A 72089-nucleotide genomic window follows, 5' to 3' on the forward strand; every position below is an offset into this window, starting at 1 on the left:
TTATTTCATTTTATGCCTATCGCTCTAGTTTCTGCCTGATTCAAGTCCATGTGAAGAAAGCTGTGGGTATTCCCTTTATAAGAACTACAATAAATTTCTTCATTGAATATTTACTAGTCTTGAGTTGCTCCTTTTCTGTTGGACCACCATTACACAATTAAAAATATGAAGGTAATTTAGCTGTTCCAAAGGCTGGTATTGCTTAATTTCAGGAGAGAGAGGCTGACAGTTGAAAGGTTAATGTATTGCACTGATTGGGCCCCTGGGGTTCATTTTCTGGAGGAAAAAAAGAAACACTGTATTCTTTCAGTCTTTATTAAGAAACCTATGTAATGAAAAGGGGAAAAGCATTTCTGACTTGGCACAGGCAAGAGAGTGGCTGTGGGATCTCCGTCCTCCCTTCCGCACACTGGGGACAGTGGAATTCTAATGGGGGTGAGTGTGCAGGCTGCGCCTTGAGGATTGCTGAGTTGGAGACATTGTATGGTTGGCTGCCATAGGGGTGATATGGGCACAGAATGGTGACTAGCCACAAAAAAAATCATCTCTTCTGCCCCAGGAAAAGCAGGTGGTACTTCATAACCTCATGCTGCTAAGCACACAGGGGCAGTTGTGTGTGCTTGTGTCACAACCCTCGTGAGGACTGACTCTTCCGTGGACAGCAACTTGGATGAGGCGGTCAACTCCAGTTAGCCAAATCCGAGCCAACAAACAGGAGGATCCCTCCTTCCCACCAGCAGCTCCAAGGCTTGTCTGGCCCCGAGCCTCAGATCTGCAGAGCAGCGATCAGCACGCTTCGGGGAATGAGAAATTAAACTACAAGAAAACATTGTCAGCATTTTTCCTAAAGTTGTACCATTGAACCAGCCCCCAGATCCCTTCCCAGCGATATTTCTCTTTTGTGCTCCTGCTTGCTGCTTGTTCCCCACTATGATCTTGACAGACAATCGACAAGCGAGGGACTGTTTTCCGAAGGTTTAAGCAAATGCTGGGAAATACCCTCTTCGTGCAATTAGATACATCCATGCTAACACAGCATTATGATTCACACGCTCACTGAAAAGGCTGATAGCTCCGCAGCATGTTAGGAGACAGCAGCACTTCGCACCAGCCTGGAATACACATGCTAATGATTAGTAGGGAGAAGAGACAGTGGTAACATAAATTACTCGCGTGGGTTATTTCTCGCTGCTGTTAGCAGGGGAAGTTTCTTGAGCCGAGATGTTTTTTGTCACAATGCACCAAGTCGTTCCCATTAGGTGAGCTAGCACGCAAGTGATATTGCTGAATGTAATTTAAACCGCTGGGTTTTTGTGCCTGCATCAGAAGATTTTAATCCATTATGAGAAGAATTTTGTAAAACTTCCACAGTGCTGATGTGTCTGGCTGATATTTTTATTGTTATGAAATCCTTGGAACTCAACATTTATAGGCACGGTGAGGCAGTAAAAATATAAAATAGAAAGAAAATTATTTTCTCGGGCTGGAAAGCACTGAATGTTGGAGAAAAGGCTAACGAAACGAAACAAAAGTGTCTCAGTCCTCAAGTATCTAGAAGAATTGTAAGAATGTTTATTCCTTTATTGTTTTTTTTCCTTCACCCCCTATAAAAATTGTTTCCCCTCCAACCCTTTAATGAGATGTTTTCAGCAGCGTTCGCCTGTCCCAAACTGCCATCTGAGAGGAGCATTAAGAGCAATGTGGTTTTGGTTTGGGGAGCTGTGCTCAGGATGAAGGCTCTGTGCTCGCAGCGCAGCGGGGCCGGAGCGCCGCGTTCCACTGCAGGGAATGCTGCTGCCCGTGGCTCCGTGCTGCCATCCGTGCTGCGGGGCTCAAGGAAAAGGGGGAACTTCTCTTCCTTCCTGCAATAAAGAACTTGTGCTGTTTTATTCTAGCAAAATTAAGCTGCTTAGAAATCAATGGAGAAATCTATTAGAGCAAAAACAATGAGTTAAATGGAATGCTAAGCAAGAAAATAAGAGACTAGACATTTCTATGTATCTGGTTGAAAATCAGGCTCAGGATTCATGCAGGTATTTAGAAGGAAAATATCCTTCTGAACCCTGGTTTGGCTGTGCTATATTCGTGGGAATAAAATGCCTTTGTTTTCTGCAGCCCGAGCTTCAGAACAGGACTGCAGCTACAAGGAGAGATTCCCTACTCTGCTTATCTCCCTTCCCTTGCATGTGATGGCCCGCTAAAAATAAATACATACAATTCAACGTATCTGTGATCCAGGAAAAATTGGTTGGAACTCGCAGATAATGGTGGCTTGCTTAATTAATGGAGAACCGGGCAAAAGCTGCAGTAAATTTTGGTAATGAGCCACACTGAAGGAAACCAGATGCCTGGATGCGCAGCGTCATTGGAGGGAGTGTTGTTTGTTTGTTTGTTACAGTTGTTGGTGTTAATTTTAGAAACTGTGAAATGCAGTGAATTGGATGAGGGCAGAACTGCTCCATCCCTGCTTCATCTCTGCTCCCAGCCATCAGAACGTAGGACACAACTCTGTTTCAGAATGAAGGTGTCCCCCTTCTGCAGAGATCCGCTTACGGTCTCACTGTAGAAATTTTCTCCCACAGCTGTAGGAAAGCTTGCTTTGTGAGACAGACTGAAGCCATTCTTCTTAGGAATAGTTTGGTTTCTTTTGTGTTTAAAAATAAAAAAATAAAAACTGAAAGAAAGAAACACTCTGCTTTCAGAATTTTGTAATGAACGTAGAGCAAAAATATCGCTTTCATTCACACTTTTAAATGCAGCCTAAACAGTGTCCGAGGGAATAGTTCAGCTTTAAATACCAGTTGCCAAGTGGTAATTATATTGTTCAGTTTTAATACCATATGATAGAATTCTGCTGCCTGATACTGTGGGCATGATGCATGAACACTTCATCAGGGGATGGTATGCTAAAATGCACAAAAGCATCTTTAAGAGCAAGGTAAAAACCTGTGTGTCCTGTGAACGTGAACTTCCCCTTATCTCCCTTTCCAACTAAAGGCACTGGGCTCTGGGTAGCACTGCCAACTCATTACAGAGAACAACCTCTCAGTTTAGCTGTGTTGTAAAATACGCTCACATAAACATTTTGCTCGGTTGACACAAACCTAATTTTTTTTTCTTTTGTGTATTTGTCCTTAAGTCTATCGCTTCTCTTATAGGGAACTTTGGTAGGAGAGGAGCTTCCCTAGGAGCACGCTTCCTGCACAGCCAGCAATTAGGTAAGGCAGTGTTACCTGAGAATGGTGAGCGTTTGCTTAAAATAAAATGAAAATCTCCCGTAATCGGAAAGGCTGGCATGCTAACAGTGCTTGAAATAGTTGATAATTTGAGACGTGGATGTTCATTATTCTGCCCTTCCCTTCTGGTTACGGAGCTGTTGTTTACAGAGTGCCAAGGGCATTTCTGTCTCATTATCAAATACATAAATAGAAGAATATGCATTTAGTGTGGGATCTGTGTTATTGTTAGGCTGCCCTCCCCCCACCCCGTGCACACTTGTGATATTTCTTGATGCTTTCTCCTCCCTTCTGCTGCATGATATTTCCAAGAAACTGTATGAAAAAGCCTAAAACAAACAGCATCTTCAGCCAAGGGGTGCGATTCCTCCAGCAAATGCGATTTACGTTAAGCTTTGGAGAAACATCCACACTTAAGACCTCTTTCTTTTTTGTTCCCTTCCTCGCAAAGCATTTTTAAGTAAGATCATAATTTACTCTCAAATCTAAAACTTTCCCTTTTTATTTCTACACGTTCTGCATGTGCTAACACTGAGGATACCCCCATCCAAAGCTGCTCTGTGCATTTTTAGGAACTCAGCCCTGAACGCTCAACGTTAAGGCAGTGGAGCTGACAGTCTGCTCCCTTCTCTTCTCTCCCAGTGCCAGCAATGTGGCACTGACAGTGCCACCCCCGTGTCCCCACCGGGAGCACAGAACTGTCCTCTGACCAAAATCTGCCCCCTGGGCAGGACAAAGTGTGCTGAGCAGCGTTTCTCTGCGGCAAGACTGATGGCATCGGGCCCTGAATTTATTATCCTGTGATATCACATAGATCAGATGATGTAGAATGTGGAAAGATGATTATACTATGTATAAACACACTTTTTGAGTTTAGGAAGTTGGTGCCCTCTTTTCTTTTTTTTTTTTTTTTTTTTTTTTTTTTTTTTAAACAGCTGTTATGAATATTGAATGCTGTAAACTGGATACAAAGTGTAAGTCAGGTTTTCTTTTTAGGTGAGAAATAAGCCTTTTTTTTTAATTTATCACCACAGCTATTTTGGATTTAGGAAGTTCAAAACTAATGATAAATTGTTCTCTTTCCGGTGGGTCTCTGTGTAATTGGCTCACAGTAGGAAGCAAACAGAGCCAGAAGTGTTTTCCTTTATTGCTCTGAATGTGCACCGTCCCTTATTTGTGGAAGAAAAGGTGAGGATGCTGCAACATGGTACTTTGCGGGGACATAACGAGAGCGAGCTTTGTAAATGCAGCCCAACGCGGAAGGAATACAGCAGTGTGAAAGCAGCCCACGGAAATTTCTGATTCCTATTTTTAAAATGATATTTAGGATAGTTCACATAAAACATCAGGAGCGCAGAGACGGGCGAACAAAGATGACAATGCGCGGGAATTCGTGCATTATCAGCTCGTGCCGCTGAAACATGTCTTGTTTGTTTAGGCTTCGAGCGTGCATAAAGCAGACCGCTGCTCTGTTTGCATTTCCCGCTTCTGTTTTCTTAAACGTTTTGCCTCCTTTTCCCTTAATTTTAGCTTGATCTATTAATTTAAAAAAGAAAAAAATAATAATAAATAAAAAGGCATTTTCCTACGGTTAAACTTGTTAGCGCAGACATCGGGAACCGCAAACAGACGCGAAGTGCGGCACTTCATCCAGGCGGACGCCGGGCTCTCCGCAGCGCTGCCGCTGCCTGGTGCTGCACTGCCACCTTCCGTCGCTCCGCGCTGCTCCGCGCACTCCTGCGCCGCCGCCCGCCCGCTCCGCGCCGCTCCGCGCCGAGAGGGTCATTGCGTCGAGAAGGCGATGCTGCGGGGTTGTTTCATCGGGAAGGCAGCGTTGCTCCTCGCCAGGTGTCGGCTGCTGGGTGAAAGCCAGGTCTGGTAGTTATTGGTAGGGGGAAATGAAGTGCAGTAAGGTTTGAAGGGAACGTGGGGCCTTTGATCCTCATCCTTGGAGATGTTTAGGGTCAGGCTGGACTGAGCTCTGAGCACCCTGATCGAGCTGTAGATGTCCCTGTTCACAGCAGGGTGGTTGGACTACGTGACCTTCAAGGCACCCTTCCAACTCAAACAATTCTGTGATTCTCTGAGAAGTCTCCCTGGGGACGTGGGTGGGAGACCCCATCCACCAGCAGACCCTGAGCTGCCCCGCAATGTGGGACTGACTGGGAAAGGGATCCACAGGTTTCCTCTTGCCATCATTTCTGTAATTCAGCATCTGTATGGCAGCCCCTTTATAAGCCATCCGTTAGCAGAACCTCTACATTAGGTGCATCCTGTTGTTAATTTTATTTTTCTTGAAGTAATTCTAAGTAATTCTTGTGGGGTTTTTAAAACGTTTGACCTGGAGCTATTTATTCTCCTTAGATTGCAACATAGGAAGTTTGATCAGCGCTGCTTATAATCTAAAAGAATTAACTAATATTGGGTTGTTCTCTTTTCCTAAATCCAAACTCCAGACTGAAGGAAAAACATCTGGTGCAGTGGAAACTGTCACAGCCCGGCTGTGGCTGCAGCTGGTGAGTGCCCCTCACCATTTGCTGGCTGGCCCCCCACCTCAGCTGACTGCTTTCAGAAGGGCGAGTAAAGAGGGATAGCGAGGGAAGGGAAGTTCTGCACAGGAGGTGGATGATATTTCTTTCATCTTTACCAAAGGGGAAGGAAGAAGCCTCAGGAGGGCATTCCAGGGAGGAAGGAATTCCCTTTTTTTCCACCCAGCAGGAGCATGCCTCCAGCCTTTGACGTGATGTTCCATAGGCCTTAGCATCAGGATTTAAAGGCCCTCAGCCCTTCTGGCCCATCTCTGCCTGCAGATCCCTGCAGGATGGGATGGGGATGCTCACCCCCACTTTGGTTGGGCTGTCACCTCACTGTTTGGACAGGGAAAAGGAAGCCCAGATGTCCAATGCCCACACAGAGTGTGCTGTCAGTGGTCTGCCTCTCTCCATCCCCCTTTTTGCGGTGTTTCTCAGGGCTCATTTTCAGCATCCCACATGTGTAGGATGGAGAGCATAATGGAGGGATGCTGGGGGGGCCATGGGGTGAGCCAGCCGTCCCTGCAGCACATAGCCCAGCAGTAGCAGATGTCAGTGGGGCTGGGACTCCCTCACAAGGTATCTCTCTGCTGCTCAGAGAAACATCACTCTGAGTACTAATTTCACATGAAAGAACTCATGCCTGGGCATGAGGCATTTCCCTCAGCACCAGAAAAACCTTAAAAATAACCCCAACAACTGAGAGGTGGCTCCTTTGCATGTTAGATGTCTACAACCTTGCTTTGGCTACTACTGTTGGGAACCCAGGATTTTTTTAACACCCAATTAAATTAGTGTAATTGGGATAGAGTTGCAATTTCTTTGCCACCAGCTGTGAGTCATAATCTGTTTAGCACCTGAGCATTATTTCACTTTATTTTTAGTACCAAGTCCATAGTTTGGAAAGGGGGGAAGCAAACCAGTCTGTCAGTCAGGATTTTTTGAAGGTGTAGATTACTTGAAAAGTGGCATTTAAATGACTTCACTGGCGGTTTTAATGCTGATGTTAACTTCTTTTTTGGATGGTGTAAAGGATACATTTGAAAAAAAAAGAAATGCCAACAACCTCAAACTACAGGCTATGCCAATAATACATTACCATGGCTACATCATGAAGAAAGCTGTAAGATCAGAGAGGGGAAAGGAGCTTGATTATTAAACAAAAGTAGCAAACAAAACAAAACAAAACAAGAAAAAAAGAATAATAACAAAAAAGAAGGAAAAAATGATCAAAACTTAGGCCTGTTCGGGCTACCAGTTCAGCCTAAAGTACACTTTGAAATGATGAATCAGCTGGAGAGAAAAACATATTCCAGATGTTCTCTGTGTCTCCAGTATTTACTTCATCATGTTTTATCCAGAGGGGTTATTCCATGGAAATAAGTGATATATCAAGTGTGATCGGTGAGGAAAAAATATTGATCGTAGCGAGTTTAAAAGGGAAGCTAGCATTGGGCAAGCAGCTCAGAATGAAACACAGACCCAAACTTTGTCTGCAGCTCAGACCCTGGGTTATAACTCAAGTCAACCTTCCACCAGCCTCCGAAAAATCCCTCTGAGCTGTGGATGATGAAAACTGTGGACACAGATAAATGAGATGGATGGGCAAAGCTTGTCCCTGGTGCTGCTGGGCTTTGGTGGAGACAGCCTGGGCTGAACCCCAGGGGCACTGATTTCTCCCACTGGTACAATCAGGCCAGTGGTGCCAGTGTGTCTTAGTGAGGCAGCCGCAGAAACATACGTGTTCACAGCTGGGTGCTGGCTGCTTTGGAGCATTGCTGACTGTCCCTTCTGGCCTTCCCCGTCCCTCCCTGCACTTCTCTTTCAGGTCCCAGCCCCAGTGTTTGCAATCAGAGAGCTATGTGCCAAATCCTCTGCCTCAACCCCAGCCTGAAGGGCATCACTGCAATGATTAAGACATACAGCCATCACAGGTGGCCTAAATCGCTAAGGTTACCAAAAACTGGAATATGAGTCTAACAGTGCTCCCCCAGACCGTGCTTCTCCTGTTGGCCTGTCCTAAGCAAATAACAAAATTCACTTCTTTTAGGGCAGAATAAATACCTCTAAAGGGATATTTGATTTGCAAAGCAAGACTGGGTATCTTAAAAAAGAAACCCACCTCATCTTATCCATCTATCTGTACTCCCTGTGTCAAAGTTTGTTTTAAAAACAAAATAGCCAACAGCTAATGGCAAGTAAGTTTAGACTTGAGATATTTTTGTGACGTTCAGAAGGTGGGGAACAAAAACCCTGTCTCCAAATTGATGTATCTAAAATACCTGCCAAAACAGCTCCTTAAAAAGATATTTGCACCTTTATTTAGTTCCTTCTCGTAAAGAATGTTTACTGCCGTCCGTAGATGTGGTTATGTCATGTTTCCACTGTGTTTTCATTCAGTGCTGCTCTGTATTTGTGGTTTTCTCATTTGTGACAGTCTAGTAACTGGAGCCATTTGTACCTGAGCAAATAATATCAAATCTGAATACTTTATAAATATTTACAATATTTGGTGTGTCTCCCACTCACATCAAATGCAAAGTATAAAAAGCAAAAACAAACAGAAACAAACAGAACCTGTGTTACGTTATAATAAATATTTACTGTATGTACCATTGACTAAAGAGTCCCATACAGCTATTTGGGAGGCATTGTTTCAGTCAGGCTGTTCTATATTAAAACACTCCAAATGAAGCTGCTTGAGAATAAAAATGTGCATGTTACAGAGTGATTGATGCCTATGACTTATTTAATTTTCTGGCATAGGGAGGTTGGTTTTTTTAGCACGTGTGGGCAATGAATTAGGCAGGGGCCTGGGACTTGCTGGCACTGCTGCAGAAGTGGTCTTGGTGAGAGACATGGAGGAGAGGTGACTCTCTGGAACCTCTGCTTTTCAAGTATGAATCCTGCTTGCAACCAGTTGCCATTCCCTTGGCAAGGCAGCAGCACATTCTCCTACCTAAAGCAGAGAGGAAAATTTGGAAAGTTGAAAGTGGCAGAGGAGCACTGCAGAGTGGGAAGTCTTCTGACCTGTTGGGTTTCACACTGGGCTTTGAGGAGCAGCCTGGACACTGGGCTCCCAGCAGACACACAGATTTGCTCACAGCATCACGAGGTTCCCATGGACAGGTAGCCACCAAGGACCTCTTGAATCCCTCAGTGGGGCTTCCCTCTCCTCTGTCTGTTCCTACAGCCTCCACTGTCCATTCCCTCCTCTGTTGTTCTCCCTTGCAGGAGCTTTTATCATTTCTTCCAACCTTGTGTCATTTTTCTAGGCTACTTGTCCCCATGTGCCTCCAGCCTTTGTCATATTTATTCCTACAAGTCTGCTATATCCCATTTTTACCCAAACTGATGCATCACAGATCACTTAGAGCCTGTGATGTCCGTCTCTTTCCATCACACACAAGCTGAGCTGTTTTCTCAGCCCCCATCTGCAGAGGCATACAGGCCTGTTTGACTTTAAATAGGTTTATTGAACATGATGGCACCATTTCAACCCATATTCTGCCCCGATTCAGCTCCAAGGCCCAGTGTTCTTTCACTGGTAAGGGCCTGATTCTGCACAGAGGCTCTAAGAAGTGTGAGTGGCTCTCCTAAAAAGGCACAAATTGTCAGCATTGAGGGGTTTTCTCCCATTGTCCATCGTGGTGGGTACATGGGCACCTTTGTGGACTTTAGCAGCATCTTATGGAAATGACCTTAAAAGTTCTGTTATTTGCTTATGTTGTATTTAATTGCAGATGCAGCTTTCTAAGGAGGATCTTCCAGGTCTGCTCCTTTGCCCACCACTTCAACCCCTTTATGCTGAACGAAATTCCAATTCATAGAATCAAATCATAGAATCATTTGAGTTGGAAGGAATGTTTAAAGGCCAAGTGGTCCAACTCCCCAGCAGTGAATGGACACCGACAGCTTGATTAGGTTGCTCAGAGCCCCATCCAGTCTGATATTGAATATCACCAAGGACAGGGCATTCACCACCTCTCTGGGCATCCTGTTCCAGTGCATTACTACCCTTAGTGTAAAAAAAGCTTTTTTTTTTTTTTTTAATATCTAATCTAAATTTCCCCTCTTTTATTTTGAAACATGTCCCGTTGTGCTGTCATAACAAACCCTGCTAAAGAGTCTGTCCCTTTCTTTCTTGTAGTCTTCTTTTAGATGCTGATATAATCCTTCCAGCACAGGCTGTTACCAGGTACCCTATGTAGGACTGCATTAAAATCTGCGCTTGAGTGAGAGTAGTAGTTTAGAAAAATAAATAGGTTTGGTCCAAGCAAAGCCTTGTAAAAACATCAAGATTTAGCTTGGCCTATTTGTAAAATATACGGCAGATCCCCTGCCTGAGAACAACTTAAATCGACAATATAGAAGTTAAAAAGCTCATTTCAATTGGAAATTCCAGCTAAATTGTTCCCAGTTAGCACCAGAAAGGAATGCTTTAGACTAAGACAAAACAGATGCAGACTGTTAGGTTCCCATTGTGCAGCAGGCTTCCCTTGCTGGGAGGTAGGTAGCTCGGCACAAAGCCCCCTCCACTTGGGAACAGAGATAGGGCTGTGCACACCAACGCTGCAGTGCCTTCCTGGGACTCTTCCAAAGCAACCATGGCAGGAAAGGAAAAAAACAACCTCCCAAGCACCGGCATCCAGGAGCAGATGAACACAGCATGTCTCAGAGGCTGGAAAAATCCCTCCCTGTAACAACTGGCTCGTTGCTTAGCCAGGCACAGCCTTCGGTGGCCATTTCAAGAAACGTGCAGCTCAGCGCAGCCACCCTGAAAATCAACGCTGGGGCCCTCTGGGTTGCACTTCTGGCAGCAGAATGCGGCCCCTGAGCACGCCCTGGCCAGCTCTGCCCTCCAACCTGCAACTGTGTTTTTCTGCAGCCCATCCACCTTAGCCCTTCTCCCCATCCCCACATTGCCAGGCAATGCAGCGAGGTCTCTTTGCAGGGCGTGGGGTGCTGGAGAAAGCAGCTGTTGTTCCATTCCCATTTACTTGCATTGAGCTGCTGTAGAAGACAGGGAATAGGGGAAAAAGAAATTAAAGACCTTTTACAGTCCTCCTTTCTCCCCTAACATTTGTCACATTCCCAGGCAAGGGAGTTGCCTGCCCATGGCATTGCTCCAGATTAAGTACTAATGAATTAATTCCTTGTGTGCACGTTCATGTATGTAAGAATAAGAGTGTGTTGTTCCAACTCTCTCACCCTAGATCATACAGTTTTGGAGTGAGGGGTTTTAGAGTCAGCACTAAGAGAATTAATACTAATTGTAGCATGAAACAAAATGTGTTTAATCTGGATTAAGCTGTGTAATACATAAGGCATAACACAACCTGCCTCATACCAACTCCCTGTATGTATACTGTCATTCCCAGGTGGGATATAGCCAAGGGAAGTAGCAGCTGTTATACCCCCCACTTTCTTCAGATAATTTCCCACCTCAGGTGGAAATAATTATTGAGCTTCTTGTTAGCAGCTTTAGTTGGCTACCACCCCACATCAGTGTGTCTACTCTGAGCACGAGATTGGTCTCTGTTCTGCTGCTCTTGCTAGTTCCACGCTCAGGATGCCAGGTAGGAAATGTTGCCTGTTTAATACAATGGATTTGGTAAAGGAAAGAAAGGTGATGCTAATGGGCGCTGTGATCTAGTTGCTCTTAGCGAGGTGAGTGTGGTGTTTATGCAGGAGGAGCCAAGAAAGAATCAAAACTAAACAAGCGTATGCTGACTGATCCTTGATTTCATTGTGCTTTTTTGTTTGATTGGTTGTTTGTTTTTAGGTATTAACCATGTGTGGTTTGTAGAGGTTTAAATGCTTCTGGAGGTCTTAATGCAAAGTAGAGTGACTTTGGTGCTGCCTTTGTTATTGTAATATAAAGTAGTTCTTGAGCTGAGGAGGTTTTCTGTATGACTGTGCTAGCTTGATCTCCACGAAGGGACTGTGTGTACTGCAGGTGTGCTGCAGCTGTGGTGGTAATGTTTGGGCTCTCTTGGTGGGGAATGGAACCCATACTTGATGTGTTTGTATTGCATCTGTAAGGAACGGTGTAAACAACGTAAACAGAAAACATTAAATTCTAAACAGCATGTAGTATATTTAAGTGCATTTTGGATGTGTAATGTTAGAGCTTACAAGGATGTGGCTGAAGAAGCTGGGATTGTTTAGTTTGAAGAAGAGGAGGCTCTAGGGAGACCTTAATGCTCTCTACAACTGCCTCCTCTCCCATGTAACAGTAACGACATAAGAAGTAGTAGCCTCAAGCTGTACCAAGGGAGGTTCAGCTTGGATTTTAGAAAAAACTTCTCTAAAAGAGTGGTGAGGGATCAGAACAGGCTGCCCAGGGAGGTGGTCAAGAATTTGTGTAGATATTGCACTTAAGGGGTATGGTTTAGTGGACATGGCGGTGATGAGTTGATGGAAGGACTAGTTGATCTTAGAAGTCTTTTCCAACCTATGCGATTCCATACGAGTTGACATTCTATAAAATCTTAAAGCCCTACCAAAAGAGAAGGTCTATCATTTGAAAGCCCTCTTGGGGCTATCTCCTCCTGTTCCTTCACTCTACTGTTTTTGCAAAGGAAGTGATTCCAAAAGCTAAAAACATGTGTTACTCTTGTTAGATAGATTTGCTTCCCATCTTGTGACACAAGAGCTGACTGTCCTTACCAGCAAGTAGAATACATTTACAATAGCAGTGAATGACTGACCTCAAAAGCTATCCAGCACACCTGGGTTAGGTCACAGCTGTTGAGCAATGAGCTTTGCCTGGCCTGCAGAGCTTCAAGCAGGTGGAATCTGCCTTTGTAAGGTGAGACCAGAAAATCTCAGGATAGGAAAGAGTATTTTGAATATTTAGAATCTCTGCTACTACTTCCAAATACCTTTGTGGTCATCCTCCTCTAGCTGTTTGTGGTTGTTACTGCTTTCATTTTGTTGCTTTGAAATGCACTAGGTGGGAAAAGTCGGTTTGAATGAGCATTGTGGAGTTATTTTTGCTGCAGAAAAGACAAGTAATAGACCATTCATTTGCTTTACAAGCAGGAAATTAATTGCGCATGTGTGGGGAGGTGGCAAATTCTTTTAGCCCTCTCTTTGTATAATGCTGTTGCAGAGGCTGCATTTAAAGTATGTGCAGAGTTCTATTCTACTGATACAAAAGACAAATGCGAGAAAATCGGTATCTGGGAAACTTGTTTGTTGAAGTCTTATAATGGATCCTCAATAGCAGATATGAATGTGTTCTTTTGAAGGCATATATTTTTAAAGGCTTTTTTGAATGAGCAGTAGAACTGGTAAATATCTCTTCGTGTGTTCTAAATGATGCATAGTTTTCAAAGACTTGAGGTTTCATAAAATCCTAAGCCTTTTTGAAGCTTGAAGTCAATAGTTGGAAAAAGAAACAAACAAATTTGGGTCACCATCTCCTTTCCTTCCCCATTCTTCAACTCTACTGTTTTATGCAAAGGAATGTATCAAAATACAGAAGATACTGGGTAGTACACAAAGAGTACTGGGCAGCACCAGAGCAGGATGATTGTTGTCATTTGCTGTTTCTGCTGAGAGAATTGGGAATTTCTCCATCCAAGGCATGGTTTCAGTGGGAAAGCAAGTTTCAGAGGTTCTGCAAATGTTTTCTCTTCTTTGTGGGCATGCCCTTTTTTTTCATATCGTTCACAGAGCTGTTTGTTGATTGCACTATTAATCTAATCCGTCTTTAAATAACAGTTGTATAACTGCCAAAACTTACATGATTTACTTGTGGTTGCGGAGCTCTGATGTAGAAATACACATCATCCTGTTCCATGGTTGGCTGGAAGATGGAGGATATCTCACCTCAGCAATACACTGCAGAGTCCCACCACTTCAAGAGCACCTTGTTTTAGGGTCACTCGGTAGGAGTTGTGCCCTTTTTTTCACCTCTCTAGGTTAAAAAGGAAAAGTAGCTCAGGGACATTGTCCTGTGGGCAGCATCTGACTCTTCTTGAGGGAATCAGGCTGCTAAAAACGTTTGCACACTCATTTCCGTTCCAGCGCAGAGCAGAGAGTAACCAAAATGAACAGCTATGCTTCAGATGTCTCCCTCACTGCTTAACAGCTCTTTTTTCTCACTCTCTCTGCCTTTTCCACAGAACTGCATTTCCCAACCCTTTTTCCCTTGAGACGCCCAGCTGAGCTCCCCCTATAAGTGCTGAAATCCCCTGCTGTCAAGCCTGAGCCCTGCTGATTATGTGGGTCGGAGAGAGCCTGCAAAAACTCAGTGCTCTGAGAGTCTCATTCCCTTTGCACCTTCCCTTCCCTCCTTCACGTTTCCCACTGCATCTTGCCCCTTTTGTCTCTGTTTAACCCACACATGTCTCATGAGGGCCAGTGCCATTGCACTTCAGAGTTTGCAGGGGGAACTTGTTGCGCTAACTGGCTGTGGAGCATCATCCATTTAGCACAAAATTGTCTTGCCTCACCTTCTTCCTGTCTCGCATTTTTCTCTCCTATCCTCTTTTCTTCCCTCCTTAGGTGACTCCTGCCTGCTGGAGCCATGTGTGCTTATGAAGCCCTGTGCACAGCTGTGGCCCTGACATAGTTTTGCACAGCATCTGACAGCATGTGAGAGGTTAGCTTACAGTGGCATGTACAGTATGTGGCCCAGATGTTCCTGCCATCCCCCCAACTTTCTCATGCAATTTGTTCCATTGCTGGTAAAGGTTATGGTTTTGAGATAGGAGGGAAGTGAAGTAATGGATGGGAGATGAAACAAAGGCTAGCCCTGACTCTCCTGAGTTCATCTTACACTCCTGCACGTTTCTGTTTGGGAACAGGGAGTGATTGAGTGGTTGTAGGGATGGAGCATCCCTGTTGGCGCTGTGGAGCATGTTCTGCAGCAATGAGGGGAGGGAAGAGAGGGTTAAAAATAATACTGAAAGTGGCATGTCTCTAGAACAGAAACCATCCCTCCAAATACCAAAGCAATGATGTAGGAAAGAGTTTTTCAATAAAATCCCCATAAGATTTAACAGGGGTGAAAAAAAAAAAAAAAAAAAAACAACACAAAAAACAAAAACAATTCTGTCTTGGCAGAAATTTCCAATATATATTCTTCCTAAGGCATCTACTCTGCATGGAAGAGAAAGGTCAGTTCAAGCTGATCGATCAAACGGTCTGATCAAACAGGCTGTAAGCAACTGAACTAGGTCTTGCTTGGAAGAGTATCATGCAAGCTTAGCAATAGGTGTTGTTAACAATGCCAGCTATAATATGCACACACAGCATTCAGCATGTATTTCCAGGAAGGCTTTATGGCTGATCAGATATAATTTCCTCAAGAATTTCCCTTCCAAATCATGTGCTATTGCTGTGCAAGCCGTAGAAATTTCATCGTGCCTTGCTGTATTCAGAAGTCAGTGCTAACAATGGGAGCCGTGTTCATCCCGAGGAGGCCACAATGTTTGCAGAGAAGCTGAGCGTGCTGTGCAGTGTCAGACACGTTCCAAGGGCTCCATTTTTCAAAACGCCACAGGCAGAAGGAGGAAGCGTTATCTGTTAAATATTCCAGGAGGGTATTTATGGATTTCTCAAGAGGGTTCAGAAGCGCTGATCTGAAAAGATGTTCTCATTCCATTGTGCGATTTGCATTGCTTGTTTTGCATGGCTTAAAAGAGGGGCCAAGAAAATGGACTCTGTGTCAGAACCTGAGATATTAGATGATAGAAAGAAACAGTATGGATTTTACAGAAAAAAAAATTATGTATTTGTCAAGATACAGTCCGCAGGCCAAACTCTGAGTTTGTCTGAGAGTCAAGCCAAGAGGTTTCTACCTTTTGATCTTCTGGATTGCACCATTGTATCCAGAACATATTTGTTACATGGAGTAGAAAAGCTTGCTTCAAACTCAGTGGATTTCGGGCTTGAACTTTCTTGTGTGAAGGTTCTGACAAACCTTCTCAGGAGGTTATTTTGCTTAGTAGCTTCATTTGAATTATCTAAAGCTAAAGAAAGTTGATGTTTCTTGGCTCAGTATTGGATGCTACTGTGCATCAGTTCAGGAAAGCTAATACAAGATTTTCCCTAGTCATCTTAACTATTTGCTCATGTTAAAAAGTCAGTCTGTTATAAGCTCCCTTTAGATGCTTGAGGGTTCCTGTCAGGTCTCCCCTGAGGCTTTTCTTCTCCAGGCCCCTCAATCTATCTTCATAGGAGAGGTGTTCTCTGATCATCTTCATGGACCCACTCCAACAACTCCACATCTTTCTTGTGCTGTCCAATGGCTTGCAGAATGTACGATCAGTTAGAAAGGTATCTGGGGTGATGTTTATTGGTGTGCACTAGCAGTTAGTAACCAGCATTGAACCGCTTTGGTATCTCATTGATTTCTTCTCTCAAGAACCCCTTCTTGCTTGTAAAGTCTTGCCTGGTTTCACTTGACCTTATGCTGAACAAATAGATATGAAAGTTTTGGAAAAAATCAGTGAAGGGTACCTGCAAATGACAAGCCTCCATACTAAGCAGATAGCCAAAGTGATGTTAGTGATAGAAAATGCTTGGGCAGAAGAACTGGGCAGAAATCAGGACTGGGCTGAGGGAAAGTGGATCTCTTTTTAAGTGTCTTCACAGATCTGTTTCTTTGCATATGAAAAGGAAAATAATGATATATCATTATTAAGCTGACTGCTTTGAGACCATGAGTAACGTACAGTGATGGGTACCACTACAGGGGCGGTTATAAACATTAGCAGTAGGTTTTGTAAAAGAATCTGAGGATAATTAGGCATGTAGACTTCAATGGGATTTGGACAGCTGTCCTGCTTTCCATACTCAAGGAAAAAAATAGTTTTCCTTAGGAGGTGGAAAAAATGAAACAGCCCTCAATTTGTAGCAGTAATTAATAAGTCAAGGGACGATAATAAACCATGCATTATAAAGGCAGAAGCTGATATTCTGAGAAGTCCAAGAAGGAACATAATACATTAGAAAGATACATAAGCAATTGCATTGCTTCACTGATCGTAATATTTAAGTATATTTTTAGTTATTTGGTTAATTGAAAGTTAAACTTGAATTGCTGAAGGAGGACTTTTGGGCAGAGGAAAAATGTGGGTTTAGTGACTGCTGTTTATGGTCCTGGGTGAGAATTGCATGGGTTCTTACTGCTGGGTGCTGTGGACTGCATTCATTGGCACACATGCACACATACAGCTTTACTCTCTCTTTGAGTGAACCTGAATCATCTTTTCCACAAAATGCTCTTCTGGGTTTACCAAGCCAAATATTTAGTTCTCTGAGATCTTCAGGTGGGGTGGAAATGGCCCAGGTACCACTCCACAGCCTGGATGTGGCTGAAAAGTAATCCCATGGACGCCTTTCAATGTTCCTCAGCAGAGATGAGGATATGTCAAGCGTTTGGTAGAGGGGCTGCTTCTGTCCCAACAGCTTTCCCTTGGAGCTTGAGTGACACCTACAACTATACACCTGGGGCTGGATCTGGAGATCACCTTTGCTGGGTTGACACAACCGAGAGAGTACCTAAAGGGAAGTCCAGACCTTGTGAGTGTATGGGTTAGACAAACCTGTGGGATGGGACCCCTCCTAGCTTCAGGATAAGCAGTTTGGAGCTTTTTAAGAGCTTCCAAACTTAATCTGACTTCTGTACTGAACCTGCACACTAGTTTTTGTGAGGCTTGCACTTTGCTGATTTAAACCTGCCCACCTGCTGGTGCTCTGAACCTCCTTCTGTAAAGAGGAATGAAAGGTACCATTTCACTTAAGCCTGCTTCCATGAAGGCAAAATAGGAATTGTTTCATCTTCAGCATTTCATTAAGTCTCATAAGAATTACATAAAACTCCCTCTTGCTGCCTTTCTGAGGAGAAATCCTTTGCCCTTGTGTATTTGCACTTGCAGTGGATGCAGTCCTAAAAAATGAGCTTGGATTTATTATTCATTATGTTTATAATGGCATAGATGTGTGAAGAACAGAGCAATGGGGAGCAGCAAATCAGCCAAAACTCTTCTCATTCCTGCTCTTTCTCTCTATACAGCAATTTCTACCTCATTGGGGAATTTAAGCTGTTACAGGATCTCTGCCCGAGAACTGGCAGACCAGAGAAGCAAGCAGCAAAGTTAGGTTGTGAGATGACTACTTAGGTTGTTATCTTCTTTGAGAGAAATGCTGGAATAAGAGATTTTAGAATTTAAATTACGTTTGACTATTGTAAAAATGGTCGCTTATACCAGAATCTTAAACTTATTTTGGCTTCTGGACTTCTTTAGCTGAAATATTTCAGCAATCATTTCATTTTTTTTTTTTTTTTTTTCCTCAGAACACAAAGACATCAGAAGTGAAATATAGCTTTCTTTTTCCCCAATTTTATGGTAAAATACTCTATTTCCAGCGTGCTTATTAATAATTTGCTCAGGATTTTTGCTATTCTTTCTGAATTCTGAATAGTAAGTGAGCACTACACTGGGACCAACGCTTCATTTTTAAAAACAAAACCCAGATATGCTTAAACCCTTCCTCCTCCCTGGGAGCCAAGAACATGCTTGACTGTGGAGCAGGAGATATTTTATTTCAGCAATTCATAAATGGAGAAACACCCAATTGATTCAGTAGCAGAAGTGTGAAATCATTTACACAGAGAACAGCCAACTGAGGCCATAATGCTGCTGCTCCTGGAGTGTCCATGCCTGAAAACAAACCCAGTTTGTCATTTATAATAATTTTCTACCCTCTCAATAGGCAAACAATACATTTGTCAAAATCTTATGCTGATGCTTTCAGATTTAGTTCATTAGCTCTCATTGCGTCGGTGGGGATGGATCACTTCGAACAAACACCAAACAACCTCCTTATTTTATATTAATTATGTGTCAGCAGTAGCAGGGGAAACTTGCTTTTTCCTCTCATTTCATTATTTAGTTTCAAGGCACATCCTCACTTCCAGTGACCAGAGGTATATGCTTTCTCCCAACTTCCTATATGGGTGTATACTGGGATCCAATAGGTTTCTTTGTTTTAAAATCAATTTCTGCTTCCATTTTTAAATATTTTTTTTTCCTTGGCTTATTGCTAGAAAAACCAAAGTTCCAAACTTCATGGACTAGACACAATCAATGCACTCACAACAGGCGGAGAAGTGTCCAGAATTGCTTAGCCAATCTCTTCCCCTCATGAGTGATTTTCTGTTGACTCAGAACTTGTCAACACTTGGGAATTTAATGTTGAGTTTAGCTGTAAAATTCTAGTGTAGACACAATTCCACCAGTCCCACCATGTTCCCAGAAACAGAATGTTAGCTTTGGAAACTGGAAGAACAAACTCCTTGCCAGTGTGTTCTGTGTTGATCCAAATAGGGTTGCGCTTCAGCCTCAGGAGTGATGATGTGTTGTTTGTACACTCTGAAAGTCTTCAAATAAAGACGTGAGTGGGGAAGGAGGTGGTGACATTTACCCACAAAAAAAAAAAAGAAAGCAGGGTGCATTTTTCCAAGTCTTATGAATTTCTCCAGATTCTGACAAGATTTTAACTCTTTTTGAATTGTTCGTCCTTGTCCCAGGACCCTTCCTTGGATTAGTTCAGAAATTCCCTAATAAGCTGGTGCATTGCATCCTGTAGGTCCCTCTCCCATAGGGGCAGAAGTTAGGAGTAGAGGAGATGTTTGTGACTTCCCATCCTCATCTACAAGAGGGCTATGGTCAGAACATCCTCCCAGAGGGCATGGTATTACAGAAAATAATTCTGTAGGGTAAGAGTGCAGACAAAATTTATTTCGCCTTTCTAAGCCATAAATAAATAAATAAAGACTGTAGTGATAGATAGCTTGAGGTCTCTGAGCCTAACATGTTTAACAAGGTCTATTAAAAAAAATCACTTAGCATATCAACTACCATATTTCTAATGCATGCACCGCTAAAGGCGATACTAGCTTGTGTGACATAGTGTTGTAACATGGTGCTGTTTGAGGACATACCTCTGCACACTCAGTGGGGAGGTGCACGACTGTCAGGAAGTCGTTTTCCTGGTGGCCACAGATCTGGCACAGAGAAGCCTCTGGTCAGCGTATGCAGCAGCCCTCCCTCTCCATACACAAATGGAGAAGGCTGACAAACACATTGGAATTAAGGCATTTTGCCTTGTTCCTGATATATACACACACACACACATTTATATACACACTCTACGCTTGTGGGAGGAGAACGCTTCATAGTTTATAAGGATATTCTCTGATTTTTAAAGCAGTATGGATGTCAGTACAGCAAGCTGAAACATCTGAATTGTCCTGCAGAAAGTGCTTTCTCATTTGTTTAAATATAAGGAATTTGTGACCTTTATTTGTAGGGAATGTATTTCCTTCTCTCTGTTACACAATGAGCAGAAGTTTCCATTTAGTTTTGTGTGGTAACACCCTGGTTATTTTCTAAAGTGGTCATTTAAAGCCTGATTCACTAGGTTGGACAGCCTGCTGCCAAAGAGTGCCCTGCTTCTTCTAGACAGGTGGATCCCAACCCCCTCCATAGAAAGTCCTATTTGTCATAAAAACCAAAACCTTCATGATGGCAGTAGCCATGTAGCCAGGAGTCGCTGTGCATTATACATGTGATTTTTGGCTTCTGTCTTACCTGATCTTTTGCCAGACAGAGGAAACTTGGGCTCCACTGTTCTTCATTTGCACTTTCAAGGCTTCATAGTATTCTTTGACTCTTCCCATGCTCCAGCTTCCAGTGTCATTCATGCCCACATGAGTGATAGTGGGTCTGTGTTCTTGACAAGCTGCAGCACCCCTTCAGCAATGTCCCATATCTTGGCTCCCAGGAGGCAGCAGATCTTTCCAAACTCCCTGTTGGGCTGGCGAAGGAAAGCCTTGGTGCATTTTAACAGGGAGTTGCCTATTACAAACACACAGTGTTTCGTTTTACAGTATCCACTGCAAGCTGTTCATATGGCTCCTTCTTGCAACTTTTGGTCATGGGTGTCTGTAGCAGTAAGAGCTTCGTATCAGTTTTTGGTAGCAAAGCTGGAGGGTGAAGTCTGAAGTGGAGCCCTACTTTTGTGCATCACCAGGGACCGGGATTCCTCCTCCTCGGTTGTCTGCTGCTGGAATATAATTATTAAACAACTGATCTATGTCCTTCTCAGTGCCTGTAACACTACAAAGCCTTTTAACTGCTTTCTGCAACTGAGCCACTTGCTCAACTTGTGCTGTTACTCCTTATCGCTATGAGAAAGTTCAAGGTGCTGAGACCAACTGACCTCCTAAGCCAGAGTCTCCTTTCTTACCAGCATATGGGTGAAAGAAAGAGGGAAGCTCAGTATTCCCATAGCTTTGCCCACTTATAATGCTGGTAGCAGGAATTTTCAGGCTCTCTCCTGGAGCACAAGAGCTGTTCTCTTACTATTTATTTATTTATTTTTTCCCTAAACTCTTCTATTTAGGGGACTAGGATTTCAAAAGTTCCTTGAATCTTTCAGTCCTTCCACCTTTCAAAGCCAAGATCCTTGGGAACATTGCTTGGCATCCTGATTAAATATAACAAAAAGGACCGATAATGAGAGCCACAGTTAGTATCTGCAATACAGGAATGGCCATCCTGGAAATAAATGTATCTGGTGCTGCAGTTGTCATGTAGGCCAAGATACAACTGGCTTTCACTGATCTTCTTGCTAAAATTTTTTGCTTTTGTAGATATTCTGCTTTGGAAAAGACATCACTGTCAGCCCTTGAGAGTAAGAGGAAATCCTGTGGATCCTGTTTTATAGTTTGTGTTTAAAATTGTCACATTAAATGTGAGAAAAATCTCTCCAATAGCCTAGTCCGTGTACACATAGGATCCTCTCACTGCAGTCCTGGAAGATTTATGATTAGACAAAAGAGACATTTTCTTGGTGGAAATGAGCTAAGGCAATAAACAAACATAAAAGCTTTTATTAGAGAAGGATACATCTAGCAGGAAGTCTGGGAAATACTGATTTAATCTGCTGTTCTGGGTTGCTCTTGCCAAATCATGGTTGGAGTGGAATTCATGCTGTTTTAATTTGCTATTAAAAAAATGTATGTTCAGAAACAGGAGCAGAGTGATTTTTTTTTTTTCCATCTAGCCAAGAGCCAGGTTGGCTTGGTAATACCATTCATAGTTGTTTCTTTGTCCACCAAATAGTCAAAAATATCATAAAATTATTGGAAAGTGTAGGTGAGGACACGCATTTCTTAAAACTGCATATTTATTTATTTTTGCTTGAATCCTGGCTTTTCTTGAGACATTTGGTCTGTCTGTATCCTACTTCAGACTACATTAGCCAGGTGATAGAGAAATGACTGTTTTTTGGCTTGTAGCATGTTCCTGTCTCCACAGAGATGCTTGAAGAATATTGCCCAATATCATGAGTGCCCAAAATTTGTGTGAGAACTGTAGCTAGAGACCTAGAGTCTGTAGCTGAGAACTACAGACTCTAGGCTCTAGAACAACATCATTTATTTACCATGGTGCTATACTTGGTTTTACAGTTTGAAATCTCAAAAAAAAAAAAATTTGCTCAAAATAAAATTAATTTAGAACAGATGGGGAAGTCGGTACTTCTGATCTCATCGATCAGAAATTATTAGTGACAAAAAATTAAGCAGTAATTTTGAGTTTTCCCAGTACTTACTTTTTAAAATTTAATCTGAAGCTATCTAACCACGAGTGCTGTTTTCCCATGCAGTACATTCCTCTGGCCAACCAATCTCAAGCTCACCTGCAAGAGCAGTGAGGAAGGGGAGTTCTTAAAATGAAGTTCATTACAATTTTTAATAGCTTGAAAGAAACTGAGATCAGCCAGGGCATGAGGTGGCTATTTTCTGTGTGAGTGTGTCTTAAATTCAATCTCCTCATTCCACAGTTATCCAAACAACAACTCATTATGCAGTGAGTGCTCAATGGTTCTTATGAGAGCTAGACAAAAGGCTGATCTTTTCTAAGGCTTGTAAGAATTTATCTTCACTGTCATCCTTAAATTTAGTCTTCTATTGGAATTTCCTTCTTGTTTGACAACTGCTTTTTCCTTCCATCTATCACAATTTAGGGTGACTAATCAGGTTAGTCACAAACCCTTCAGAAATACACCCTCCAGGGCACTTTTTATTTTAGCTTGGGGAGGAAAGCATTTCAATTTATAACATAGAACCCTCTGTGCCACAGCCATGAGATTTTCTGTTTAGTTCAGATTTGCATATGCAAATTATGCAACCATCAGTTCTCTCTTATCACAGAAAGATGAGATTTATGGAAAGGAGAATGATTAAGAGACTGGAGGATGAGAAACAATTCAGGAGATCTCTCTCTGATGCTACAGCATCATTGCATGACCTGCAAGAACTATCGGGTAGATGTAATAGACTAGACATGAATAGCCACTAATTAATTAGTCTACAAGGGAGACAAAAAATATGACGTTTATTTAAAACACTGACATTTCAGGGCTACTGTTCAGTAAAAGGAACCAATAAAACTATAATGGGGCAGGTTTGTTTCACTTCTGAGTTATTACAAATTTAGAGGCCCCAGCTCCAGTGTCTGGGAATCTGGGGATGACAGAATTATAGCAAATCAGTCAGATATAACCCTGTGACCCAGTTTCTGACAAATGTTTCTCTAATCCAGGGATTTCCAACCAACAGACTTTGGTGACTCTGTGAAGCAAGTTTGGAGGGCAAATCTAAACTACAGTAGTCCCACTAGCACTAGGCTAAACCAGGTATGTATGGAGCCTTGCTAGGAGCAGTGCTAGTTCACAGACTGGAGAAGACCGAAAATTAGCTGTGCAACCTGTGCTTAAAGGCTGCCAATCATATAATATTTTACAGGCTTTCAGGATAATGCATTTCTGTTCTCTGCTAAAATAGCTGAAATACTTCTGATGTCTAACCTTCTCTTGAAGCTCATTATTTCTTGTTCTGCCCATAGTGGCAGTGAGGAAGAGCATGTTCCTTTTCTCTTTGCACATCTTTTGCATATACGAAAAGTGAGCACCAAGAAATTGTTCTACGAATTCTCTTTTCATCTTCTGATTAATGTAAGGTTGTACCAGATGATACCAAGGGGGTGAAGTGTTTAAAGCTTTTTTTTTTTTTTTTTTTTGTATCAGTGTTCATTTAAAAGATCAGTTGAGAGCAGGAGGCTAACGGTTGGAAGTTGAATTGAAAAAGGATAGGAGTTCAGCATAAAATAAGGGAATAAGCAGTTAGAAAATTAGATAAGCTTTATGTTTTATAATTGGCTCAACCTGATGAACTTCATCCTAGGATATTTTGATAGTGGACTGAAATGATCTTAGATACCTGCAGTTATCTTTGAGAAGATAGGCAAGATATCAGAAAACTGGAAAAGAGTGAGTGTGGTACCTTTCTTCATATAGGAGAGGAGAAAATAGAGGATCATGGGAGTTATATGCTCCATCTCCAGGAAATATTGGGAAATCTAATTGTTTGGAAGCACCTAGGGAAAGGAAAGGAATTAACAGCCTGCCTTGGTATGTCAAGAAAAATCTTGTTGTCTTAGTTCCTTTAACACAGGAGTGGTGAACAGCAACGAAGATATGATTTTAGTTAGGATTTGACTGAGGCTGAGGAGAGGCCTTAAAATGAATCAAGGATGATTCAGAATAAGCTGATAAGAAAGTATTTTAGTAGTGGGACTCATGAAGCAGGTAAGATAGGTTGCTTTGGGAGCATGTAGACTGTGCACACTGACAGATCTTTATGAACAGGCAAAAGAAATAGCTATTAGGAGTGATTCAGATACTGCAGAGGTGGTCTCAAGGAAGACAAATGGATTGGACCAAACTATGAAGATTCCTTTAGCCTTATTTTACTGTGGTCTCCTTATATCTCCTTTTCTATAGACTGAATGAGCCTCATTTTTTTGTCTCTACATATCTTGGATCCCTGCACTTCTGACCGCTCCTGGTTCTCTCTCCTTAATGCTTTACAATTGCCCACCTTCATTCTTGCAGTGTGATATTAAGAGTTACCAGGCAGAGGCTCTCAAAATGCCAGCATGTGCCAGAATGCAGGTATGCACACTCTTTTGCACAGCGTGATCTGCAGCAAGACATCCAGCTCCTCTGGAGAGGAAAACCTTCCACAATTTAATGGAAGATGGATATTTTTTTCTTCATGTTTTCTTGTTAGTTTATATAAAGCCATTCCAGCCTTTCTTCTTACTGGTTGAAGAAGAGATCTTTGAATACTTTGACTTTTTTGGAGTCTCAGAAGATGGAGATTCCCAAAAATTTCATACTTGATGTTAATGTCGGCAATCCTATCTGCCCCCATTTGCCTGCTTTTTCAGCCTGAAGCAAAAGCAGTCCAAGCAATAACAATTTTTTTGAAAAAGATAAAGATTGCATGAATTACTGTATTATTCTCATGGTACAATAACAGAGAAAGGTCCCCACATTGGGCGGGGGAATGTGTGTCACTGTTTCAGTACTTCAGAATCAGAAGTGATTCACTGCATAGAGCAAAATAGCAGCTGTGTTCAGATCTCAGCCTTTCACTGGACAGAAAGAATAGTTTGCGCTCATAAAAATGAGTATGTGTCTTTATTCTGTCATGGGATAATGATGCACCTTGGGTCTGATCCAAAGCTCCCTGAAATCCAGAGAAAGACTCATGTTGGCCTCTGTGTACCCTTAACCAAAGAGAAGAATTTTTCAGAGCTTCCCTTTTCTCTCCACCCTGGAACCCCACACCACATCTTGCCTGCCTGGTCAATAACAACTGCCAACAAATAGCATCTACAAAAGTGGCAAGAAAGATGTTACATGATGGATCAGCAGCTCAGGATTCAAACTTCCACATGGTGTAGATGGCCAAGGTGCAGCTCTATGCACATCTGCAAGGGGGGGGGTAATATGGACATGGATCTCCAGTCCTTGTGACAGGAGCAGAGCCTTCAGCACAGGACAGGCTCAACCTGTGGTGGGTTTCAATGCTCTTTGGTGGAATTCAGTGGTTTGTGGTTTGATGAGTTGGTGTGGTCCTACACGGAGCCAGATGGGAATTAATTCATCTTCAAACTGCACTGGTAGTCTGTTTAGCACAGATTAACTAAATCTCCTGAACTTCCGTGAGCACCTGCTATCATAGCACTAAAAACCTGTAGTATTTATTACTGCAGAATTGTCAGTGGCAGACCAAGGGTTTAGGAATAGCACCCTCCCCCCCCACCCCCCCAGCCCCCCAAAAAAAGGAAGAAAAAGTAAACTATAGCAAACTGAACTGCTTGTCTAACTGAAGGAAAAAGATGCTGCTTAGATCATTTACAGAAAAGAGATCAGTTCGTTCTTTTATATCAAGGTGAAAAGAAAATCCCATTCCACCAAAACTCTTTGAAGGTTTGTAGAAGCACTTCCACTTCAGTCTGAGATGATCTGGAAGACAACGGCATCCACAAAGCTTCAGAGCAGTACATTATAGCATACCCCCAGCTTTTTGGATTTTTAGCTTTTTTTTTTTTTTTTTGTTAAGCTCTCCTTTTGCAGAAAGAAAAAAAAAATATCATGAAACTTAAACAGCAGCTTTCCCTCCCTTGGCTCTATTGAGCTCCATCTCACCAGATAAAGAGCATTCATGGAAGGAGTCTGCACTCTTCTTTAACCAGCAGCACTTGAAAAAGCGCTGGGGCCCTGGCAGACCAGGACGCCTTTTTTGAATAGGACCTTGCACACTGAAAGACAATTGATACCCTTCTTTTAGCATCTTCCCAACGCAGCAGTGGTTTATAAAGACAGAGAAATAGAGGAAGGATTTGGATATGAATGGGAGCACTAAATACTCCCCCTTCCTTTTAGCTGAAAATCAAGTTTGATGCCTCTTGCCATTCAGGTGGCTGCTTTTGGTCTTCCTTGTTGTGTCAGGTTTGGGATTCAATCTTGTACTCAAAAGTTTGGGGCAAGGAGAAGGCATAGTTAGAGGAAAACTTGATCAGGAGGTGGCCTGAAACAAATAACCAAGGAGGGAGGCTGGAATGTAGTGCCAGATTTGCCCTGGGGATTTTACAGCTGATAGACATTCATTTCACTTTCAGGATCCTGAAACGTGAAGGTTCCTAAAGAGGTTCAGCATCTGTGTGCTTCTCTTCCTATTGTAAATGATGTGTGCAAGCCATGACGGGCACGGTACCCAGCAGTGTCCTGGCTGGCAGCCATACATGCAGCTGTCCTACAGCCTCCTGCAAAGACCCAGACTCTGTGAGTCAGGCCTCATGGAGTCACTGAAGGGAGGGGAGTGCTTGCTGCTCAGCAGCTGCTCACCAGTCCGTGCTGAGAACCCATCTGGGTGCTAGCATCAGTGTATCTGCGGCACACATACTGTGTACAAATGGCTCTTCTCCCTTGCTGGAGCTAAAAGAGCACACAGACTGATGCTGGAACAGAGGTGTCCAGATAAAACCAGCCACAGGTAGTTTACCTTGCTCCTTTCCTCTCTTGTTGCCCTAAGTTTTCTACTTGAAATGGGAAAGTCCCTCAGTTTCACGTGATCGCCCCAACCCCTTTCACACTTATTATTGTTTGAATGGATAACTCACATGATATTTGTGGAACATATGCCACATTAGGGGGTCAAACTGCAGGGTTCCAAAAAAGAGTTTGCTTCCTCTAATTTGCAAGAGGTGTCAGTTTTCTTTAAATTTGCCCCTCTCTTTCCAGCTGTGTGTGTGTGGAAGTGCCTGCAGGGGAAGGAGGGAAGCAGGTACAGAGTGGAGCTATTTTCTGCCCTGGAGGTGTTGCCAATATATTTCCTCTGAGGACTTTGGTGAATGTTCCAGTTAAGTCTGTACTGTGAGAACAGGCCCTGCTTCCTCTTTGCTTTATGACAGAGATGGCCTTTTATTTGTCTGGAGCTAGACTTTTTATTACTGGAAATTATTGGATGGAGATGTCAGAAGGATGAAAACATAGGCTTTTGCTACCAGACTGCATTCTTTTTGCAGTTGCTATAGGCCTGAGCAAAGGAAGTTAGTAGTCCTTAGATAATTTGATGTTAGGAATCTGCTGATCCAGGCTTGTACATCCTCATGTCTATACATCAGACCTCTCTAATCCTTTGTATATGGCTACAACTACAAATATGTGAATCTGTATACAAACACTTTCTTCCAAGAGTATATGTGGAAGGGCAGGCCATCACTTGCCTAAACTGAGATCCAATTTTCAATCTGAAATCCAAATGTAACCGTGCTAAGTATTTAACGTCACTGAGAGACTATTGCAGTATTTTGACAAAATTACATGGCAGCACTATTTTGAACTCCGTAGTATCACTGAGTAGGACTTAAGGTATGTATGTGTATGTAAACACAAATGTTTTTTAATAGCGAGGTTAAAGATTTTTCCTTTTTTTTTTTTTTTTTTTTTTTTTTCTAACAAATTGAGAATATATCATCTTTCCAGGTCATTTGAGAGGCATCTTAGCATTGTTTGCCAATGGCGGTCATTCCTTAGCACAGAAATCCTTTCTCCTAAATGCTCTTTAGATTTTTAAATGAAATAGTCATGTCCAAACAAGCAAAAAGCTGCTAGCTTGCTCAGACTAATTGTTCAGTTCTAACCTCTTTTTTAAGGTTTGCTAATGTAAGTCAAGCTCCGGTCTGAACCTTGACTCGGGTAATGTTCCAGGTGCCAGCTTGGGGCTGCTGCACCCACAACTTGGGTCTTCCAGCACCCCATTCAGGGGAGGCTGCCTGGAGAGCCCAGGCCAGCTCTGCTCTGCAGTGAAGCTTAAATGGGAGAAGAGGAGGAAGCTTCCAAGCACCCACCAGCCATTTCTGCTTCAATTGTACCAGGCTCTCCTTTTGTCCCACAGCCCAGATCTACCATCAAGAACTACTTCTTCCCTTCTTGAATGAAGTTGCAACATCCATTTTCTCATCTGTTATACACCAAATCTTAACATCATCCTCAATATAAGCCCCACATGGATGCAGTGCACTATTGGACATGCATGTTCATAGTTGCAAATGCCCACAGAATATTTTACAAGTCTCTGTGAAGAAACTGCCCTGCTGCTTATACCTTCACTGCTTGCTATGGCAAGCAGGTCAGAAAGCAAAAGCTGGGCCTCCGCTGAGCATTTTTATCACGTGTATCCAGTGTGTGCATTTATGTGTGAGGATGGGAGCTGCATGTGCACAGAGTAGACAGAGGAGCTTTTGGCTGGAACCATAAGGTTGTGAAATGCTCGGTGCCTTGACCTGTAACATGCAACTGTAAATTCCTCAGCTCTTGTTATGTTTTCCAGGGGTCACGGTCTTTAACAGTTTATTTAGTGGAGGAGGAGGAAAGAAGCCCTTTGTATTGTTGAGCAGCACACGCTAGCTTCCCTTGGCCTGGCAGCTGGTGCTGACACAGGGCTGTTCCTCAGGTGTTACTTTGATGGATGGTGCCCCAACGGCCAGCGAGCAGCAGGGGTGGTGGCAGCCTCCACTTACCCGCCTTTGGTTGAAGAAGAACCTGTGGAGATTGCCTGTGTGGGATCCGGCGCTGTCTTCACAGCGTTTTCATTGCATTTCAGATGGAGGCTGAGCTTTCCTCCAGCCTAATTGCCGATGGCAATGGCCTGCTGAAGTGAACTTTTGCTGTGATGCAGAGCACACATAACAGAATGCTTGCAGTGACAGGTCTGCATTAGAACCAAATCCAGCAGCAGATTAAGTGAGTCTGGAGTCCTAGGGCTAAAGACCTTTGCTATCTCCAGCGGGGGGAGGAGCAGATGCTGTTTTATTGTACTGTAAACTGTTTTTGCACGGCAAAGCAACTTGACACTGTGATCTTGGTGAATCGTGCCTCCCTGCTTCAGCCACAGACATTTCCACATCCACGGTTATTTTGGTACTCAGGGACACCATTGTCTGAGGTAGCTGCTTTGAGTCACCCTCCTAGAGGTACCACCAGCCTTGCTTTGCCTCGTGATATGCAAGTCTGAACTCGGTGTTCCTAGTGCTGGTAAAAATAGCACTGGGATGCTCCAGGTGTCCCTGACAGGGGCCAAGGGCTCCCAGGCCAGTCAGGCTCAATCCAGGACAGGGAGCAGCCCACACCTCAGTTTTATTCTGTAGCTCTGAAGTTAAGAACATAAAAAGAGAGTTAAGATGGGTAGAAATGAAGACCTCATGCTTTTCTGTGTGAGCCCTTCTCCTTGTTACCTCAAGTTTCTTCCACTAAAGGCTTTGCAGTTACATGGTGCTACAGCAGAAGTCAAAGCGATGGCTGGCAGCACTTGGTGGTTTGTGACACCTGGACTAGGAAGCACATTGCGTGAGACTGAACTCCTTTTGGATGTGAGGAAGCAGGAGCATGTATTGAGCATAACAAGATGTGACTCCCAACCACCTTGTGCACTAATCCAGATTCACACATCTCCCAGATCTGCTATGAGGTCCCGATCCAAGGTTCACTGAAGAGCAGTTATTCAGCTTACTGCTGTAGTTCTGGGACATAGAGATCTATATCATATATTTTTTTACTACTTCTGCCACATTAGCTGGTTGGCCAGATAAGCATGCTGCCTGTCAGTCTCTGACACCCCTCTTGCTTAGAGAGTTTGCCAAACCGGTTAACCCAGAGAGAAAATGTATATAGGAACACAAAAATATATTACTTTCTCTGTGTGCTGCTACAGGCAGCACAAAACGCACACAAGTAGAGTGGGGTTAGATGTAATCTATGAGACCTTCCCAAGCAGCGAAATACTGATATGCTGAAGGTCTCATGTGTTTAAATTTTCTCATAGCAGTTTGTTAAAAAAGATTCTGGTACAAACATATGAAAACTTTCTCCATTCCCATCTCTGTGTCTTTAACTACATGTCTTTCCACCTTTTTAATTTTGAAACGCATGTGGTTAAGCCTAGAATTTCCTGTGGCTAAGAGGAATGGGGTCTGATTGATTGTAATAAGGGACAGTCTAAATGAAGTGCTTGGACTTGCCCCGGGCGCTTCTATCTGCAGGTGCTGGGAGCCCTTGCCAATGCGAATGACTTTTTGGAACACAAGTGATTATTTACTGCTGAACCAAGCCAAAGGCTATGCTTTTCCTTGCAGCTCACAGCCCTCAGCCTCCAACAGGAAACGTATTTAGTTTTCAAATCCCTCTCTGACCAAAAAGAAATTCCAGCAAAAATAGCAATAAACATTGACAGAGTCCTCCTCTTCTGTAGGAAAAACATGAGCTTGGGTTTAAAATGAAATATCCTGTGACTAATCTGTCCTAGGAGTGGGACAGGGTCAGGCTGTGGCGTGTGGGAGTCAGCAAGAGGACCTGGCGAAGGCTACCCCTCCATATTTGCCACCCGCCTCCCTGTAGCAGCTCAATATATTACCAACGTGATGTTTTCAAACAACAATTGCAAAAGGGCTTCGCTGTTTGATCCTCCTCAGTTTGTCATTGATTTTCCCCATCAAAATAGTTTGTGCAACGAATCCCAGCTGTATCCCTGGCACTTTGCTCACCAGCAAATACAATCCAAATGTTAATTCTTTGGAGCTGAGAGCTGCGTGCCAAGAAATGAATAATCTGTGCAAGGCTAAACAAACAGTTTATTGACGGGGTGGGGTGGGGTGGGGTGCAGGTGGGGGATAGCTGAGCTGAGGAGCAGGCAGGCCTGACCAGATGGACATCAAAGCTGCTTCTGTGAGAGAGCTTGGTCACATGTGATTTGTTTTCTCTCTCCTCTAACACAGTTACGTGTTAAGCTATTAATATATCCAGGCAGCAGTGCGAGAGCTTTCCAGCAGGCAGGAGAAGCAGATATTTGTGCCCTGCCCATCCCAACTCTGCGCCTTTGTGAGCAAAGAGTGTGGAGATCCTAGCCACTATGCTCTGCGGTGCCTTTGTCTCCATTTGGCAAATGGGAGAAATGGGCTGGCTTGGAAGTCTGCAGTGTCATTTCTCTGGCAGCTGACAGGAAGGGCCAGGGCTACCAATAGATGGAAATTCCCTTTTTCAAACTTTGCAATTTCTGCCTTTCTCTTCCTGGCTATCTAGGAGATCAAGGACAGAAGCAGGGCTAGAGTCAATGCCCCCCAAGACCTAGCCCAACTATGGTGCCAACTGCTCCTTGCAGACCCTAATGAACATACTGTGGAAATCTACTTTACAACATTTGAGCCAAAGCCAAGGCAAGGCCCCAGGAATGCTGCCCAGCCATGTCCCATCCCTCCAACCTGTTACGCTGCAATAGCACATAGCCTGGTCTTTCTTTTTGTAAAGGTTTGGGCTGCACTTGAAATCCAAGCCCAGTAAAATGCACATGCGCACACTTGAATCTTAACTTTAAAAATAAAGCATAAAGTGAAGTGGCTCCCTGGCCAGAAGCCCAGCCCTCAAGCCCCAGCTCCATGCTGTCAGGAAGAGGCAAGGGCTTAAGGCACAGAGGTCCAAGAAATAAAAAGCAGGAAACGAGGAAAAGTCATCATTGAAGGGCTGTGACAGTCAGTTACAGAGACACATGCATGAGTAGTTTATTCTATCCAGGGTAAATCTAACTGAGGTACTGATGTAGTCATTTAGATAGCAGATAACCCACGCTGTCATTAACCTGTCAGCATTACAGCAGGAAGATTATATCTTCACAAGAATATATTGATCCAGAAAGGGACATGGTAGCATGACCAAGCTTTTTCTATGCTGTCTTTTACCACCTGCTTTTCCTCTGATCAAAGATGCTTAATGTGTGTGGTCAGTGCAATGAAAGCCATGTTTTCTTCTGGGCTGCTTATATATTTCTCTTTGTCCTCTTTCCCCATTATCTTCAGTGCAATCTAAATGTCCGGTTGCTTACACAGGCCCCTTCCTTTTCATGCTGATGGAGTAACAAAGGCATGATAGCTGTCTGCCAGAATTGGTTTCAGAGACACTTGTAGTTGCTGTGTTTGCTCTGAGCAGCTCAGAGGCAGGCACTTGTGTCCAACATGGGACATATCCGGAGCTAAGAAGTCCTGCTCCTCAGATTGCTTACCAGCTCAAACATTGCACTGTACTTAAACATCTCTTCCGATTTTTACATCAGAATGGGTTTCTCCCATATTTAGATATTTAGAACTTGATAAGGGTTTACCATAGTGGCTAGAGATGTATTGTAGCACCTGGTTTCCACCAGGGAATAACAGCTGCCAGCCTTTGTTTTGGGACAGGATGAAAAATGCACAAGGAGAGGGCAGCTATAAATGTGCTGACATTAATGTCTGCTGAAGCAGTAAAATCAGAACCGTTGCACTGGCAAATCCATCTAGGGAAAATGGTGTTTTAAGGATACTGGAGAAGTTCTGATGGTATAGCATATCCGTTCTTAAAGGGGGTCAGTCTCTCATTCCCACTCTAGCATGCTAGAGATGGCTGCCAGAGCCATGGCACTGTTTTGTTTCCATTGCTTTCAGGTGACCAGCTGAAGATAGGATCATATGAGCAACCTGGTTTGGAGAGAGGTGTCCCTTCCTATAGAGGGGGGTTGGAACCAGATGATCTGAAAGGTCCTTTCCAACCCAAATCATCCTATGATTCTATGATGGTCCATGAGGAGTGTGGATAGTTGACAGACAAGTAAGGGCTAGAAGTTTAACTGTAGGAATGAGCCACATTTAATAGCAGGGCATCTTGCTCATTACTAATTGGCAAAGAATAAAGATACCGATAGTGGAGTCCCTCACCAGTGGCTTTGCACATTGTTGCTATCCAGACCTGTGCCCAGCAGGGTTGATTGCAAAAATGAGGAGGAACTGGTAGGGCTTTCTTTCTCTGTGTTCATCCTAAGGCTCAGCCTGAGGCACAAGCAGCTTTACAACACTTTCCTTTTCCTTTTTTGGTTGAGTGCCTGGTCGACACAACATCGTGCTTCCAGGCTCTGACTGGAGTTACCTGGGGAAGCATGAGAAGCCACACGTCTCCCAAGAACTATCAAGTTTGGTATGCAAATGTACACATTGGTAAAGACAAATCCTTGCTCTGAGCTTCTTGAGATGAAATCATTTCCAATGCTGCAGTGGGAACTGGCAGCTCTTAATTATGAGGCAGGTGGAAGTTGAATAAGCACATGTGGCTGGTCCTTAGTCCTCCTGCCTCAGACTGGCGTTCTCTACTGTGAGTTGGCAGCTGAATGTTGGAGGGGTGGTGACTGTCCACAGGGCCTTACATGTACGTGCCCACATGCTCCATTCAAGCACTCATAAATGCCTGTGTTTTATTTTCTCCAACAACATTGGGGTACTCTGTGAATGACAGAGTGACGCTTTGTCTGCCCTGAAAGGCAGCCACAAATTAGGAGTCAATGTTAAAAGCTGAGCAGAAAGCTGGCAACCTTGTGTGCCTCCATGCGGCAGCTGTGCATCAAACTCTTCTTCCCCAGCCCTTTGCAAAGAGGCAATACTGCCTTAGCAGGGACTGTTCAATCATGGCTATTCCTCCTACACTGGTCACACTATAATATACCACCAAAAAAAAAAAAAAAAAAAAAAAGGAGAGAGGAAGAGAAACGAGTGTTCTTAACAAAAGCAGAATAATATGCTAAGGCAAGGCTCTCTGTGATGTGCTGTTTGAAAGCAGGCGGGCATTGAGTTGTCATTACCAGCCTCCATCATTTGAGGGCACCCTAGTCTTTGATGTTGGCTGCAATTAGCTGCGGGAGTAGTGTAGCAACCATTTCTCATGATGGCAAGTCGGTCTTTCATTGAAATGCTCTCTTTCCTCCAACCCTCCAGGTCAGTGCTGCTGGGACTTGCTTCTTTGCTGATGGAGGAGCACATGCTGGGCTCACAGATCACCATCCTTATTGGTGTGTTGAGGATTGGAGGTGAATTGCCTAAAGGAGAGATGCGCTGGCATGCCAACACTGCTATTGATTAATGCTAATTATCATTTAATTTAACCTCCAATTAGTTTTAATCAATTGTCGCATCCTCCCTGAGTATTACTGCAAGGATGATGTATAGTAAGGAGGATAATTGTCTTGAGCTTTTCCTTGCTTCCCAGATGGCTATTTTTCATTTTTTTCCTTTAATAGAGTTGGGTGAGTAATTTAGCTGCTGCTGCCACTTCTGTGCCTCAGAATTGTCCGTACGCGTAGTTTGAGTGTATTGCTTGGTCCAAAACCTCTTACGGCAGATGAGTTTTTGGTCTGTACAATGCTTTACAGCCACATGATCCTAAAAATTCAAGCAGAGCAGCTTCACTTTAATCAAGCATACAGTGGGGTCACACGGGTCCAGCTCCTGCGTTTCTATCAATCATAGTTCTGGGGATCCAATTTTGAATGAATTTTCCATAACTATTTCTTAAAAGAATGGTCACATTAGTCTTTCTGACATCCAGAGTATTTCCCTTTGAAAAGGCTAAGCAGAGAGAAGCTGTACCTGTCCAACTGGGTAGATCATCTCTGAGTGTTGAGTCCAGGCTCTAGCAATCAGTGAGCACCAACTCAACTTGTTCTCCCAAGAGCCTAACTCCTCTCTGTTACAGGCATCAGTCCTATTAACACGCTCCTGTGTGGTCTCACCATTACAGTTTGAGGGATTTGTTTTGTCTTAATATCTCTACAACAGCCTGGCCTTTTAATGTCAAATTTGTAGGATAGGCACAGAATAAATTCAGAGATTCTTGTCCAATTCTTATTACAGCTCCATCTCTCCAAGAGAATTGCAAAAAAGTATCAATTCATTAATCAGCCCTGCTGATTTTGTGTACATCACCGATGAAACATCAGGCAGCATTCCCTGAAGGTCAATAAATTAGGGCAGTTATCCAAAATTGCCTTCTGAGATCTCTCTGAAAGCTAAGGGAAAAGCGAGCAGAGCACAGTCCCATCTATTCTTGCCGAGGATCAAAAGCAGCTCAACAATACCTCAGGGCATCAAAGACAGCTGATAGATCTAACAATAACATCTTGGAGCCCTGATATTCATCTGTAACCTGGACTGCCCGTGCAGTGCAGTCTCTGTGCTGTACTCTGTCTGTACCCAGACCGACACAGGTCAAGAAAGGCTGAGACAGTCAAGTACTTAGGGAATTTGCTTCCCTTCACAACTTCCTCATTAACTGTGCCCACAGTTGGAGAGCAGAAACAACAGAGCCAGGTTACAAGCATCCAGTAATAGATTGTTTTGGGCCCCTTCCTCCACTTTCCAAGATATCCTACATTTGCCAGCTGCCCTGATATAGGCAGTATGGTCTTTTCCCCCAGCCCCTTGCCAAGTCACTGTGGTGCTGATCAAAGTCCTGGTGGATAACATGGGTTCAGTTCTGCTGGTGGGCAGGTCACATCCCATCTTTGAGACACCACCACAACTTGAAGGGAGGCAGAAGAGGTGTGAAAACAGCCGAGCTCCAGCTTCTCGCTTCCACCTGCTGGGCTCAGCTGGGTTCCTGATCTCAGAGGTCACACCTCCCATCCCTGCAGCTGGTAGAAAGAACCTCCCTGCTGCAGGACTGAGAACCTCCAGTGTGACAGGAATCAGGAGGATGTGAATGCCTCATAGAAGTATATAGGACTGTGTCCCGACATCTATTTCTTAGGTCTTATTTCAGGAAGCAGAAGATCAGCTTATGTGTACCACTGGACTCTTCTTCCTACCTTACCCAACCCGTTCTGTCCTCAGTGGGTCAAGTTACATGGACTCAGATGTCCCAGGCAGATAGTTATGACTTGGTTCAGCATTACTTCATTATAACCGCTTAAGTTACAGGAGAGCTTTAGTGGAAAACAAAACTATGGTAAAGCAAATCCACTGCTCCATAGAAACGAAAGCTGACCCCATGCTTGCTTTTGTGCATGGACTGGATAACAAACCCATTGTGAGATTAAAATGAAAAAGGAGGAAAGCCAAAGCTTGTTTTGTTCGTATAAACATGGGACTTTCGAATTACTTTTCACAGAGCTTTGACTGGGCAACAGAAGAAATGTGAGCTATCTCACAATGTTCCCTTGGCATAACATGGTGCTTTCAGTCTCATTATTATTGCATTATATGTAGCACATCTGTTACTGGTCAGGAGCCAAACTATTTAATTCTATTAGATACATCTATACAGCTAAGTGATAATCTACACCAGGTTTATGGAACAAGCACTTAATTCTTGGCAGGGAGCAGCTCAAGACTTGATACAAGAGCAACAGAATATGTGCAGTGTAGTTGTAGATCAGTGTCAGAAACTGGCCAGAAATCATTTCTGCATTCTTTGGCATGCAGGCATTCCAGTGTGGGAAACTATTCATTCAATTTATTGTTCTAACATCTGTAAGTTATTGGGTGGGGGAAGGGGGGAGAGAGAGGAGGAAAATGCTCAGAGGGAAAACGTTTACCTAACAAAATACTAACTCTTTCAGGGGGTTTCATGTCAGCACTCTGTAAATAATAGGAGCTTTTTAAGGCACATGTGGTAGTATTTATTTTGTGGAGAGGTACACAGAATCCTGTCTTGTTCAGAAAGTTTTCTGCCCTGATGCTGCTCGAGTGTATAGTTTTAGCTGTACATGTTTTGTCTTTGTCCATCTTTTATCTTGCTGAACACAGCTGTCAAAGTCAAGGCCATTGCAGTGCCTCTGCTTGCAAGCCCGCCCAGTGCAGGCTGACCCTTGGGGTGCTGGGCTGGCAGAAGGAGCTGTGCTCCCCCAGAGGGGCAGAAAGCAGCTCTGCCATTTGCAGTTGGCAGTTTGCATCTCAGCACTATTTTCAATCACTCTCTTCCAAACCCTTTCAGACTCTGGGAGATGGAACTCCTGAGCTGTGTGTCCTTCCCAGAAAGGGCAAGTAAACATGGTTTTACCCTCATTTTTAGAGAGGAGGAGGAAGGGCACTGAGAGGTGATGACTTGCTTAGGGTTGCACAGGATGTCTGTACCAGGGCTAGATCAGGGGCCAACTCTCTGAACTGTCAACAACACCTCTACTTTTATCCACCAGGCCATCCTTCCTTCCTCTACACTGAAGAATTGAAACAATTCTCGAAAAGAAAAAAAAAAAGTCTCCACCTGCAGAATTTTCTGACCTTCCATTGATGGAGCTTTTCTTTTCCTTTTTTTTTTTAATTTCTTTTTCTTTTTTTCTTTTTTCCCACCCTGTCTTTGTCTCCCTGTGGAAGTAATTGGATATATTTCTGAAAGAAGTGATGTCAGGAGACCTGGGTGTTCCAAGAGTAGTTATTTCCATATGATTCAAACAGGTTCTTACATACTGTGACACATACATTGTTGTAATTTAAACTTATCTTGTTCTTTGGACTAAAGGCCATTGGTAAGATTCTCCAGCTGCAGAGGAATTCATTTACTTCCAGACTTCAGGAGCAGCAGGTAACCCTCTGTTAACTCCAGAGCTCCTTCCATCCCCAACACCAGGCATCTGAATTTTCTCTGAGTCATCTTATGCTGTCCCTCACCCTGCTGTATCTCTCTGGATCCAGCAGGTCATCTACTGATTTCAGAGGTCCTGCTGTGTTGTGCCCAAATGGGGCTGCCATTCGGGGCACTGCAGGGAGCAGAGTGATAAAGCTGGTCACCATTATCATCCATGGTCATCGCCAGTGGCATCGGAGCTCTTAAGGAAAAAAAAACAGTCCTTGCACCTGAATTTACAATCTGAAATCGGGAAAACAAAAAAAGGGTTATAAATGAAGGAAGATGCCACACTGTAATGCTATACTATATTTATGCTCTGAGCTCTGGGGGGTGAGTGCTGCCTTTCATCATCCTGTGAGGTTGTATAGTATCTAATGCTGCAAGGTCCTGGTTCATGACAAAGGATGAGTAGAGTGCAAAAATAATATCATTATATGCCAGTAATAACATAATGAGGTAGTATGTAGTAATAAAACCTTGGAGGGTGGCCAAGTTAAAGGCTCTCCAAAGGCTATCCACTGTTATTCATGATCCTGAATTGTAAGTGGTCATCAAATGTAACTGAAGTGGGGAGGTGCTGAAGAAAGGAGAATCCTTCTTCATGTGAATGCGCAGCACTTCTGGCAGTCCAAAGCAATGCCAGGCCTCGTCACTGGTGCTTTCAGAGGCTGTTTGAAAACAGGAAGGCCTCGTGATTCAGCATGACACTTGCATTTCCCAAGTGCTTCCCGAGCCAGGGGTGCCCAAAGCAAAGCCAGCGATGAGCTCAGGTGTATTAGGTCTCAGGCACAGCCCTGACCTCATCTCCCTCCAGCCGAAGGCCTTGGGCAGAGCCAGTCAGGAGGAGCTGGTTGCTGCTGACAATAGCAATTTGGAAAGGTTTTGTCAACACATAGGAGAAGTTAATATCCCAGTGGCTGTGTTTCTTTTCATTAAATAACTCACACCCCACGTGGCCTAGGGTCACCCCTGGGGGACTCGCAGAAGGAAGGAGAGCTGGTGACTGCACCTCCAGCCTCCAGCAGTGTTTTTTAAACAGAACAAGTGCATTGTTTGCTGCAATGAGCCCCCTCCTGCCACTGTGGGGAAGAATTTATGAAGATCTCTAGGTATTTCCATAATAATAGGGAAGGAAAAAAAATCATAAAATGTTAAAAAATTATGTACATATATATTACTGTTTTTTTCCCCCTTGGCTTAGAGATTAGAATAGTGCATCCTATGGTAGCAAAATTCATGTTCCAAATGTTGAAGGTGTTTTCAGCTTCAATCGCTCTCTCTCTATATATATTTATTTATGTGTGTTTGTGTGTAGTGTCATTTCTCTCGTTCCTGCCTCAGCTCACAGACCTTCAGCCATACCAATAAAGCAGTTTGGCACTGGGCTACAAACTGGGCTATTGAAGCTAACAACTTCAAAACCTTTCAAAATATGTTTTGAAGAGGTTTGGTTTGGGTTCACATCATCTCAGCAAGCCTGAGGAGAGCTTGGTGGCACAAACATGTGTTAAAGTGAGGTGATTTCTGCAGGTAGGGCAATAACAGGGGTTAAGCAGGGAAATTCATAAATTTATTATAAGCATCAACCTCCTTGAGTGACCCTTGCTCTTCACCAGTTTGAAACTACTGATGAGGTAATGCAAATTCCTGGTGCTAAGCTTCAAACAAAAGACTTTCATCCATCCCCTGTGCAGTCTTCCTTTTGCATGTTATTTGCTTATGCGATAGGCAAGCATTATTCTTAGAAAGCACCAGCATGCAAAACATTTTTCTTAGTATTTTCACAACGCTATTGCAGAAGGGTGACTGGCAAGCATTAAATTTCCAGTGTTGTTTATTGGATATTTATTCTTGCACTCTTCCCATGAGAGAGAGAAATTGATGTAAATGAAATACCCAAAGGGAACAGCTTGTTTTTACTTATGATTAAGCTTTAAAACTAAATGGAGAACCTAAGCCACAGATTCCAGTCCTGGTATTTTACCTAACAAAGCATACCACATTCCTGGAGCCTTGGCAGGTCTGGAGCTTTGGCTTTGTCACTATCATAAAGCCATCTTCAGGGTAGTCAAGGTGTTTCTGTCAGCCACTGTTGTCAGTTACAATCCACTTGGACCACTCCTAGGAGAACAGCCTTGCATTGTAAAGATATATCCATGAAACTGCGAAGCCCATCCGTCTACAGATACAGGATCCGGTTCCCCTGAAAAAGATCATCACGAGACTCTGGAGGGAGAAATAGGACCAAAAACAGCCAAGCAGAGAGCCCCTGGGGTAGTGCAGATCTGTTGAAAGCTAGCACTGCTTACAAAGAAATCCCTAACCAGCAATAGTTGAGTAGTTATGGTGCTGGGCAAAGTTTCAAGTGCTGGGTAAGGTTTCAAGAGGCTTGGGTTTGTTTCCTGCTTTTCCATAACATTTTGGTGCCTCAGCTTCCCACAAATGGAGTTGGGTAGGGGGTTGCAGAGCCTTCTTGAACATGGAAAGAGTAACACGATGCAGGCCATATAAATCCCACACAGTTACAGATCCAGTGGCATTGCACTGACTTCTAGGGCCTACAAATTCTCCATGTGTGGTATAAAATAACCATTAAATCATCCAGAATGTGTCCAATTTAACTGTAATTTCAAAAGGCACAGATTTAGTACAAGTAGCTAATAGAGCTGGTTAGAAAATATAGGAATCTTTTCACGGAAAAATTTAAAATAACTTTTGCATTTATTCAATGAATTTGATTGCTTGATTTTAGTTAGCTAAGGAAACTTTTCTTTATTCCCTTCAGTAGCTTTTGTTTTTTCTTTCTTTATTCTTTCTCATTTTGCCATTAGAAAAACAGAAGGGAGGAAGGGTATGCAAAGAGGGCAGAGGTGCAAAATACTGAAAATCTCCAAACCTTTCTGGTTGTTCTTTTGGGTCATAATATTTTGTTGTTGTTTCACAAATGAAAACGTGCACAAAATACATTTCTATCTCATGAAATGGGTTGCTCTTCTCTGGAAAGTGCAGCACCTGCCCCTAGAACAGGTAAATCATGGACTTCTCCAGGTGGCAGGTGGGGTGGCAGAGGGCTGGACACACAGCATGGGACATGGCCGGGAGAATGGGGAGGGATGCTCATAGATCTACAAACGCTTGAATTAATTGGCTGCTGTTTACAGCCTGGGTTTATAGCTCAGCTTTTAATTAACTGTTTCCGGATTTAATCTCGCAAATGTTCTGTCTTCATCCTTGTTTAATCCAGCAGTCTAATGGCAAGCTTATATATGCAGATCAATACTGTTTACAAACATGAAAGCCCCCTGCCAGTTTTTGAACTTTAGACGTGATGGCATTGGTTATCAATAGCTGAAGCGGCCCCAGCAGGTGGCATGTCAATATGCAGCCAGTTGATATTCATGGAGAAGCCAAGATTAAAACTTTTTTTAGTGGCAGTGGGAGGGAGCTGCCTAAATTCCTCATCGTACTCGTATATGAAGGATTTACTATCTGCTCCCACCCTTGCTTTGTTGCAGCCATTTGGATGGAGCACTAATGAGTAGAATCATGTTATTCAGGAATATGCATTGTGGAGGGAAAAACCATCCCCACAATCTGCTTTGAACCAACTCACCTGCAGTGGGCGTCACCATCCACTAAAATATTTTATGATATAACAACTTTTTCTCTGCACCTAGTCTACCACTGATTTAAATTGAAATTACTGAAGGCAGTGGATTATTTTGCACTTGTTCTATTGGCTTTAGTATAAAAGAAAAGCAGTACGTGTGAGAACCATTTGAAAAACACTTCCTTAAAAACAAGGTGTGAAGAACAGAGGTTTGGCATTTACTGGAGAGCAGGTAGGTGCATGCAGATCAGCAAGGAAGGACTGTGTGGGCCCACTCCTACAGCCTTATCTCTCCTTGGACCTGCATTTCTGCTGGTCCTTGTGTAGCTGTTGGTATGGTTGTGCAGGGGTAATGGGGGATTTCCACCTGGGTTGCTCAGGTATGGATAACACAGGGTCCTGATCCTCCAGAGGCAGACAGATGCTTCCCACACTGCTCTAGATGTAGTCTCTATTAAAGGAAAGGTAAATGAAATCTGGGTTGCCTCTGCCTACTTTGTGTTTGTGGAATACTCCCACCGTAACCTGTTTTCAGGGACCAAGCCCTTGCTATCCTAGGGATGGTACAATCATAGGGAGTTGAGTGTTTGCTATAAATACAGCTCTTACACAGTTTTTACACCTTCTGTCAGTATATTTTTAATAATCAGCAGACAATAGTATGGGCAAGCCAGAAGCATAACACAAAGCATAAGAATAAATTGCATTTAATTACAAGGAAAATCTAATTAAGCCTGATTTTCTTAGATCAGTGTTAGACTGGGAGTAGCTTCATACACGTTAATAGAGTTGTAACACATGTGACCCATGGTATAATGACAATGACTACTCAGGGGTGGATTGTCAGATTGATGCACGGCATGACACTAACTCGGTTCCTTAATTTCAGAGGTGCAGAGTAGATCATTTCCATGCAGCGTGTGAGGGCTCCAATCTTCCATTTACCTTTGTGCCTTGGCTTGATATTTTTGGCCATTTGCAGCAATTGCTGGCATTTCTTAATCCCTTTCTTCTGATATTCACTGTCGGCTATGTAGCCAGGAACGAGCCTTCTGGGACAACAACTGCAGTGTTCACGCTGGGGTCCCATGGGCCCTCGGATCGAATGCTCCCCCAGCAAGATGTTTTGTTCCTTGGCTTCAGAGATGATTTCCTGATGGTTTAATTTTGACTCTTTCCAAATGACTCACAGAGAGGAGAAGTAGGACATGGGGAAAGGGGACTCATGGGGACATCATGGGAACACCAGAACGTCAGGCTTTGGAAAAACAAGCTCCACTCAGGCTTCGAAGCAACACACACTTGTATGGGGCTACTAGTCTGTTCTCTCACAACTTTTGGCACACCGTGGCCATTGTAACACTGCCTGAATGGCAGCGTATCACTTCCACTCTATTTTCTTGGCCACAGATCCCAGCCTGCAAAGTGTCATTTTTAATGGTGACATCTTGTGTGCCTTTCAGAGTCTGCTTGAAAGCAAATATATAGGCCTTTTATTAGGTTGTATTAACACATTAAGCTATGGAGAGAAGGAAGAGAGAGAGGGAAAAATCCCTGGCACATACATCTCCGCAAAAGTTTCAGAGTCTGGAAGAATCTGATCCAGAAACAAAAGCCCTTTGAATCTCTCCCCTTCCCTGCTCCCCGTGCCGGGCTCCCCCTCCCTCCCCCCACACCTCCCCCCATCCCCTGCTGCGCAGTAACAGTGCCAACTTATCAGATACTTTTAGCTGCCAGCTTCCCAGATACTTCCCTTTGAATGTGACCTGGCAGCAGCTCGCTGCAACTTTTGAACTGCTATATATGTCATATGCTAAGAAGAAGAAGAAGAGGCAGCTGAAGTATAATGACTACTGGAATACGCGATTCAAGACAAAGTCAAAATGCTTTCAGTGGGGAGCGCGAGGCAATTTATTTTAACTCGTAAGGCAACTTTGCCATCCGACAGGAAGGGGGCGGGGAAGCAGGCAGGATAATCGCAGCGTTTCATCTTCACTTGAGGGCTGCAAGTCCACCGCCAGCACCCATGCATCGCCCCTCCTGGCAGCCCTGGGCTGCAGGGTGAGCAGAGGGGGGTCCCACTGGGTAGTAGGCAGCAGACAGGGATTGTGCATCCTTGGGATGGGAGCAGTCCCCAGCTAAGGGGGAAGGGGAAACTGAGGCACGGTGACTCGTGCTGGGAGGTTTGCCCATGGTAATGCAACAAGTCCACAGCAGAAATAACACTGAGGATCAACCAGCTGGGTTTCCAGATTCTGGGTCAGTACGATTCCTCTGTGATGTGAAGGAAAGAAATATTCCCATCAATCCACAGTATATGAGGAAACGGGCAAGAGGTGAAGCCTCACAATGCTGTAATGGTTAGGGAAGTGGCTGCTGTAGGTAGTGATGACCATTGGAGGACAGTGGAGTTTTTTTCCCCTTTTCTTGGGAAGTGAATGGCATGTTGCTTTTAAAAATGCACCAATATGTTCTGGAGAGAAGCATCTGCATTTGTTTTTTGTTTTTTAGAAAGTGAATTCCCAAAACCCAATTCATTCAGAAGGAACAGTTTTCATTTTTGAAGGAAAATAGGTTTTCTTCTAGGAAGGGAGCAAGAGGTGGAGAAGTCACCATGCTAAGCGTTGTGCCTATTGGAAAAGGTGTTACTAGTGATGAGGCGTTTTTAAACTTTTATATAGAAGGAAACATTTGAATTCCTGAGATTGTTCTGTTCCAGGACAGAGTGGATATGTTTCTTACAGCTTGTGGAGCATTCAGAAGAGTGCTAAAGGTGGTTCCTGACAACTCCAGCTCTAATACATTTAATGCCAGAGATCTCCCTGCCCGCAGCTGCCAGTTGAGGCTGCTATTAAAGAAGGAGAGGGAAGGCTGAGAGCAGAGGGAGGTAGTTTAAGATGTTCCCTGCAGCTCCTGCTTTGTGCTGCTGCAGGAAGCCCCTAAGCACTCTCTGTGCCTCGGTGTACCCCTCCCCAAACAGGTAGGCTGGTAATTATTTGTTATAAAGTTTATTAGTGTCCTTGGCACATTGCAGCAGAAGCAGATTAAGACCACCTTAGCCCCAAGGAGTTTGCTGGTACACTGCCACCCTCGCTGGGGCTTGGCAGGAGACTTAATACATTAATTTCACAAAGCGCTTTGAGATCAGGGGATGAAAGCTGCTATAGAAGTGCAAAATATAATGATTAATTGCCTTTTCTTGGTGGGAAGTTGCTATCATCTCTTCACTTTCTATGACTGGCAAACCGGAGGGAGTATTTAACTTTTAAAAAAAAACAACATCTTTACAAAGTAACAAATTAAGATGCAAATCTGGAGGGGTTTTTTCCCTCTTCTTTTTTCCCTCACTCTCTTTCTCTCTCTCTTTTTTTTTTTTTTTTTTTTTTTTTTTTTGCTAATTGGCAGAAAATTAATGACTGTGTTTCTGACTGAGCAGATGCTCCCGTCAAAAAAGGCAGATTTGGAATTTCTCTAACCCTCCTTTTAAAAACACATCAAGAAGGAAGTAGCATGTGGCAGGTCAGAAATTAAGCGAAGGTAACTGTGCAGACGGTAAAGAACACAAAGGAGGTTTTGTGTGTGTTTGTGAGTGGGGGGTGCTTCCCCCCTCCCCATCTCTCTCTTTTGTTTTAACTTCCTTGCATTGGTTTTTTATGGGATTTTTTCATTTATTTTATTTTTTTGTTGTGTTTTTAGTTTGTTTTTTTCTTTCTTTTTAAAAAAAAAGAAGCTCGTATTCCACTGCAGCTAATAATTAGCAGCCAGGCCTCTGGGACCTAATTAACCAATTCAATTAACAAAAAAAGCATACAAGTCACCCTGACATTTGTCAGCCATTAGGAGGGATGTCAGGCTGGCAGGTTCTACCGACACATTAATGATGATTAGCTCATTTGCAGCTCACTTTTACCCCAGGTGTCCACCTGGAGAGACTGGCACGAAACACTCTGCAGACAGAGAGAGGGGCTGAGGCTCTGCTGCAACTGTGGTGACCCTCAAAGGGAGTTTTGACCTTTCATTGAGCGTATAATCAATAAGTTTTTTGCCTCGGTTAAGAGAAGCTGCTGTCCCCTCATCTGGCTCCCACGCTAGCTAAGCTTCAGAAAAGCAGGAGCCCAAAGAGCCAGGGGACGATGCTTGCCCCAGGGGCTGAAAACCCTCGTTTTCAACTCCTTCAGTGGGAGAAGCCTTTAGAAACATTTTCCTTGTCGATAGCACTGTTTGCTTGCTTACCGCAGCAGGGCTCCTTCACTTGGCTAGGGCTGCTTCGTAGTTCAAGCCAAGCTCTTTGTTCTCAGAATTGATTAACTACAGTACTCTATATAATATAGGCAGATATTTATATAGACGTTGCTTCCGTTCCTGCCTCTGATCTCCCTTAATTTAACTCCATTTCCCCAGCAGCTCTGATTTAATAATAAGTGGCTGATTGTAACAGAAAGGAAACCAAGAAAAATGCTGGCTGAGAAGTCTTCCAGGATGGAGGGGCATTTGACACTTTGGGTTTTTTCTCTTTTTTCATCACCTGAGAGCAACTTCCATTTCCCACCTGGTCATCTGGCTTCAGGTCACCTGAGTCCCCCGGGGGCTTTAGCCATCCTGTCAGAGCCAAGATGGGTTCCCGTGGATCACAGAGACTTGCTGCTGAGGGTATGTTTGGTGGGGCTGGCCACACCATGTGGAGCCCTACAGGCTGCACTCAGCAGGCGGCTGCTCAAGAGCTATGCTCTCATCCAGACCCACCAAATCATGCTTTTCCAGCATGCCAGAGCACACCTCCAGGGGAGGTTCAGGTTGGATATTAGGAAAAAATTCTTCTCAGAAAGAGTCGTGATGTATTGGTAGAGGCTGTCCAGGGAGATGAGGGGAGTTACCGTCCCTGGAGGTGTTAGGAACTGTGAAGATTTGGCACTGAGGGACATAGTTAGTGGGCATGGTGAGGATGGCTTGGGGTTGGACTAGATGATCTTAGGAGTCTTTTCTAGCTTTAATGATTCTATGATTGGTTGCCTGCTCTTCTGGCCCATAGCTCTGCTGGCTAACCACAGTCAATAGTAAGCACAAAAAGGCTATCAGCAAGTGGATTTCTTCCTTGATTTGGGCATTTGGCGAGTTTTCTGCCCACAGAGTGAACTTCTCACATCTAATGTCAAAGTGCAAAGCCCAGGTACTATCCCCAGACAGAAGGGAAAGCACGGTCAGCAGCTCAAATGAAGTCAGGTTCTTGCCTTAATTTCAATTAAATCTGAGCTGTGTATCCACTAATCACCAAGGGGCTGATTCAGCTGCTGCAGCAAAACAGGACCTGCATCCATCGTCAGAGCCAAACACTCCTTCCTGGAAATCAGCAGTGCACAATAGTAAATACAGAGAGCTGGGACTATTCATGTATTAACAATGCAGCGGCAGCAGCCCTTTATTGTCAGACACATTGTTAAACCCACAAAGAGCAACTGGTAGGTTAAATCTATTTTAGATGGGAAAGCTTGACAAAAATCCTTGCCACCAAGCATTTGATACTGATCACAGTGTCACATCAGGGAACAGCCAGCTCAAAAGAACGAGTCATTTTTATTTCTGAACTTTAGAGGCAACGGCCTCTCCTCTACACTGGCTCCCCAGGTCTTAGTCCTCTTAGTAGGAGGTGGGCTTCTTTTTTTCTCCTGTGCCACTCAATGAGAGCAGACCTGGGGGGGAGAGAGGCAGGGGGAGGGAAGAGAAGGAAACATACAATGCTGTATTGAAGCAATACAGGTGGATGGGGAATGGGGACATAAGCTTCCTTCTCAAGGGAAATCAAACCCAAAGCTCGGGGTGGCAATGAAGGGAGTGGCTGGTGAAGCAGCAGGACAGCCTGGTGGCAGCAATTACAGCACAGATCAGCTGTCTTCTCACACCTACAACTTAGAGCATCACTCTGAAATAAATAGCATGGAACGAATATGAAAGCCTCCATTCATATGGGTTTATTTGGGTTACAAACATTCCTCTTTGTTTTCTGTAGGTGTACTCTGTGATGGGACCAGTTGTTTCCCACCAATGCATCTCCATCAGAAATCATGCTAATTTTCCCTCCCAGGTGCAATCCACAAACACTTTATGCATCGAACAGGACAAACCTGCTGTAAAAAAGATGGGGAAACTTTCTTATACGGCACCACTGGAGTGGTCACTTATCACTGGCAGGAAGGCATTGTGGGAAGAGAGGGAAAAACCTGTAGAGTCTATCTGTGGCTAGTAGGATCCTATTCTTGTTATTTTGTTAATGGCAATAAGTAACTCCATTAAAGGGCAATTCAAAGCTTCCAAAGTAGAGGACTATATTGACTTCATAACCCATGTATTTGTTTCATATAGATGGTAGAGACAACTTTGTAGAGGTATGTTCCTTCTTAAATTTAAGAAATGGCTTTTCCCATTACTTGCCACCTCTATTCCTACTTGTGTCTTGTTTCTGCTTTTTGCATCGTGCCTGATAGGAGCAAGTTGGGTCCTAGAGCAGTCTCAGTGCCAGCATGGGGGGCTGTGACAGGAATGTGGCTCACCTCAGAGTCTCAGTGGTCCCTCCAAAAGGACAATCCTGTAGCACATTTCAAGACATGCATGGAAAAGAGAAGTTTAGTGCTTCTTTGCCACATCCTCTTCTCTTGTTTTGCCCTGCTACATTATGCTCTGAGGACTTCCTTGGGATACCACATTCCAAATAAGCATCAGCCACACCAGCTCGAGTGCTGGTGGCCATAGAACTACTCCAGGTCAAAGGGAAACAAACAGCAGCTGTGCCTTGGTCCTGCTGCAGGAGACTGCAGCTCAGTTGTGGTATCTATGCCCAGAATATCTTTTCAGTATTGCCACTCTGCTGTGAACCTTATGGCTCAATTTTATGGATGAATTTTAGGCCATTGAAAGTCAGCCATACAGCACAAAGAGGCTGTTTGCTCAGCTATATCTGAAAACACTGACATCTTGTGACAGTTTGGAGTGAGATGACAACAGAAAAGAGCTGGAGAGCCTGCAAGGTTTCCATGCCTCTTTAAGGACTGGAGATTTTAAAGAGGCCTTCAGCTGTTATTGCCATTTTTCACACACCTTCTGCACCACAACCAGTGTGCAGACACTGCTGCTGCCAGTGTGAGCAGGCTGCGTGGATGCTTAAGCACGTTTAAGCCCTGAGCCTCTGCCCACCTTGCTGCCCATGTTTACTGTTCCTCTTCACATGAAAGTATTAAAGTTTGAGGATTAAGACAATAAAATCCCTCTGAAAATTCTGGAACTCTTGCCTCCACAAGATGTACATGAGTGATGGCAGATCTCACCCAGCCAGAGAGAAGATGAGGGGCAGATTTCTTAACGACTTACTTAGCTGTAGCAATGTGAATGCTCCTCTTCCATCCAGAGGCAAAGCCAGGCTGTCTTGCTTTCACCCTTTGGCAGTGAAATGGCCAGCCAGGTATGCTCACCAGGCTGAGCAGAGAACCTGCTTTAAAACAATCTGATGAAAAAACAAGTGAAAGTGTTCATTTACTGAGCTATTCACTTAAGCCTGTGGGGAGAAGTATCATGTTTATAGAATTGTATTGGTAACTATTGTGAGCAATCTTTTTTTAACAAAAGAAATATCAAAATTTTTGTGTATTCTTACGACTCCCAGAAGTGGTCAATTAAAGACTCATTACAAAGCAAGGAAAGCTGGTATTGTCAGCACTCGAATTGAAAGTTTTTTCCTAACTTATTTACATGGTAGAAAAGCTGTAGAAAGAATATGATTACAGGACATTAATTATTCTGCACTTAGCATCTACACAAATGTTGCTAAATAAATCGGAGTCTGTTCCTTTCAAGTGCCCCAGATTCTTCATTTGCAAGAAAATATTACAACAAACATCAAATAAATAAATGCAGAAAACTATTGGGGGGGGGGGGGAGGGGGAAGAAAAAAAAGGGAAGACTTGCTGTGAAACTTTCAAATGAAAAAATAAAATTGTTATGCACTGTAAAGAAATAGCTGCATGCTGGTTGAGAAGCCGGTCAGCATTTTCCAACTACTTTTATTATAAAGAAACTAGACTGTTTTCAAATTCCTTTCTTTGAAAGAACCCGAGGTGTTACAAGTACTGTGCAATGCAGAGTCCAGGTAAGGCTGATGAACTGCTTTAACCAGCCTCTGTTTCCAAAATTAAAGTTCTGTGGGCAGAAGAGGTCGTGAGGGTGGCTTGCTTTTTCCTCATTGAAGTCGTGTTTGGGCTTCACAGATTTTAAAGCCAGAAGGGACTATTATGATTCCCTTGCCTGACCTCCTGCATAACACAGACTGCAGAACCTCACCCAATAATTTTCGCATCAAACCCATAACTTCTGTTTGATCTAGAGCATATCTTTTACATCAAGACTGGATATCTTCTTAAAGACTTCAAAAGTGATGGGGAATCTACCAAGTTCCTAGATAAGATAGTTTGAATTTGTCTAACTTCAGCTTTCAATCATTGGATCTCATTATGCCTTTTTCTGCTAGATTAAAGACCTCTCTTCCATCAGAAATCTCTTTCCCATGTAGGTACTTGAAGACCGTGAGAGGGTGATAAGAGAGGACGATATTTCTTGAATGGGTGAAGAGAATGTGTCAACTTAACAAAGATAAAAACTTATCCAATGGAATTTTTTTATTTCCCCCCCAGTTTAAAGCTGCTAAAAGGTGAAAGAGTGGACTTCTCTGGTGAGTGAAGACAGTTCCCAAGAATAAGGGCTCTGACTCACTCCTTATAAGATATATTACAGTGGATTTGAAAATGTCTGCCAGTTAAATTGCATTTTATTTTGCTAGGTAGAAACATGATATAGTGGGATGCACCATATGCCCATATGATCAGAGAGTTTTTTTAAACAGGAATTTACAGTTTTTAAACCACTCAGGAATCATTCGTTTCATAATTTTCTATCCCTTGCTTTCTAAACACAAAGACACAAGAACAGCTTCACCTCAGGCTATGTCTGTTTTAGAAATGTTTATTTCAGTCCCTGCAAAAATAGCCCAGTTTTTGTGTAAGTCTACACGAAGGGCTAATTTTTGCTGTAGGCTAATTGTGAAATTACATAGATGTTTCCTAAAAAAAAAAAATCACAAACAACAAAACCCAGCACTTCCATTCCCAAACAGCCTCTTAGCCAGCTTTCTGAAACAGAAAGCAGAAGAAAGGAGCATCTGCATGAAGGTCAGTGTTTCTCTTCATGGACGATCCCTTTTGCCCCCTCTTTGGACTACAGGCAGGAAACCTCAGTAATTATTTGGCCAAGGAGTTTACAGGAACTCTGCTCTACATGGCTTATTGTTGATCCTAGGTGGATACTGCCACAGAGTGTTTTTAGTCACAGTGCCCCACATTTCGTCTGAAGGAACAGAGGAGATTAATAATGATTAATGGTAAGCTGTGCACTCCTGGGATTCACGTTGTAAACTCTGTCCTGCATCCCTACTGACAGGACTCACCACTGACTTCCACACACACTGGCTGACTTTAAATGTCCAGAAACAGCACAGCATTGATTATGTGACTTTTCTTGGTTTGCCCTTCCCATCCTCAGCCTGCTGAGACACTGTCCTTGCTTGTCTTCTTTTTTCTTCTCATTTTCATTTCAGTTGGAACAGTGCTTGCGCTCAGTATTGACGAGCACATATGGACTCTTTGCTGCTTGTTCAGTCAAAGCAAGCACCTATAAATACAGATGAATGTGTGGTAACATTGCTGAGTGTGCAGCTGCTTTGGGTTATGATGGCAGTCACTGATACCAGGCTAAAAAAATTATATAAATGTATTTGCTGTTGGAACAGCAGGATTTAAATACTTAGAGTCATAGAATCGCTCTAGTTGGAAGGAACTCTTAAAGACCACGTGGTCCGATTCCCCTTCACTGATCAGGGAACCTACAGTTTCATTAGGAGCTGGACAAGGGTCCAGCCTGACCTTGACTATCCCCATGGACAGGGCATTCACTACTTTTCTGGGCAACCTGTTCCAGTGCCTCCCACATAGTGAGGATTTCCACAACCCAGGCACAAGACCTTGAGGGAAGAATAGGAAGACATATGATCAGAAATCCATGATAATATCTTTTTAAATATAGTTGTTAAAACAACAGTTTTACTCAAACTGAACTTTCTAAAGGTGTGTCCCAGATCAATCTGGATAGTTTTCCACTCTCACTCCTTTGGACAGCTGTAACTTGTACGTGTGGCTGCATGGGGAATGCTTTCCATGTTCTTTCTTTCCCTAGCAGAGCCCAAATCAGAGGGACCAAGTGTGGCTACTTCATCAGATAATTAAAATGAGACTGCCAAACATGGTGATGAGCATGAGCAAGGAGCTCTGCAGGACCAAATTCTCAAAACAGGAAATGGATGTCTCAAACTGACAAGCCCTGCTCTGAGTAAAACTCCTCTTAAAAATCATTTCTTAACACAGCATTTCACTCTGTTTCATTGTGTGCGTATGAGGGATGTGGAAGGAAGCAGCCTAATGGTATTTTTGGCCCAGCTCGGTGATGCTCTGGATGAAGTCCAGACTAGGGATGTTTCAGCAGAACTGGCTCTATCAGAGATACAAGGTGCTCCTCCTGTGGTTTAGCCTCAGGCTCAATGGGCAGGAGAGGTCTGGCACTCAGCCAGTCTCATCCAAGGAAATGATCTGAAGAAGCTGGGAGGGCTACATGAACACGGGCAGGTCTGTTTTATTAAAGCAGGCAGTGCACACACTGTTTACCTTTTGGAGCAAGCATGTCAGTACAAACTAATCTTTCCAGTGCTCAGCTGGGAATTAGCCCATAGGACCCAGTTTCAAATGCACTTCTAGATGGGGAACTAAGTGAGCACCAGCTGAGCCCCAGATTGCAAGCACAGAGCAGGAGAAGAGGCTGCTTGCTCCTCATCCCACCTGACCTACTGCACAACCCTGCCTGCTCCATGCTGGCTAGCCACATTGTACTGGGCTCTAATCACAAGAATGCTTCAGAAGCCTTTTAGCCTGATTAGATACCACTGTCTTTGGTCATATGCAGACTCTTCTAAACAAGGCTTGAACTGTCATTTGATATATATATATATATATATATATATATTTTTTTTTTTTTTTTTTTTTTTTTTTTAAGGTCAGTTAGCATTCTAAGATGTAGCATCAGCTCCCCGTGGATGCTACAGCTTTCCTCATACGAAGGTGGTAGTTAATGTTACCTAAAAAGAAGAAGTCCTATTTGTAAACAAGGTTCTTTGCATCTAAATAGGTTTGTGTGGATATAAGTTTTTCTTCTCTTTCTGCGAAGAAAATTTTTGCCATGCACTCTCTCTCCAAATGACTGAGCACACCTACAGGGCTGCAGGGTACACATATAACAATTCCTCACACTGCCACATTCTGATCTCTTCTCCACTGAGGCAATTTCTTAACGCAAAGGAAAACATTGATTTCTATTGACAAATAAAAGCAGTCAATGCAGTTTGCTCCTCTCTGTGCTCTGCATTTTCCTACATCATTAATAGTCATAGACCAAATCAAGGAGCCCTTCCTTCATACAGTGCTCACCCAAAAATCATCATGCTATTCTCTGCACATGGTTAGTCCTCCCAGATTTTCAGAAACATTTGGATGCTGGATGACCAGTTATCACTTCAACTTGTTTCACCTCTACTTGTATGATGTTTCTGTAGCTACCAGAAATCTGTCTGATGACTTTCCATCATTAGAAATAACAGACTGGAATCTGACTGACCAGTGGTAATAGGACACACCAATATCAAAGAGAAGCCAGTTTTTAGTTCACCTCTAATTCCTGTTCTTATTCACATTTACACTTAAAGCCATCCCACATTACTCACACGGCGCCTTTCAAATTAAATATTACGTTTCTCCTTCACAGGAAATGTCTTTGAGCAACATGTAAAATGCATTCTCCAAGGTGAGAGATATGCAGGCAAACAACTTAGGCAAGTTTTAGTTCTAAAACTGGAAAATTCTATGCACCAGAAAGCTTTCTTTCCTCCCTTTAGGCTAATACAGTTTTTCTGTGGCAATGCAATAGGAAACTGAAACAAAAATTAACCAAAATTCAAAATAATTGGGAACAATTGTCGTTGCTCTTGGGAACTCCATTTAAGGTTTCTAGTATTAGAAAAAAAAAATCATATCATTACACTATCTTCTGGATCAGATGATCTAGCAAAGGGCATATTCTTTACACAGTCTTTTATTTCTGTTAAAATATGAAGATCTGAAATGTTAGAAGCACAACCTGCCCTCACTACAGGAGGTTAGAACTACAAGATCCCTTCAAGCAGCAGCAGGTGTACCCAGGCTGTATCTGCTGGGGTGGGGATGGAGGATGGGCTCTTGGTTGGGTTGCACCCCCAAACAGGTGTTGCTCATCTGGGGCAAGGCACAGCTCCACAGAAGGCATGTAGAGAGCCTGACAGGTAGCTGATCTGTTGGAATCAGCCTTTAGGATACTCGGCTCCTCAAGGTAAGAAGTTTAGGCCTAGTGGTGTGTGGGGTTGGGATATGGTGGTGTGTCCTTGCTGGTATCATGCTAGGCTGTGTGTTAAGGTGTTGATCTTGGGGTAGCACTTTTGCTTTTACTGAAGTTAGTCCCTCCAAACTTCTATATGTAATCAACTGTTGAGTGTTTTACTAAAATAGCAGAAGAAAGCATTCGTTCCTATATTTGTCAGGCTGGTTCCTGTGCAAATATGCATGGCTGTCTCCAGTTAAAGGGGAAAGAGAGGTGATGAGGAGGATCATATCCTACAACTGCCTAAATGATATGTCTTGGTCTTATTGTGACCAGCTGGTGAAGCACATCAAAGCTAGCACATCAAGCTATGTTATAAGTGCATCTATTTCATGAACAAGGTGCAAGTATTTGAAATTTCTGGCTGCAGACAGGAAAATGCTTTGTCAGACTACAAGGCAGTGGAGACAGCATCTCAGTTTCCTCTGAAGCAACTCAGTGCACACAGGAGGTGGGAGCCAGATGGAGACGTGTCTCACTTTGGAAGGTGCAGAGGGGGCTGATTATTGAAACCTTGCTCCTAACTGAGTCACACTTGGAGGAGCTGTGCTCGGCTTCCATATGAGATCTCATGAATGAATTTGCATAGAGGACCTGTGGTGGATATATGCAAAATAAAAAAATGCAGCCTCAGAGTGCTGCCAAAGAAAGCTGAGCATGTGATTAAAAGCAGGTTTTAATAGATCCTGACCAAACTTCCCTATGTTTCAAGTCTGTGAGCAAAATTCAGTCTCCTTCATGCTGTGTATGAGGAGACCCAGAGAGCTGACTAAAACTGCAAGCAACATCTTGGAATTTCAATGTTATTTATTTATTTTTAGCAGATTTCAGGATATGCAATCCGAGGCACATCTGAAAAGTGCAGCACCTGTGCTTTGCTGTGGTTTGGTGAACCAGTGCTGGTATCCTGGGTGGCAGCATAAAATATTCACAAAGACAAATGAGATCTGAAGCTGCTACCGGCTCCCTCTGCCAGCTATGTGGGCAACGAGTAAATAAATAAAATAAATCCACCCTGCCCAAGTGAATGTGGCAAGTGAGCAGAAGCGCTTCTGCCTGTGCACATCTGTGCTTCTGTCTGGGCAATTAGCAGGGGTTTGTGAACAGTGCTCTCCCGACAGGGCAGGTGAATTTTATTCTTGCTTTTCAGCTGTTTCAGTGAGCTATACGCGCCTCTCTAGAGACTCAAGAGCTCAGAGAGCTCTTTCCAAAAATGCCATGTTTGCTCTCTGTTACTTTCCTTGCCCTGTCAAACCTGTGCTGCTCCAGTCCCCATCCGTTTCGAAGGGGCTTCCTGTGTATGTTTCAGTGACTGTACATAGCCCCAATTTTTCTTCCAGTCAGCCTTGAAACAGCCATGCAGTGAAACCTCAACAAATGGAGAGGTGCCAACAAGATTGAAAAACTGACTGAAAGGAGACAATAGATGGAAAGAACAGGTCTGTGTAAGGCTGGTGGTCCATATGGGATGCAGTATCCCTACAATCAGCAACTGGTCCCTTGTCATGCCCAGTCACTGCCTCTGGTGGATAGGCCATGATTTTCTGTGGTAGGTATGGATAACCATGGAAGAACAAGTAATAGCAAAAAAAAGAGTGAAGGTTTTTCTTGTTGCTTTTGTTTTGATTTTTTATTTTATTATTTTTTTTTTTTTTTGACTTGTTTCGCTTTGGCTCCATCAGATAGAAGATTTGAGGTGCAAAATACCCCATGAAGGGGTAGAGGTCTGCTTGGAGGGCCTGCTTTTCCCGGTAGCTGCTGGATGACCACCATGGGCATGGCAGTTGCTCAAGCTGGTCTCAGATTTCAGCACTCACCCCTTCAGGGCAGGTCGTCTCCCTCTGGTTCTCCAGGCCTCACTCGCTACCTGTGGTGTGAATCAATGCCATGCTTGGTGATGAGGACATCCGCTGGTCTGACCCTAGAGCCAAGTGACCCTGCAGCCATGGGTGCTTCTGACCTAGGAGAATTTGAATGACTGGCCCAAAGGCAAAAGGCTTGGCATCCTGTTACTAATCCCCTCATCCAGCCTAATCCCTACCTCTTCCCCCCCCCCCCTTTTTTTTTTTTTTTTTTTTTTTTAATTTATCCTTAAAGAGCATTTACTGCACCAGCTGCTGGAATATCTCAATTGCATCATGTCAACAGGTCCATCTCAGGCCGATATTTTATACTAGAGAAGGCTGAGTTTAACTCTCTCTTCCATTAAACAATTAAAGCCATGCGCACCAAACTCAAAACAGGCTCTGCTGTAGGAGAACAGTAAATATTGATGACTTGAGGCAAGTCTGGCTTTTATGACGTTTAATGACAACTGGTATCACTTACAAAAATTACATCATAAAGAAAAAGCAATGAAATAGTATGTCATCAGACAGCATTAAATGTCAGAAGAAGCACATTTATCCTTTGTTTTCAGATCCAAATTCAGTTCTAACATTGAAAGAAATCTAGAGCCGTTCTGATATTTATCAGTCACTGTTGCAAAAAGTCAGGCAGTATTTTGTTTGCTAACTTTTTCATTGCTGAGGGCACTGTTCTGTTTATGTTCTTTGAGGCCAAGGTGTAGCCAGTAGAGCATTCTCTGAGCTGAAACGTCCCGTTCCTCCTTACCTCACTCACCTTGTTTTGGTCTGCTCTCATCCTTGGGAGGCACCACGGGCTGCAATTTCTTGAAAACCATAATCGATGGCAGTTGGGCCTGGAGACGCTCACTGAGTCAGGTATTAGCAATAAACCATGGCTTTATTGAAGATGCTGGAAGGTGAAAACACTTTGTCTCCTATTTTTTCTGTCCCTTATGCTAAACAAAGTTAGGACTGTGTGGACCACTGGACCACATTTGTGGTTTAAACTAAATAAACTTTCCCTGGATATGAACCTCAAGATCCTATATATATTCAAGGATGTTAAAACAAATGGTGTTATTAGGCAATGATAGGATTTCAGCTATTCTGAGTGCTTTAATATCTATTGCTAAATGCATTAAAATAAATAAATAAATAAATAACACAGAGAAGCCTTAAAATAAATGTCTTAGTCATGAGATCCTTTTGCTTGTCAAATTCTAAAAATGCTTTTCTTAGCTCTGCACAAAGTAATCATGTGAAAAACCTGGCTGAGAGCTCATTGCAATGCCCACTAGCTTTCACTTCTGATAATCAAAACAAATGCATAAAAAGTTGCCTTTTTGATGGGAATAGATGGGATAAAGCAGAAATGGAGCTCAGCAAGCATCGGGGAGGGTAGAAATGTCTCTTCTTCAAGACAGCACCTCACAGCATTCGCTGCATCTTAATTGCATGTTTGTGGTGCTTGAAAGTGAGGGAGCTCTTCAGTAGAAGAGCATTTATATTGTGTTCCAGTGATTCCAGTATCAGCTGATGTGTAGGCAAAAAGGAAAATGCTCAGCTCAACCATGATAGATGAATGTGTTTCTGATTGTCCAACAGCCAGTACACAAGAGATGCTGATGTGGGATGTCCACTGTGCATCTCCAAGGTAAGCTGCTCCCTGAACCACAGTGTCTCATCAGACAGAATCAAGATTTCAACGTTAGGAGGATTGGGTAAAACCCTGCTCTTCATTATAAGCTGAAGGTTTCAGTGTTTCTCTTTCAGAAGCCTGCTGGAAGGGCTGGGGGGTTGTTTTAGACTCTAGGGAGCTAAAGCCAGACAAAAACTAGGCATAATATAATAATAATAGTGTATTTCTAGAACAGTTTTTGCAGCATAAGTTTCATCTGAGATTTTCCTTGAGTTCTTTTCGTCTCATTCCAAATGAGACAAAAGCAGAGGGAAGTGATGTATTTTTTTCCTGCTGAATGGCACGCAGGCTCTCACTTCATGGGAGCTGCATACTCATTGCTGGCTGTTAGGTCTCAGATTTTCTGGCTGTTTTATAGCAAGACAGGGGCAGCTGCAGTTGTTTTACACTAAGGAATTTCAAAGAATCATCATATGACTTTTTTCTGGTGATTGAATTGCTTAAAATATTCCTGTTCCTAATGTAAGCTAAGTTTACACACATCTAGATATGTATGTATAAACAAACAAACACTAAGGCTGCAAGTCAGCTGGGGAAAAAAATGTAGCAGGAATACATCTAAGTTATTCTGGGAGACTATGAAAGCATCAAAAAGTAAATACAGCATACAAAAAAGAAAAAATAAAAATCAGGCATTAATAAGCACTGGAAGATATTCCATTGGTGTTTGCTCATTTGCATGTCAAGACGACAGTGCCATGCCAGCATGGAGCTGCTTCGTAGCAGCGCTAGTGTCTGAGCCCAGAGAAACAATGGGAGAGGTCACATCAGCACATTTGTAGGTTCACCGATTTCTTTTCTGCATGCTCTGGAAAACAAAGCCAAAGGGGAGGACTGGCAGCGTATCCTACCCAGTGATTTGTTGCTGACCTCCCATGTCTTCAGCATGCACATGGTGGCTGCTTTCCCAGCCCCACACGGCTTGTGCTGTGCAGTGTTGGGAAGGGAGAAACTTCTGGGTTCTACCATGTGTTCTGTTGCTGTCAGACATTGCTGTAGCTGCACGGTTGGCTCAGGCACCTATCTCGGTCTGCTCTGACTGCAAGCTTTTACTTCTCTGAATGTTGAGGTCAGGATGTCTTTGGCTGAAATCAGAGCAGTCAGCTTTAATTATCACTCTGTCAACTTCTACAAAACCTTTTATCTAAGGGTTCCAGGGCCTTTTATGGCTGTTAAGGGGCAATTTTGGCTCTGTTACACAAACACAGCTTCCTTTGAGTCAGCTGTATTTGTGGCTCTGATTATTTGAGCCAATTAATGAAGTTCTGTACTACATATCAGCAAATCCTCTTTGGAGGAGGAGACTCAAGCAGCTGCAACAAGGGAAGCACACTGACAGAGACAAGTAGAGTGAGAGCTATGGAAGATGCTGTGTGTGCAGATGGAAGGTAGGCAAGCCTGACAGGAAGCTCCTGTTTCAGTAGTCATGCAAGGTGAAGTACTCTTCCAAAATGCTCATTGCACCTTATCAGCTTTACGCAGGGCTCCCACTCCTTTCCTTAGCTTCCTACTGCCTATGATCACAGTCCTGAATGTTGTGGCTTATGCTTTCACATGGATAGTGTTCCCTATAGGCTTAACTCAGAGCTACTGCCCTCATTAGATGGCTAATCATGTAGAAGTTGCAGCTGTAAGATTCAGTTGTGGAATGAGCTCCAAGTTGCCTTTCTGCTCTTAAGATGACTGCTTCAACAAGACCAGCTGTTGCCATGGGATAAACATGAATAGCTGCTCTGAACTTGCACTCCCAGTACAGCTACAACTGATGCTATTTATTCATTTTTTAAATGCCTGGGAACCTATGCTAGGAGCCCACCACGTTGTAGTACCAAAGCAACAGCAGGAGACTGGCAGAGAAATCCAAGATCTCTAAAAAATTCAGCTGCTGGGGATACCAGGAGGATAAGGAGGAGCTGCCAATACATGCAGCATTTTTTGGCATATCGCTATATGCCAATTTTAGCTTGTCAACTGTTGCTGGCAGTAGGCAGAGAATGTGAGTGATTTCCATTAATTGCCGTTTCCCTGCCAACGCAGATAACCAGGACTTTCTTCCACCTCAATGATGTGCAGGGTGACTTTTCTTTCTTTATTTCCTCATTTACAAAACTTCAGATTGTCTTTTTACCCAAGAACTTCTGTCAGGGATTAAGTCTATATAATTATTCTTTTCTACTGGATTGAAGTTGCATCCTCTTGGTTTTTAGCTATGGTTTACACTTGCGTGTACTTTCTTGAATACTGAATGCTGAAAAGTCTTTGTGTTGTTGCAGTTGATCTTGGATGGCTGTAAAACCTTCTCATCTCTAGACTGGATGTTTCACATTTATAGATGCCTTCAGAGCCAGGGAGGGAATCCAAAACTTCAGACTTTCCTTCCTTTGCGTTGGCCATGACATACCTGTGCAGAAGCTGGAATAAAAGGGGACAAAACAACCCATCTGGGGGAAGATGGTGTTGTTCATGAGGCACAATCTGTGGCAAGAGCTACAGCTTTTTAGTAAACCGGCTAGAGTGCAGATGTTGCTGTTTAGTCTATCCTATGTTTGGTAGCTGCCCTTTCAAGTGATGAACTTTACCTTCTGTGCTGTAGCTGTCACTGCCATAGTGTGTAAGACCTGTAAGGAGAGGCAAAGCCGTTTGGCTTAATGTAAGGTAACTTCCTTTCTGACAGACACTCTATTGCTTGTGTTCCTAGACCGGCAGGACAAAAGTGACACTAATTCTTTGTTATTAGCAATATGCAGTTACCTTCTTCATTAAGTAAGAGGTGGCTGAAGGCCACAGGACTTTTGCACAGATTTGCTCCGTGATCCAGTGTTTGATTTTTTCTTCCTACTCAGAATACTTATTCACATTTGAACAAATAATGGATGAGCAAGCCTGAGAAAAATGAGCTAATCTAAAACATCAGTTCAAGACTGTTAGTGTATTCAGGACATTTTGTTTAATGTTTTTGTTAACGTAAGCAATTGTATTTCCAGTATGAATGGCAAAAGTGCTGAAATCTTTCATAAAAGCCTGCTCAGTCACTCCACCACTTTCTATGAGGCTAAGTTAAGACTTTTCTTCTTTCAAAGGCTGGATGTGCTCAGCTTACTACTGAAAGGCTCTTTCTGAATTAATCTCTGTAGTTCTGTTACTTAGACTTACAATACTCATATCACCATCTGTGTTGGTGCAGAATATGAACCTGTATGTAACACCTATTATCTGCTCCTTTATGTAATCTGTCACTGAAATCAGCAAAAAGCTTAGAACCAGACCGTGGTTTATTTTAATAGTGGGAAGACAGTGTTGAGAGAGCTTTTATGATGGCAAATAATATTATTATCTAGCTCTCTATCAATTATTCTAAACATACCGAGTTTCTTCATGTACCAGAGAGTGTCTGTAGTCTAGTCTGATTCCTTTTCTTCACTTAATCACCCAAGCATTGACATTTGAAGAATAACATTTTTGATAAATCAGATGGAGTGGAAATGCAGCTTTTTAAACTTTGGCATTCTTCTGTTGTGCCTGCCACATATTGTTCAAGGTCGGTCATTGAGCTGCTCTTATCCTTTCACCTGCTGCTTTGCCCTCCAGTATATTGTTAATTATTCTTTCAAAAAACATTTTTATCTAAGTCATCAAGCCATAGAACACTCATGTAAGTTCCTTGTGACCTTCCTAGCTGGTGAGGTGCTCTGTCCAACCACTTCATACTTGTTGCAATGCAGAAGAGTGTTCTCAATACTCACATTAGGTTTTTTGAAGCGGGTCTGGGTGCCCCTTCGGGTCATTTTTCTAGGCAAATTGAATCTCTGCTCCCAGTCCATTCATTCTAGGGGTGTTAAATATTTTTCCTAATTGTGCTGTGGAATCCTGAAGGTTTTTGGTTTTCCTTGCCTTCAGGCTGCACCACCAAGACAACTAGCCAGGTAGTTCTTGTAACTCAGCCAACGTTTCAGAGGAAAAGTCTAAGAAGAACTCTGCTAATTGTGCTTACACATTTGCTTCTACATGATTATGTTCAGCTTTGTAGATCTCTAGGAACTGTCAAGCCTCATTAACTAATCATACCTTCAGTGGGAAAATTGAGTCTGACAGCTTCATGGACATAAATGCCCTCTAGTGACTGGTGATCACTGTAAAGAGCTGCATTTTGTGTAGTGTGTGTGCATTCTTTGATACGCATCTTATATAGCTGTCTTAAAGAGTTACTTAGCAGGACCTTTGGCCCCTTATGATCCTGAACTGTTATGGGGAACTTTATTAATGTTTGCTTTTTGAGAAAATATTCACTGTTTATTCTTTTCAGCACTACACTAAATGAAAGCTATTTTAAGATTGAAACTACTGACACTTTGTTAAGCTTTCCCTTTTTCCTTTTCTCATATGGAGCAGTCCATTTGTACTGTGTTGCCTGGTCTAATTGTTTTTCTTTTTACAGCTGGGGTAGCTTTGTTCTCCCTATTGATTGGGAGAAATGGGAAGGGGAGGACTGGGACTGCATGGTTGTATTTCTAGCTCTCACTGTGAAATGACTTTTACAAGTAGAGCATTTCTTAAACAAATAAATGCTTGACTCATTTATTCCATGTTTCTGCTTCTGTTAGCAATCTGACAGAGCAATCCTGACACATGAACATCCAGCAGCTATTACTGTGGTCTTGGACTGGGCAGTGGGTTGTCCCATCAAAATATTGAAGTCTTGGAAAAGAAGATCAAAATCTTCTAGGTTTTTGAGAGTGAGAGCTGGAAAGGACTTTAAGAGAAGTATCCATGACAAGTATGGATACAAGTATGGAGAAGTATCCATGACAACCTGTTTCTTCTCCAGTTGTTGGGTACTTTCTGCTTGCTGGATCTGATAGTTCAGACACTTGGCTTCTGTCTATTAGTGTGGCAGTTATGCACTGGCAAGCAACAATCTAGATGCCTTCAAATGTCATGGCATTTGCTGAGGCAGCAGTAGTGGGACTAATACAAATATCAGAGGAATACTAGTTCCTCCATTTGTATCCTTCCTGTCCCAATGGTAACTGCCCGTGATACTTTCAGATTCTTTTTCTAACAGACTGTTCTCTGAGGTTTATTAAAACTGGGAAATAGACTCTTTATGGGGCAAAGAAGCTCCCAAAGTTCACGCTGAAATCTAGGCACTCGCCACTATGCCGAGGTAGAGTGAATATCTGTGCACCCATTTTCCTACAGAAGCTTCTCAAAAGGCAGCAAAGTAACTGTCAACCTGTGTACCTATGTATTTCAGTGGGAAAGGCTGAAACTGGAGCTGCAGACATAATTGGAATAGCTTGGATTTTTGTGCATCAGATGGAAGGGTTGTGGTTTTTATCAGTTTGAGGAGAAGCTAGTTACAGGAACTGTGGAGGAGAGCAAAGTGGATGCACAGTGAAGACAAGCTGAGGGGCCAACCTGTAGTCTGTCATGGCACTGACAGACTGTGTAAGGAACAAACTCCCTTTTTTTTAAAGAATTAAATGTTAGTGATTAAAAATATCGCAGTTTTTCTAGGGCCATAGCCAGCAATCTTTACTTAGAGGGAAAATATCTAGAGGTCTGTCACCATAGTTTTGTCTTGCTTCTTAAGGCATTTCCTGTCCCGCATCTATGCGGGAGCGTGGCACAGAAATCTTTGTATACTGCCCACCTGTGTTATCATTCCCATCACAGCCAGTTGCTTGGGAGCATTTGCTGTAGGTTGGGTGACTGAAGCATGTTTAGATATGTTACTGCAGAGTATATCAGGAGTAACAAGACTCTGGAGATTGGGAGTTGAGGTCATAGCCATTGGCAGTGCTTTGCAGAAAGCCGTCTCTTCCATCATCCATTAATATCACATCATCTCAGAGTCATATGTTACAAGGAAAGATAATTAAGGGTTTCTGAAACGTTTACTTTGTCTATGGAACTTGTAGTGAGGGATAAAGCCGTGGTGAGGGCTGTCATAGAGACTTGCTGACTGTGATGCTCCTTCCTTTGGCTAATGGGCTGCTATTGGAAGAGATACGGGACAAGGCTGGACCTGCTGTGGGATCGTTCATGTTCTACCAACCCGCTGCCTTGTCCTGAGGTGGGGTAGCTTGGCTCCTAGAAGTCCTCCTTCCCTGCTCGCTCGTTCTTATCTTTGTGCCTAACAGGCTTTCTGGGGCTGCTGGTTCTTTGTTGCTGGCAGCCCCTGCTGAGTCCCACGTGCAGCCGCTGCTGATTTGCATGCGTGTGCATCGCTGCCAACAAGCTGCTGCTCGGCCGCCTGCGCTGACCCCTCTGCTTTGGGGTTGGGTTTTGTTTCTTTTAATGCTGCTAATCTCCAAATCTTGTATAGGACAAGTACAGGACAACTCAAGAATTATTTTATTTGCTGAGGAAGCCTTGCAAATGTCTGTAGTTGGCACGTGAATGCTATTTGGAGAGGGGGAAGGAAGCAGCTGATATGGCTCTGTCTCATGGTGACTGAAGGTTTTGCATTAGGCTGTGCTGATTTGTTTGGGGGTTTTTACACACGGGTATTTGCAATATTTGCTATACAAACATCTTTGGTGTGCTTTCATGCACATGTATGTCTCTTCTCCGTGTTGCTCTTAGAAGAATTTCTCATTGCAATTCATACGCCTGTCGCTTTTGGGTGTCACTGCCTTCTTCCATGCTAATTAAACCAAAAAAGGGGGAGGGGGCAAATGGCCATATAAATAAAAAATACAGACTTGTCATGTTTGACAAAGGCATCAATGTTAAAGCAGAAGTTTTCAGCACCATGACAGCTTCCTTGTTAGCCTTAGCTAAAGGAAAATATAACTAATGCTGTGGTTTTTAGTGATTAAGTGGTTAATGATTTAATGAAGTAAAAAAATCTCATTTGTTGCATCCCTTGGACTCAGAAAAACCTCAAAGAGCTGATTTTCTGTGTACCTCAGTCCAATATTGCTACCTGCTGGGATATGAACACAATCTCTAAATAAATTGCAAGTGGCCTTGGGCAAATGGAAGAGTTTCACTTTGATCTTGCTAGAGAGAATGAAGTCAAATGTTCAATCAATCAATCAAATTCATAACTTCTAGCTACAATCGGCCTGACAACAGCCTATTATTTATTTTTAAAATCATATATTTCATTATTGCAAAACACACAGTCTCTCGTGGGGGGAAAAGACTAAATTATTGATAAGCCTTATATGTGACTGAGTTTGTTGTTTCTGACATGCTTGTCACTAACTATTGTCAGGAAGAATTTACTAAGATGTTTAGTCTGAAAAGTTGGCTGGGAATGTGTGTTGTGCTACATTTAAACTGGGTAGAGGAAACTTTAATAGCTTCTTTCTTCTTGAATTCCTAGTTGGTAAAGACAGCTGAAGGCAGACAGGGCTTTCTAGATTGAAAACAATGCACCCAAACAAGCGTCCTTTGTTTTAATTGCTGCAGTACAGATGATTTGGGTTCTGAAATTATCCATGAGGTGGGGATATGGAACTTTTAATTGATTTATATATTTCTGGAAATAGCAACTCTCAGTCAGCAAAATACTTATTTAAACAGAAAAGGGAGAACAATTAACCCCACGCCTCAAGAGTCTGTTTTCACTAGCATTTGTCAAAGAGTGGGTAAGAGAAGAGCATGTCAGAAATCTGTAGGGAGGCTTACTTCACGTGGCCATAGTTTTAGATAAAAGCACTTAGAAGGGTGTTGTAATACGTAGTTGTTCCAACGCAGCCGGAGTGTGTGAGGAAGCTGTGCAGATGTGTAAATACATCTCCCATGCGGCTGCAGGGACCCCACAATTGACCTATCGCCATGTGTCTGGTAGTGGATTGAGTTTTTCTTGGAGAGCCATGACCTCTTCACTCCCCTATTGCTAGTTCTGTGACCCCCATGGGTCTTACACATCTGTAAATAAAATACAAGTTCTCAAGATACCTCAGTCCCTGGATATGGCTGAGAGTTTGCAGCAACACCTGAGCACCGCAGGAAAGAAAGAGGTGAAATTCTGTCCCTTTTGTAGTCAGTTGATGTTTTTTATGACGGACATTTTTAAGGTCAGGATTTTTGTCTGTCTGCGCCTTTAGTCATTACTGGGCAGAGCAAGGAACTAAGGTGAGTGCTATGACCCCAGTCTGGCAAGAGATCCACCAGCTTGTGCCTGAGTGCGAGATACAGAAAAATAGCAACTTGTGCAGTGCAACTGAGACACGGTGAATCTAATGACTCCTAAACACACCCACATCTCTATTTGCACATAATACATATTTGCACACTCCTTGTCTGCATCCAAAAATGAATCATAAGTAAGGAATTGAGCATTTGAGTGATTAGCATGTAAAGCCTTGAGCCTTACGATGATGCTTTATAATGCAGCTCTGTCAGTATTTACAAGATACAGCTTTCACTGGGTCCTCTATGAACAATTAATGAAACTGCAGTTGATTTATTTCTGAAAGAGAAATTATCAACTTTTGCCTTGCAGATTGCCTCAACATTTAGAAAACTTGCTCCTTGCTGCTGGTACGACTCTTCAATAGACTGGGGATGCAGATTAGCAATAGCTCCCTTTGGCTGCAGGGAAAGGCAGGCCCCTCCAACCATACTGCACGAGTTCACATCCACTGCCTTTAGGTCTGCTGTTCTGCTCTTGGCTGCAATGTCTTTCCATCAGATCATCCTTTCTGAGCTGCAGCATGGATCTCAGCCATCTTTTGGATCTGCTGCTTATTCTGCTTCTACTCCTGAAGTAGAAAACTCCACCAGAAAAATGGTATAAAATATGCAGCACCCACATGGCAAATGAGTCCTGTTTAGCGTATAATTCCTTCATTCCTGAGACACTGATTGGGAAGGACTTGCTATTTAAACTTGTTCTTAGTATGTTTTAGCTCTGTAAAATGGACTCTGTATTTGTAACGTGATTTTTTTTTTTTTTTTTTATAAGTCTGGTTTAAAAACAGAACAAAAACAGCAACAGCCAAACTTCTGGGGTTAAGGTGGACTACGGCAAATACTTGCAGGGTCTTCAGTTCTAGTGGGGTCTTCAGGGTTAAATTCAGAGGATTTTTACTTTTGTTATATCTGTGGATCAGAAGCGTCTGAAACGTTGGCATCACAACCACAGGGCCTGGTGTGGAATCATGAGGGTACTTCTTATGAGAAAGTGATGCTACTACAAAATTAAAATGGTTAGAAAAGATTTGCTTTCCATCTGGATATTCTGTTCTTCTATCTGGAAAATCTAAATAAGACTCTTTATTTCAGATTATTAGAAGACTGATTTATATTGTGGGTTTTTTTGGCACGTCTTGATCCAAAATGAAACATTTTGGGCCAGTGCCTGAAGAAAGAAGTAAATGTTGCCAGACTCCCCAGAAAACTTTGTTTTAGTTGCATTGAAATTAAACCACTTACTAATTCTGACTGCTTTTGTTCCCAAACAATTTGTTCCATGAGCTACCTGATGATATTTCAACACATGACGTTGATTTCAACAGTGGCATATATCATGTGTTAGAAGCTCCAAGGGGAGGTGAAAGAGAAGTTGAGCAAAAATCACTGATTTAACCAACTACTAGTCATCTAAAAGTTGGACATTTCACCCAGCACCCTAGGATCTCTGTGCAGGCTCTGAGAAAGAGGTACTCTCAGGTAGTCCTCCCTCTATTGATGGCATGGAGCATGGGCATCTGTCTTTGTGGGACTGGAGATGACATTTCCAGTGACTGTGTTGAGAGGCAACACCAGTGCCACCATGGGTAACCCAGTGCATTCTTATGCCTGAGTACCAGATCAATGTTGGCCAAGCATGCCTTCAAGCTGTTTTAAACTGGAAGAGGGACCTGCATTTTTTTTTTTTTTTTTTTTGAAGTGGTCACAATGTGACAAGTAGTCACATTGGGAACTTGTAAGAAAAAAAACTCTTTAAAATTTGTACTTTTGAAATTGCTTCAGTTCTCTTGCATCTTCTTGCTTTAGCTGTTTTTGTTTCATAATTTCAGAAGCATCAGTGCATTCTCCCAGCCTTTCCAGGTCACTCCATTCACCTTTGTCAGAAAAGAAACACTGCAGATGAAGTGGGTTATAGATGTGGCTGGCTTCTGGGAGCTTGCTGGGGCTTGCTTTGCAACTCTGAGCGTGCACTTTTGTGGTTTGTTTGCATTATGTCGCATACGACAGTCCTGTTTGCACCTAGCTTTGGATTCAGCCTGTGGATGGCTTTTTAAGCCTTGGACTGATTCACACTTGTTGCAAAGCCTGGAAAATGAAGCCTTTCCTGACTATTACTCCCGTGGCATCATTATACCATGTCATTATAGACTGTAATATTATTTTATTATGAAGGTTTAGTGAGATGAGCAGTTTGGGACGTTTACTGTCTAATGTGCAGTTCAACTTGCCTTTGAGTGTTGTTATGAGATTTATTATCAGAGGGAATACACATTCTGCCTGACACTGCCATGTGTCTGTCTGAGCTGAGTACACAGACTTTTTAAGACTAAAAAGATTTATTTGTTCTTTTTAATGTCTGGAACTAGATTTTTGCATGGCAGGAATGTGTTGCATAAATACACTCTAATCCTTCCAGGTATAAGTGAGGGATAAAAATAATTCGCTTCATTTCTGCCTTTCTCAACCGGCTGAGAAATATTTCAAAGATCTTTCCTGCCAGGTTTCCATTGGTCTATGAGTGACTATTGTCTGTTTTCAGAAGTTCACAGGTATGTCAAAACGTACAAGCAAATATCCATCTCTCCTCTTAGCACGCAGATCATCGTGGGAGGGCAGCGCAGTGTTGTGTCCTTTGCCAGATGCTTAGTGCTGTGATAATGAGGGCTATTAAGGAAGCAGGGATATTAGATGCTGCAATCCATGATAGTGGGGGATTGTGCTTGATGACTCAGAAAGGTCTCCTCAGCTGCTGTGTTCCTGTGTTTAAGGGAGGTGGTGTTTGTTACCTGCCAAGCAGCCTCTGATTTACAATCTCAAAGCACCGCAAAGTGTCAACACCAAATTAATTTCTTTGTGTGTTGGTTGTGATCTCAGAAGGTCCTTCTGATACTTGGTGGTTGCAAAAAGGTGGTAAATTCAGCTTTTAGCTTGTTTTGTTTCTTTGGCTCAAGTGAACATCAGAGGAAATCCTTTTCACTCAACTGTGCTATTGAGAAGAGCAGGGAAGTGGCTCAGTTATGCAGCAAGAGACAGTTAGGAGTGGTAATATGCTGCTGCTGCCTTATCCTGCGTTGATTTTGACTTCCTGTTCTTCTCATTTATTACACAATTTCATAATTTTGAAAGCTGGGGTTTGAGAGCACCCTCTTGCATAGGCAAGCAATTGTCTGCCTTGCACACTTGTCACATTCAGGCACTTCTGACAGCTTCTGGATTTGGTGCCAGAGCCTTCCCAGTGGCAGGCTGGCATTTTAACGTAGCAAAAAAGAGCTTCTCCAGCAAGCAGAAATCCTACGAACTACTTGATGTGGTCTCCAGGTTGGAAATGGGTGTAAAGAAACCAGGCACATAGGATGTCTCAGTTTGTTATCCTTTTAGCAATATCCTTGATGGAGATTAAACCTAATTTCTTCACATTTTATGGAGTGTGCTTATCTGTATTTTGCACTTTATCAGCATGCAATCGTGTACCACTATCTGTTTATTCAGAAACACAATTATTGCTACTTTTAATATTCGCCCTCAAAAAGCTTGTTCTCAGTAAACTAGAGGAGAGAGTTTTGCCCTTAAAGAGAAATATGTTTGGGGGTTAAACATTCAGTAGGACACTCTGAACTTCTGAATGGACAAAAAAGCAAGAAGAATGTCAAGTAGAAGATTTTGGATTTAGCTATGCAGTATTATTGTTCAGATCTGTCTTCCTCCCAGGGAGAGCAGTGTTTGAACCCACCTCTGCTCACTGAAGTCCTTCCTGATCCAAGCATTCAGTTCGATGTCTCTACATCAGTATCAAATCTGCTGTCTTGGTGAGGGCCATGATCTCACTGGAGCAATGGAAAAGATTTCAGCTTCATGCTTGACTTTCCTCGAATGGCACTCTGGCACCAACTGATGGCCAATTTCCATTGGTCTTACTTTAATCTGACTTCTTAAATTGTGAAGTGCTTCTAATTCCCTTTTATCCACATGGTAGCACAAACCACATCTCATCTTCTGGATTTAGGACATGGTTATCTATAAACGCATGGGAGACAGTGGATTATGCAGATTTGCTTATTACTCTGCAGTGGTGCTGCTAGTTGTTGGTTTGTTTTAATTTGAGCTCATTAACACTTGAGACAACATGCTTTCTCCCTGAGGTCTCAAGACAAAATCATAGGGAAATAAAAGGTGCTTCCACCTCTATTTTGACTGAGTAGAGATGCACAAAAATAAGAGGCTGCAAATTGTTGACCAAACCCCTTTAGATCCCCTCACATACAGCCCATGTTTTCTCATTCCTAAGCTGAAAGTATCGACCCGGAGCAAATGTACAATGTTTTTTTTAGTGGTTTCCATAGAAATTGGGCAGTTTTTCTGCTACACCTTAATTGCAAATGTTGCAGATCATGCCATAAGTGACTCTGACAGAAAGGCCAGGGAACCTTAATATTTTTGTTTACAGTATGTTAAACAGATGTTTTTTTCAGGGTAGAGATAAGACTACGTTGAATATAATTTTATAAATACAGGCTCTCACAGCTCATCTCCTCTTGGGACTGCTCTGATTTGCTTGTTGGATGATTATAATGAGTTTTTAATTACACCTGTGAGCCAAGGTGTATATCAGAACTGAATTACAAAGCACCTTATAGTTGAAATTTTTTCACTGTACAATGAGCAGAAAAAGACTTTTTGTCCAGAAGGACAAAGAAATTATTTTTCACGTTATTAAAATTACAGAAGCTTCCTGGGCAAAACACAGCGATAAAACGAGATTATGACAGACAGACTTTATTTGTTTATTTTTATTATTATTTATTTAATTTGCAAGGTGTTTAGCAGATTTTCCCTGGCAGGCTTAACTCCTTGTGAGCAGCAGACTGAGCCTCTGGTGTTCTCATACCTGCTGCCAAAGCTTACAGCAACCTACTGGCTTTTGTTTCTACAATTATTTTTTTCTTTTTTTCTTTTTTTGGCCACAAGAATAAAGAAGCCAAATCATGCATATGGGGGGGGAAAAAAAAAAAAAAGTAAAAGAATCAAAGTCTTATGATGAGTGATTTTTTTTCATCCTTAAAAGGAGAAAAAAAAAAAAAAAAATTGAAATAGTTCAATCTTTTCTGAGCAATCTGCAGCCGTTGCATCTTTATTTACTGTGAGAAGTCAGCCTGAATGCAAAAAATATTTTGATAATAAATGGATTTGCATCTAAGTAACAAGAGTCCAATAATTTGGTATAAATATGCAATTGGGCTAATATTTCAAACAGACTTGCTTAATGCAACTCTGTCTTAAAAACGTTATTTCAACCAGTTCTTGGATCAGTGGAAATAGGTACAGGTTGAAAGGTTGGTTTTGGTTACAGCTAGTTTTGGTATCTTCTGAGTTTATCTGAATCTCTGATTGAAATCCTCGAAACTACTCAAGAATTAGGCTTTCATCTGCAAGACTTCACTGAGAAGTTTTGTAATATTTTATCCATGCTATGTTCCTCTTCTGCCCAGAGCTGTTGATGACTTCCAATTAGGAGCTTTTGTTACTTAAAGCACAAATTGAGAAGAGGCCATTTAGGCTAACCTAAGACTTCCTTCCAGCAAAACCAGCTGCTAAATCCCAGGCCCTCTATTCAAGATCACCTAAGACAGGCACAGAAAACGGTGTCCTGGTGATGCCCAGACATGTTTGTACCATCTATCTGCTCTGAGTGAAGGGGGAAGGTTCCTATTGCTTCCTTGTTGGTGTTAGTTGTTTTCCCAGCGTGGAAGATCTCTGTAGCCATCCTGGATTATTACTCTCAGGAAGTCATTTCCCTGCACCAGTGAGTCTTTTGTTCCGCCTTACAAAAAGCCTTCAATTTATTGACTGCCGTAGTGAACCAGTTACAATACGTGATTACATATGTCTGTGCTTCTCCAAATAGCTCAAGTGCGAGTGCTCCAATAGTGCAGCTCTGGAATGTACATTTCCATTGAAACTAGGTGCTTGACTTGGTAGAGTGTAAAAAGATGTTTTATTGCCAGCTTCCTTGTTGCAACCTGACTAATGCTGACCCCAATTATCTGCTCCTTCCAGAGCTCAGTGCTGTTTGGCCAGCAAAGAAAACAAGAAATCTCTTTTTGCCTTTTG

At 42.8% G+C, this 72089-nt stretch overlaps 1 long non-coding RNA gene across 1 annotated transcript; it reads left to right on the forward strand.

Moving 5' to 3' along the window:
* The first annotated feature begins 11281 nt into the window (after positions 1-11281).
* On the forward strand, positions 11282-31329 carry LOC125693534 (uncharacterized). The gene is made up of 3 exons (XR_007377142.1): positions 11282-11346; positions 23401-23494; positions 28366-31329. It is a non-coding gene; the product is annotated as an uncharacterized LOC125693534 (long non-coding RNA).
* Positions 31330-72089: the final 40760 nt, after the last annotated feature.

Source organism: Lagopus muta, chromosome 5, assembly GCF_023343835.1.
Source record: "Lagopus muta isolate bLagMut1 chromosome 5, bLagMut1 primary, whole genome shotgun sequence".
In the NCBI taxonomy this organism is placed as follows: Eukaryota; Metazoa; Chordata; class Aves; order Galliformes; family Phasianidae; genus Lagopus; species Lagopus muta.